The following is a 72,089-nucleotide window of genomic DNA, read 5'->3' as shown; positions in this document are numbered from 1 at the left end:
TAATTTTTCTGGCTGCACTGCGGGCAGCTGCAACAACAAAAGAAAAGGCATGAACATGCGCCCATTCCCCTTCGTGATCATTACCTTGCCGTGGTGAAGGGGCTTGCGTATCACAATGGAGCAATGACCGGCGCCTAGATGAGTGTCTCGGGGGGCACACCCACGATAATAAGGTCGTTGCCTCATTGTGGTCAGACCAAATTTGATCAGCTGGACAGTCACTGTTCTGTCATTCAGCTACATCAGCCAGGTGACTGACCATATGGGCTGTAAAGCCACCAAAACCTGCACTCTCGCCATGGTGCGCACCAGTCCAGCACGGCCGTCACTACACAAACAGCTGTTTGCGGTGCGTTACACGATGAGTTTGGTGCGTCAGTGTGAAGCAGTACCTTAATTACACTACCTGATTGATGTATACACATGCAAGATGTTTGAAAGCACTTTAGGCCTGTCATTTAACATTCAATGTGATTTCTGCCCTTAAAACGCTGCTTTGCGTCAAATCCAGATTTTTCCCGGGGACTTTTGGCATGTATCCCACTCCGCCATCCCCCCCTCCAGGTGTTAGACCCCTTGAAACATCTTTTCCATCACTTTTGTGGCCAGCATAATTAATTTTTTTTTTCAAAGTTCGCATCCCCATTGAAGTCTATTGCGGTTCGCGAACTTTAACGCGAACCGAACCTTTCGCGAAAGTTCGCGAACCCGGTTCGCGAACCGAAAATCGGAGGTTCGGCCCAACTCTACTCCCCAGGTCTGAGGGCATGTCGGTCATTTGGGTGGTAGTCGACCGCTTTAGTAAAATGGCCCATTTTGTGCCCTTGAAAGGACTCCCCTCGGCCCAGGAATTGGCCGATTTGTTCATCATCCACGTTTTCCGATTGCATGGCATTCCGGAAAACATAGTGTCAGATAGGGGAGTCCAATTTGTTTCTAGATTTTGGAGGGCATTTTGTCACCAAATGGGCATGGAACTGTCATTTTCGTCGGGCTACCACCCACAGACCAATGGTCAGACAGAAAGAGTCAATCAATCATTGGAACAGTTTTTGAGGTGTTACGTTGCAGAGGCTCAAAATGATTGGGTCAAGTTTTTACCCTTCGCAGAATTTGCGCACAATAATTTGAAAAGCTCCTCTTCAGGATTTTGTCCATTCCAGGTAGTGACCAGGAAGTTGCCTAAATTCTCCCCATTGCCAGTCGCCTCCACTCCGTTTCCAGCTCTGGAGGCCTGGCAAAGGTCATTTAAAGACATGTGGTGGATCGTGAAAAATAATTTGGAGAAGGCGTTTCAAAGTCAAAAAGGTCAAGCTGACAAAAGACGTTCCTTAGAGTGAAGGTTTTCACCAGGAGACTTAGTCTGGGTGTCCACACGTCACTTGACCTTGAAACAGCCCTCAGCTAAGTTGGGGCCCAGGTATGTGGGTCCATTTCCAGTAACTAGAAAGATCAACAATATCACTTATGCCATTGACCTTCCTGCCAGTATGCGTGGCGTGAGATCCTTTCATGTGTCCCTACTTAAGCCAGCAGTCCATGTGGGTCCCACTCATCCTCCTCCTGTGATGATAGATGACCAACCTGAGTACGAAGTAGAGAAGATTTTAGACTCTCGCATAGTCCAGAACTCAGTACAATATCTGGTTCATTGGAAAGGGTATGGTATTGAGGAGAGATCATGGGTACCTGAATGTCGCATGCATGCTGACAAATTAAGAAGGGAGTTCCACGCGTTGCATCCTGAGAAGCCTGGTAGGAGCTGTCCGGAGTCCACTCCTCAGGGGGGGTACTGTGAGGAAACGCGGAAAAGCCGCCACAAGGGCTCAGAGTGAGGCGGCTGTTTCCGCGTCTACCATGGCGGCACAACGCGAAGAAACCGCCGCATGCCGCATGGGCAGAGCGGTGGAGTCCGCGTTGGATGCAGCGGATTGCACGCATGGCAAAGCTGCTGACATTGTGGTTGGACGCGGGGAGACCGCCGCTTGCTTAGAGAGCGGGGCGGCGGCCCCCGCGCCTGAATCAACGGATACATTGCAAGACATATCTGGTGGGGCTGGGACTGCTAGTCCACACAGGTTCAGAAGGACGTGCGCGCGCACTGAGAGGCAAAGCTTATATGACAGCCAGAGAAGAGTCAGCTGACCAAGTGGGTCAGCTGACATTTTCACCGCCTTCCATTGGTCCAGCACTTAGGGGTGGCGCTGGTGAGCGCTGTAGTATATATATTGGATGCTGGTCATTTCTCTGGTGTCTGCCGTTGCGATCACTACGTGGTAGCACTCAGACCTTGTCTGTATCTATGTTCTAGCATAGTTTCCAAAGGTGTTGATGATCAAGGAACTCACACCTTAGCATTAGGAATATTGATCTGTATTATTTGTTATGACCTTCTGCCTGCCTGACTTTTCCTCTGAACTCTGATTCTGTACCGTGCTATTTCTGATATCCTGTTACCAAACTCTGCTCGTTCCTGGACTCTGTATTTGCCTCCTGATTCTGTACTTTGCTATTCTGATACTCCGTTGCCAAACCCTGCCTGTTTATTGGATTCCGTATCTGTCTCCTGAATCTGTACCTTATCTGTCTGTGTGTTAACGACCTGGCTTGCCGACCTCGAGAGGTGCTCTGCTTGCTATAACTGAATTGCTGTTGTTTATCCCCTGCTTATTGCCTGAAGAAGTGGGCTGTGCCCGCGAAACGCGTTGCATCTTTGGGGTATTTTCAATAAATGTGTATATCTATATATTTACAGTCCTTTGTGTCTGCTTTAACGGAGGCGAGTCCACCACTTCCTCCCAGCAATTATTTGTTATGACCTTCTGCCTGCCTGACTTTTCCTCTGAACTCTGATTCTGTACCGTGCTATTTCTGATATCCTGTTACCAAACTCTGCTCGTTCCTGGACTCTGTATTTGCCTCCTGATTCTGTACTTTGCTATTCTGATACTCCGTTGCCAAACCCTGCCTGTTTATTGGATTCCGTATCTGTCTCCTGAATCTGTACCTTATCTGTCTGTGTGTTAACGACCTGGGTTGCCGACCTCGAGAGGTGCTCTGCTTGCTATAACTGAATTGCTGTTGTTTATCCCCTGCTTATTGCCTGAAGAAGTGGGCTGTGCCCGCGAAATGCGCTGCATCTTTGGGGTATTTTCAATAAATGTGTATATCTATATATTTACAGTCCTTCGTGTCTGCTTTAACGGAGGTGAGTCCACCACTTCCTCCCAGCAATTATTTGTTATGACCTTCTGCCTGCCTGACTTTTCCTCTGAACTCTGATTCTGTACCGTGCTATTTCTGATATCCTGTTACCAAACTCTGCTCGTACCTGGACTCTGTATTTGCCTCCTGATTCTGTACTTTGCTATTCTGATACTCCGTTGCCAAACCCTGCCTGTTTATTGGATTCCGTATCTGTTTCCTGAATCTGTACCTTATCTGTCTGTGTGTTAACGACCTGGCTTGCCGACCTCGAGAGGTGCTCTGCTTGCTATAACTGAATTGCTGTTGTTTATCCCCTGCTTATTGCCTGAAGAAGTGGGCTGTGCCCGCGAAACGCGTTGCATCTTTGGGGTATTTTCAATAAATGTGTATATCTATATATTTACAGTCCTTCGTGTCTGCTTTAACGGAGGCGAGTCCACCACTTCCTCCCAGCAATTTTTTTAAAAATTTTATGTACTTTTATCCTTCTGTCGCCTCTGTTCACCTACCAATATATTTGAGTCCACCCCAGGTGGAGGGGTGATCTACCCCCTTTCTTCCTATCTACAGAGAGCGACTTCTTAATCCTGAATGAGGACAGGTCTAATCTCCTCACCTGCCTAATGAGTGGTTACCTAGGTGGTAACCCGTGTTTGTGAGTATTACCATCTCACTGTTTCATTTATCCAATCAATTTTGACATACTACACCATATTGGGCTCTTGATTTCTCTTCAACTTTGGCCTTACTGTTAGAGGCAGTTCCCAGATCTGTTAGTGACACCCTCTCTCTCTGGTGTCACTCACGCTCTTTCCTTCCTACACTCAGCCTAGCTCCTCCCTCGGGAGAGTCTAGGCCATCGGAAGGAACATAATTCTGTATAAGTACTCAAAGTATATGTTTGCATCTAAACACTCACTTGTTATCTCTGGTGTCCAGAGGTTAGTATATATATATATATATATATATGTATGATTATCTGTGATACTGCAGATCACCAATAATCGGGTATATTCTGTATTCTCGGTGATACTGCAGTTCACCATTAATTAGACCCTCTCTGTGTTACACCGATCGTTACAGAGGGGTTTGGGTTTCTGGAGAACTGGGCAGACTTTGCAGTCGGCTACAGGTTCTACAGCAGGGATGGGCTGCACCTTAATGGGAAGGGTGCAGCTGCATTGGGGGAGAAGATGGCTAAATGGTTGGAGGAGATTTTAAACTAGGATCTGGGGGTAGGCAGGAGGATAAAGTCTCAATATGTAAACAAGATAAGGTAAAAAGACAGTGGGAGCCTAACATTATGGGGGGTGGAGAGGGGGGTGGGGACAGTGTAAAGAGTAAGGAGGTTGGTAAAACTTCAAGTAGCCCATTTCATGTAACCAAAATTGGAAAATGTGGTGGTAAAAATATAAAGTGCATGGTAACCAATGCTAGGAGCCTTGCAAATAAAATGGACGAAGTAGAGTTCATTCCGATTGACAAAGGCTATGACATTGTGGGAATAACCGAGACATGGATAGATGAAAGCCATGATTCGATAGCAAATTTAGAGGGATACAATGGCCTCAATTCACTAAGCTTAACTCCTGTCTTTAATAACTCTTCTAAACTGTTTTACAGTTATCACAATTATATCATCATGGTGATAACTGTAAAACAGCTCAGAAAAGTTATTTAAGACAGGAGTTAAGCTTAGTGAATTGAGGCCAATGTGTTTAGGAAGGATAGAACAGGGAAAAAGGGTGGAGGGGTTTGTCTCTTTGTTAAGAATTCTTTTACAGCTGTCCTGAACGATGAGACGGAGGAATATTGTGAAGATGTGGAGTCAGTTTGGGTAAATATTCATGGTGTAATAAAAAGTTTGCCAAATGCTTATTGGGGTATGCTACAAGCCACCACATATTCATGAAGCTGCAGAACTGCAATTACTACAGCTGATTGAAAAAGCAGCAATAAAAATGAGGTCATAATTATGGGCGACTTCAACTTTCCAGACATTGACTGGAGTATTGAGGCTACCCATTCTGGTAAAAGCAGCAGATTTCTGGCAGCACTACAGGACAATTACTTGACTCAAATGGTAACCGAACCAACTAGGGGGAATGCGTTACTGGATCTGATCATTTCTAATAGACCAGATAATGTATCAAATGTGCAGGTTCAAGAACATTTGGGAAATAGTGATCACAACATGATAACGTTTGATCTGGTGACTGATAGGCCACGGGGCAGCGGGACCACTAAAATTATGAATTTTAGAAAAGCAAAGTTCAATCAGCTCAAGCAGGCACTAAGTTTGGTGAACTGGGATAATGTACTACAAGGGGAGGACACTGAAGGGAAATGGCAAGCTTTTAAACTTATTCTCAATCAATATTGTAGTATGTATATCCCATATGGAAACAAAATGTCTAGGAATAAAAAAAGGCCTCTATGGATGAATAGAAAGGTTAGAGATAAAATAAAGGGGAAAAAGAATGCCTATAAGGTCCTAAAACAGGAGGGGACCGAGGCTGCATTAAGCAATTATAAGGAGTGCAATAAAATAAATTAGGCTGGCAAAGATTGAAGCTGCAAATCAAATCGCTAGGGATATCAAATCTAACTCAAAGAAGTTTTACAAGTACATCAACTCTAAAAAAAGAAAGGTTGACTGTATTGGACTCCTGTGATGGTTAGTGCCGCCACTCAGACGTCTGATTATTTGGTGATCTGCAGAATCACCAAAAATGCAGACGCTATACCCGATTATGTGTGATCTGCAGAATCACCAAAAATGCAGACGCTATACCCGATTATGTGTGATCTGCAGAATCACCAATAATACCAGTATAGAACCCCTAGAGCTGAGAATGTAGTGTTTGGTGCAACCGTAACTTTAATAGTTTTATCAGATCTTAACAGGACAGATTCGACCAGAACCTCCCCAGTGAGGCTGAGAAAGATACAGACAGAAATACAGAGGTAGTATAGCTGGTCTCTGCCAGGGGTGCTGGCGTGAGACAAGAACCAATCAAACAGATACTAACAGAGCTTTACCAGATGGCCTGGAATGACTACCAGGCGACTACAGGAATGCACAGATGTGAGAGATGTATGGCTGGTTGTTCTGACATTCTAATATCACTCTAATATCACACTGATCAGATACATGTATACTTGTATATGAAATTGATCTATTTTCTAATATATATATATATATATATATATATATATATATATACATATATATACATATATACCTACATATCCTTTCAGTCCCCCCTTTGGTCATTTCTTCCAAAGGAAGCAGATGACCATACTAAAGCCAATACCTAAACCAGGCAGAGCTAGCATCACAGTGGGCAAAATTTTGGTCGAAGTCTCCTAATGGTCAAACCACGAATAGCTATTTGGTAAAGTACTCCTAACAAAGAAAATGATTAACCAACCTGTAACCTTAAACAAGCAATTAAACAATGTTGGCCAATCTAATGGTCAAACAAATCAGAGAAATCAGAAAGGAACCAAATCAGAAATTACTCAGGAAAAAAAACTAATAATTATTTTACCTGATACATATCAAAGCTAAGAACAATTATCTTTCCTGATGTAATCTAGCAAAAATTTTATGCGGACTGCATGCATGGAGTACGCTCATGTGTTTAACTTAGCCCGCGGCAGGAATATCTCTCTTAGATCAATATAAGGAGCTTTCTTATCTCATCACTTACCCCAAGAGAAACTTCCATCTGCTCCATTTTGGAAAAGGGCTTGTCTAAATACTAGGCCTCAGGTAGGCCAAGGTCAAAAACCCTTATGATAGCAACTAACTCCTGCATAAGGTGGCTATGCAACAAGATATGAGATTTGGGAGAGGGTGGTCTTGACTCTACAAAACCGTTTGGGAGGCATGGCAGACTTCTCACCCTCCATCAGCCACTGTACTCCAAGCGATCTCTGTACTCTAAGTTACACATTCCTGCTAAAACAGGGGTGGAAAGATAACACCAACCCAACTACAATCATAATGCCCAGAGTACAGAGGATGAGATCAGAAATACAGAAGTACTGCCAGAACCCACTAAACAAGTCAAAAGTAGCTACAGGCCTCAGTACAGGACATATTTGTGAAAAGGAATACACAGATCACAGCAGGAGACTAGGGAATAAGGCTACATGAGACCCTCAACATCTCTGGCCTTCCAATTATCCCATATTAAATATACCAATCGGGTTGCTCAAGGCAACTGTAGTGCTGTGAAATTGTAGTCCATCACACCAATCATACTGACCAAAGCCTGTTATGCTTGCTCAGACAAACAGATAAACAAACTCTGATTTAGTAAGGGAAGGGAATGTTAGCTAATTGACTTTGTACCACAGTAATGGTAAATATCTATACAGACACACTACAAATCAAAGCAGAAAAAGATGTAACTAATAGCAACCGCTGCCATAGATACTCTTTCAAGGTCAGGACTAGCAGGACAACTGTAATGATGGCTACCTTCAGATTTAACCATACGAGAAAGACTCTGCTAATCACACATATGGACACTCAGCAGCTATATTCACAATCAGGATAGGACAAAACACAATAGAAATATGGACCCTAGCAAAACTTAGCAAAACAATTATGGCCAAATTGAATCTACTAAAGACCAAGGTATCAAAAAGGTAGGAGACTTGTTCCCTGAAAATCGCCCACTGAGATCAGGCCTGCTGAATTATATGTGTAGTAACACATATGTGAATTTATATCGATCTATATATATATATATATATATATATATATATATATATATATATATATTTTACCATCTGATAAATATACAATTTTTTAGTTATCTAGGTTGAAGAAAGATGTGTGTACATAAAGTTTAGCCAAAAAAAAAAAGTACAACACCAGCCCATTTCACTGCTGGTCCAGAGGAAGGCAAAAACCCTTATAAGGCATAGTGTAATTAGCCCCAGAAAGGGAAAAATTCCTCCAAAATGGCAATCAGAAAAAATCCCTGGATCTCCAGCACTTGGCATTATTTAGTAATTGAGATAAAAAATATCAGCTCATTACATATCAACCCATTATTTAACTTACAAAAACCCTACTCCTAATCTTTTCCTAAAGGATGATATAACAGAAATAAAGGCTTTTATTATTCAGAAAGCATTAACCCATAATGTGACTTACAACTAACTCCCATTCTATAATATCCTTAATATAGTGGCCCACCCCTCATAGCAGCTGATTCAATTATCGATCTAAGATCGGCATTGAAAATATCCAATCCTTGATCAGACAAGTGAACCCTATCAGGGCAGAATAAGTTAGGCTGAGAACCCTCAAACTTATTATGCCAATAAGAAAAACCCCCTATAGCTGGCAGGGATCCACATGATTCCCACTCAAATGACAAATAAGAATGTCTGGCATAGGACATTTCTGCATTAAAGAAGTAACCCTACCAAAAAACATATTCCAAATCATCCCTCTAATACTGAACCAATAGATCATAAAGTTATTTTTAGATAAACCAAGGTTTTCCCCATAGCTACTATTAATAGCTTTTCCATGAGCCCAATACACATAAGAATGCCCCACAATCCATACAATCTTCCTGGGTCTGAGATCCAGATCTTGTTCCATTCTTCAACAGATGACACAAGCAACTTTGAAACTTCTATTAGAGCACACTTTTACTGTCCACTTGATGAAAAGTCTCTTTTTCCAATCACTTGGGATTCAGGGCTTAGTCGAACTACTTCACCCAACACAGCGGATTTAGTAGGAAATCCTTCTGTAAAGATAGCCTCAGGATAGCCTCTGGTCAGACTCCCTCTGAATGGATCCCTCTGGACAGGCTCCCTCTGGATCGGTCTCTCTAGACAGGCTCCCTCTGGATGGATTACCTTCGGATGGACTCTGGTCAAGTAGTCAGCTTTTACCCTCCTCAGGATAGATGTCTGGCAAGAAAGAAAAAGAAAAATGTGCGAGCATCATTTTTTCCCAAAAATCCAATAAATTCTTTATTTTTCCTAGTACTTGTAATACTAATATTATTCATACTCTCCACCATGAACTTCAAAACATACTTAGCGGATCTTCTATGATCCCAACGGATCTCTCGCAATACCCCGTTTGCATGACATCGCTGTACCAGTGCGAGTATGTGACTCCATACATGGCAGAGAGGATAAATTCCCAATAGATTTTTTACACCATAATGAATTCCCATTTTTCATTCTTCCATTACAAGTCACATATCCATTTTCATTACACTCTCATTTCATCATACCTTCCACAATCATACCACAAACCCTAAATAATGATGTATTTAAAGAATTTAGGTGGCCCTAGTGCAATATCTGCCCCCTTCTTACTATACCATTACATGGAATGACATGACACAGACCACTAGGCCTGGGCAGGGCTTGACTTGTATATAGACAACAAACTAACATGACAGTTCCCATATTCCTCTTTCCCCCCCTTTGACCATACATTAAAGTTATTGTAATATTTGGTCAGAGTTAGCAAAAGGCTACAAGGCATAATATGAGCAGGGTGCCCTTTCAAATTTACAGCTACAGACATACAAAGAACATCTATAATGTCCCTTTTTCCAATAGTGGGCTCCAGGGCCAGGCCGAGGCATAGGCTGGAGAGGCTCCAGCCTCAGGGTGCAGTGTAGGAGGGGGCGCAGAATTCATTCAGCTGTCATTCCTAATTGTGTTTGAAGCAGAAATAAATAAGAAAAGGGGATACATGGCAGTGACCGCAAGCCAGATAACTAGATATTAAGGTGTTGGGGAGGTTGTGGGCCCTGTGGCGCCTCTTAGTCTAATAGCAATCAGTGTGTGAGTGCTGGGGTGGCAGGGATGGAGGGGCCCACTTTGGTGTCTCAGCCTTGGGTGCTGGAGGACCTTGTCCCGGCTCTGGTGGGCTCAGGGTGCTAAAGCTATGGTTGTCCCTGAGACACACTCTATATGCAGGAACAACACTAGAGAGATTAGCCTAAGGTCTCCTCACTAAACAAAATAGGCCCTAAACTACAGAACAAGCAGAGGTGAAATTAAAATCCTGTCAGAGATAAAGTTTCTAATCAGCACACTATAAAATTAAACAGTGTTTTTTTTTTCCTTCTGGAGATTTACCTTTCTTCAGAACAGTGAAAAATCTATAGTATAATTGTCATAACAACATTAAATAATTTTTTTTCTTTCTGCTTTAGCAGCCAGAAATGACAAAGTGGTATGTTACTTCTGCTTTTTCTGCTGGCAAATGAAAAAACCCACAAACAGATGCTGAGACATGGTTTCACCAAAGAGAGAGAAAAAAAAACATACTTTTAACCAGTTCACCCCCAAGGGTTTTTATCCTAACGGACCAGAGCAATTTTCAGTTGTCAGTGCTCCTCCCTTTTATTCCCTAATAACTTTATTACTACCTATCACAAGAAAATGATCTATACCTCGTTTTTTTCGCCACCAATTAGGCTTTCTGTGGATTGTACATTTTGCTAAGAATTTTTTTATTCTAAATGCGTTTTAATGAGAAAAACCGAAAAAAAAGAAAAAAAATCATTATTTCTCAGTTTTCAACCATTATAGTTTTAAAATTAAACATTCTCCTGTGGATAAAACAAACACGTTTTATTTGCCAAGTTGTTCTGATTATTAAACAGTTTAAATGATGTCCCTATCACAATGTATGGCGACAGTATATTATTTTGAAATATAAGTGTTATTTTTCTGTTGTGTTTTTTTTTATTCTGGCCATAATTACAAGCCCCTATGTAGTGAATTAAAATTAATTTCCCCCCATAAAATATAAATTAACAAAGCTGAGTCCCTAAGGCAACTATTTATTTATTGATTTTTTTTTTTACAAGTGTTTTTTTTTTTTTGGGGGGGGGGGGGGGGGTTGGAAGTGTAATTTTATTAAGATCTGTATGTACTTGAAAATGAATGTATTTTGTAGGTATAATGTACTTTTTGGCCACAAGATGGCGCTAGTGAACACTCATAGGAAGTGTTCACTTTTTTTTTTCTGCACTTTATTTAATTGTTACATTTCCTGTTATTGTGAATGGACGTAGCCGCTGTTCGCGGTCACGTCCATTCACTCCAGGCACTGCGATTGGGTAGAGGACCGTTCGGTCCTCTTCCCCAATCACCCAGCACGGAAGCCTGACGGAAACAGCGGCGGTAGCAGCGCACACACGGCGGTAGCATCGGCGGGAACGCGGGACGTATTAAAACGTCATGTTGCTGTTAATAGCAGTAAGCATGACGTTTTAATACGTTAGGATGTCAGTAAATGGTTAAAAACTGACATTAACCTTTTCAAGACTCTGGACCTATTCTAAACTCACAAGTGAACATTATATCAGAGTTATAAACTTCTGCAAATGTTATATTCACTACCAGCATAATTTCACACATACTTTTATACCTCACATATCATAGGCATGTTCCCAATACAACTCTCAATTTACACAAATATGTGTCAGTTTACACACAATGCATATGAATACATTATGATATATGTTATTCTATATCCTTATGAACTTTAACTAATAATTAATTACATTACTCTATTTCTGAGTTTTTCTCTTACAGACAACTCTATACAAAATGACACAGACATAATTTATTCAGGTAATTTTTGACGATCCATCTGCACAAAATTGCCAAAAGTGGCATCTGAAAACCCAGTTTTGTACGTACATAGAACTTCTACTGGCGATTTTGGCAAGTGATCTTTCTTATCTGACTTATATGAGTGTCTTTAATATTAATTTTACTAATCATTTCTCAGAAATACAGTAAGGATCTTATAATAATTTATATAACAATTTATCATCGCTGGCGCAACCTATACCCAGATAGAGATGGGCCGAACGGTTCGCCGGCGAACGGTTCCACGCGAACTTCGGTGGTTCGCGTCCCGCTGGCGAACCTTTGCGGAAGTTCGGTTCGCCCCATAATGCACCTTGAGGGTCAACTTTGACTTTCTACATCACAGTCAGCAGGGCTACACTAGCCCCTGGAGCCCCACCCCCCCCTTATATAAGGCAGGCAGCGGCGGCCATTACGGTCACTCGTGTGCTGCCTGCGTTAGTGAGAGTAGGGCGAGCTGCTGCAGACTGTCTCTCAGGGAAAGATTAGTTAGGCTTAACTTGTTCCTGTCTGGCTGCATACCTGTTCTGTGAACCCACCAGTGCATACCTGTGCTGTGAACCCACCACTGCATACCTGTGCTGTGAACCCACCACTGCATACCTGTGCTGTGAACCCACCACTGCATACCTGTTCAGTGAAACCACCACTGCATACCTGTGCTGTGAACCCACCACTGCATACCTGTTCAGTGAACCCACCACTGCATACCTGTGCTGTGAACCCACCACTGCATACCTGTTCTGTGAACCCACCACTGCATACCTGTGCTGTGAACCCACCACTGCATACCTGTTCTGTGAACCCACCACTGCATATCTGTTCTGTGAACCCACCACTGCATACCTGTTCTGTGAACCCACCACTGCATACCTGTTCAGTGAACCCGCCACTGCATACCTGTTCTGTTCAGTGGACCCGCCACTGTATACCTGTTTAGTGAGCCCGCCACTGCATACCTGTTGTGTTCAGTGAACCTGCCACTGCATACCTGTTCTGTGAACCCGCCACTGTATACCTGTTCTGTTCAGTGAACCCGCCACTGTATACCTGTTCAGTGAACCCGCCACTGCATACCTGTTCTGTTCAGTGAACCTGCCACTGTATACCTGTACTGTTCAGTGAACCCGCCACTGCATACCTGTTCTGTGAACCCACCACTGCATACCTGTTCAGTGAACCCACCACTGCATACCTGTTGTGTTCAGTGAACCCGCCACTGCATACCTGTTCTGTTCAGTGGACCCGCCACTGTATACCTGTTTAGTGAACCCGCCACTGCATACCTGTTCAGTGAACCCGCCACTGCATACCTGTTGTGTTCAGTGAACCCGCCACTGTATACCTGTACTGTTCAGTGAACCCGCCACTGCATACCTGTTCAGTGAACCCGCCACTGTATACCTGTACTGTTCAGTGAACCCGCCACTGCATACCTGTTCAGTGAACCCGCCACTGTATACAGTGCGCATACCTGTGCAGTTAAGTGAACCCACCTACCTACGTCAGTGCACGCAGTGTGATATACCACTCCGTGCATACCCGATATGGACAAAACAGGTAGAGGAAGAGGTAGTGCCAGAGCCAGAGGAAGGCCACCCGGCAGGTCTGCGCGAGGTCGTGTAAATGTAATTTCGTGTGGACCTGGCCCACAGTACAGTGCTCGGAAGAAGGCACGTCCCATCACCTCCCAAGATTGTCAGGACGTGGTTGAGTATTTAGCAACACAGAACACCTCATCTTGCTCAGCCAACAGCGCTACTACTAGCACCACTTCCGCTGCATTTGACACTTCGCAAGAATTATTTAGTGGTGAAATCACTGATGCACAGCCATTGTTGTTACAGCCAGATGAACTTTCACCAGCTCATATGTCTGCGTTACGCGGCAACACTATGGATGTAACGTGTAAGGAGGATGAAGGACCTACTGATGGTGCATGTTTGGATTTTTCTGAGTCAAGCGAAGCTGGGCAGGATGATTACGATGATGACGATGATAGGGATCCTCTGTATGTTCCCAATAGAGGAGATGAAGAGGGGGACAGTTCAGAGGGGGAGTCAGAGAGTAGTAGGAGGAGAGAAGTTGCTGAAAGAAGCTGGGGCAGCTCTTCGTCAGAAACAGCTGGTGGCAGAGTCCGGCACCATGTATCGCCACCTATGTACAGCCAGCCAACTTGCCCTTCAGCATCAGCTGCTGAGGTCCCCATAGTGCCCACATCCCAGGGTGGCTCAGCGGTGTGGAAATGTTTTAATGTGTGTGCCTCAGATCGGACCAAAGCCATCTGTTCGCTCTGCCAACAAAAATTGAGCCGTGGAAAGGCCAACACTCACGTAGGGACAAGTGCCTTATGAAGGCACCTGGAGAAAAGGCACAAACAGCAATGGGATGGCCACCTGAGCAAAATCAGCAGAAGCACACAAAAGCAAAGCCACCCTCCTTCTCCTCTTCCTCCTCCATCAGGTGCATCATCTGCTTCTGCCTCTTTCTCCCTTCCACCTTCACAGGCACCCTCCTCCACTCCGCCTCTGCCCTTGAGCGGTTCCTGCTCCTCTGCCCACAGCAGCAGTCAGGTGTCCGTGAAGGAAATGTTTGAGCGGAAGAAGCCAATTTCGGCCAGTCACCCCCTTGCCCGGCGTCTGACAGCTGGCGTGGCGGAACTGTTAGCTCGGCAGCTGTTACCATACCGGCTGGTGGACTCTGAGGCCTTCCGTAAATTTGTGGCCATCGGAACACTGCAGTGGAAGATGCCAGGCCGCACTTATTTTTCGAGAAAGGCCATACCCCAACTGCACCGTGAAGTGGTGTCATCTCTTGCGAAGAGCGTTGGGTCAAGGGTACACCTGACCACGGATGCCTGGTCTGCCAAGCACGGGCAGGGCTGCTACATTACGTACACAGCCCATTGGGTGAACCTGGTGGTGAACGATGGCAAGCAGGGCGCAGCGGACCAAATTGTGACACTTCCACGGCTTGCAGGCAGGCCTCCTGCCACCTCCTCTCCTCCTGCTACATGCTCTTCGCTGTCCTCCTCCTCCTTGGCTGAGTGGCAGTTCTCCTCTCCAGCTACACAGCCCCAGCTCCGCAGGGCCTATGCTGCATGCCAGGTAAGACGGTGTCACGCCATCTTAGACATGTCTTGTCTCAAAGCGGAGAGTCACACTGGAGCAGCTCTCCTGGCTGCTCTTAAGAAACAGGTGGATGAGTGGCTGACCCCGCACCACCTGGAGATAGGCAATGTGGTGTGCGACAACGGCAGCAATCTGCTTGCCGCTTTCCATATGGGGAAGCTGACACACATACCCTGCATGGCACATGTCATGAATCTAGTGGTTCAAAGATTTGTGGCAAAGTACCCTGGCTTAGCGGATGTCCTGAAGCAGGCCAGGAAGTTCTGTGGGCATTTGAGGCGGTCTTACACAGCCATGGCACGCTTTGCGGAAATTCAGCGGAAAAACAACATGCCGGTGAGACGCCTCATTTGCGATAGCCCGACTCGCTGGAACTCGACCCTGCTCATGTTCTCCCGCCTGCTAGAACAGAAGAAAGCCGTCACCCACTACCTCTACAACTACAGTAAAATGAAACAGTCTGGGAAGATGGGGATGTTCTGGCCCGACAACTGGACACTGATGAAAAATGCATGCAGGCTCATGCGGCCGTTTGAGGAGGTGACCAACCTGGTGAGCCGCAGTGAGGGCACCATCAGCGACTTAATTCCCTACGCTTACTTCTTGGAGCGTGCTGTGCGTTGAGTGGCGGATGAAGCTGTGAATGAGCGTGACCAGGAACCGTTACGGCAGGAACAGGCATGGGACCAATTTTCATCAGACCCAGCTGTTTCCTCAACACCTGCGGCAGCACAGAGGGGGGAGGAGGAGGAAGAAGAGAAGTCGTGTGCAGAAGACGAGTCAGACTCAGAGGATGATGAGCAAGGTGTTTCTTTGGGGGAGGAGGAGGGGACAGCGGCAGGAGAACAACCGCAGCAGGCGTCGCAGGGGGCTTGTGCTGCTCAACCTTCCCGTGGTATTGTTCGCGGCTGGGGGGAGGAGGTTGACTTACCTGATGTCACTGAGGAAGAGCAAGAGGAGATGGAGGGTACTGGATCCGACTTTGTGCAGATGTCGTCTTTTATGCTGTCCTGCCTGTTGAGGGACCCCCGTATAAAAAACCTCAAGGGGAATGAGCTGTACTGGGTGGCCACACTACTAGACCCTCGGTACAGGCACAAAGTGGCGGACCTGTTACCAACTCACCGGAAGGTGGAAAGGATGCAGCACATGCAGAACCAGCTGTCAACTATGCTTTACAATGGCTTTAAGGGTGATGTGACAGCACAACGCCAGCAAGGTACCACTGCCACTAATCCTCCTCCCGTGTCCACGCAGTCAAAGACAGGACGCTCCAGCGATCTCATGGTGATGTCGGACATGCGGACGTTCTTTAGTCCAACGCCTCGCCGTAGCCCTTCCGGATCCACCCTCCACCAACGCCTGGAACGGCAGGTAGCCGACTACCTGGCCTTAAGTGTGGATGTAGACACTGCTGTGAACAGCGATGAGGAACCCTTGAACTACTGGGTGCGCAGGCTTGACCTGTGGCCAGAGCTGTCCCAATTTGCCATCCAACTTCTCTCCTGCCCTGCCGCAAGCGTCCTGTCAGAAAGGACCTTCAGCGCAGCTGGAGGCATTGTCACAGAGAAGAGAAGTCGCCTAAGTCACAAAAGTGTTAAGTACCTCACCTTTATCAAAATGAATGAGGCATGGATCCCGGAGGGCTGCTGCCCGCCCCAAGACTAAGTCAGTCCCTGCACACACAGCATCTCTGCCTGCACGCCGTGTGACTGGCTGCCTGGGCTGCCCCAAGAAAACTAAGTCGCTCCCAGTCCCTCCACACAGCATGTCTGCCTGCAGGCCGCTTGACTACCTTCTCCACCACCACCAACAGGGTCCGGGACTCCAGGCGGATTGCTGAATTTTTTAGGCCACTGCTAGCAGCGGCCACTGTAATAATTTTTCTGGTGCGTGTACATGACTGCCTAATTTTTCTGGCTGCACTGCGGGCAGCTGCAACAACAAAAGAAAAGGCATGTACATGCGCCCATTCCCCTTCGTGATCATTACCTTGCTGTGGTAAAGGGGCTTGCGTATCACAATTAAGCAATGACCGGCGCATAGATGAGTGTCTCGAGGGGCACACAAAAGATAATAAGGTCGTTGCTTCATTGTGGTCAGACCAAATTTGATCAGCTGGACAGTCACTGTTCTGTCATTCAGCTACATCAGCCAGGCAACCATATGGGCTGTAAAGCCACCAAAACATGCACTCTCGCCATGGTGCGCACCAGTCCAGCACAGCCGTCACTACACAAAGAGCTGTTTGCGGTGCGTTACACGGTGAGTTTGTTGTGTCAGTGTGAAGCAGTACCTTAATTACACTACCTGATTGATGTATACACATGCAAGATGTTTTAAAGCACTTTAGGCCTGTCATTTAGCATTCAATGTGATTTCTGCCCTTAAAACGCTGCTTTGCGTCAAATCCAGATTTTTCCTGGGGACTTTTGTCGTGTATCCCACTCCGCCATGCCCCCCTCCAGGTGTTAGACCCCTTGAAACATCTTTTCCATCACTTTTGTGGCCAGCATAATTATTTTTTTTTTCAAAGTTCGCATTCCCATTGAAGTCTATTGCGGTTCGCGAACTTTAACGCGAACCGAACCTTCCGCGGAAGTTCGCGAACCCGGTTCGCGAACCTAAAATCGGAGGTTCGGCCCAACTCTATACCCAGATAACATACATAGAAACACACTGTTAGTCAAGATTAACATATAGACAAGACAGACTTGGACATATATAATTCTAATCACCATTAGACATAGTTCTTTAACCAATTGTATATGGATTGAACTATTACTCCTCTCTCCCCCCAAGGGAATGACAGCCCAAGACTAATATACTATATTATATTCTAACCAAGGATGAACAAAATATTTTTCTTCCAGATATTCTGGCAACACAAAGGTACATAAGTTTCATCTATTTTAGGGATTGGGATAGGAAACATTTTGACAATATTTTGACCCATTGATCTAATTTCAGTTTTATACTGTAATTTATTGGCCCTCTATTAAATCTATGTGTCAAACACAAATATAAGATATTGCCGTACCAATAGACAATTCTTATCTAGATAAATTACAATTTATATATTTTTCAAATTTATCAACACTATTTTTATCAATAACTAATATTTATCAATAATTCTATAATTCTCATCTCATGAGAACAAAACAAACTTTGTCTAGGGATTTTTCCTTTCTACATCCTAACTAAACCCTAACTGTTTCTTAGAATTTAATAACTTTTTTTCTTTTAACCTTACTAATAAAACAGATTATTATTTACAAAACAAACACATAGACAGATAATCTAAAACATCTGAAATTTATCTGACATTATAAAAACCTTACAATAATAAACTATACTAAACCCATCCAAAACCTAAGAAGAACTACAAGTTTACAAAAATCCATACCATATGGTGCCCTGTTCATTACCCAAATGAACACTATTTTCTTACCAAAAGAAAATATTTATTGAAATTGATCACACTTCAAATTTATTAGAATTTTCCCAAAAATCTATATTTCTCTTAGACCTAATAAGAGAAGCCCAATAGACTTACCAAAAGTCCTTTCTCCCTAATAATTTTTTTAAATTATTTTTTAAACTAAGGCCTTCTAAAAACCTTATAACCTATATAATTAAAATTATACTATCAAAAAACAAAAACTCCAAAACCGGATTCGTTTTGGTATCAACAGAAATTTCACATAAATAATATAAACACCTCTCTCTTTAAAAAAACAAAAAGAGAAATATAGTCATATTACTTACGTGAATTCTGAAGAAGACCATCCGCGGCGAGCCCCCAGCTGAAAGGAGTGGTTACATTTAACTTCAGGCTACGGCCTTGTCAGATATCAGATGCTTTAGACTACTTAAATTCCTGGCGCCAGGACATAAAATGGTTAACAGAATACACACAGACACAAGATGTGAGCACACAATATGCTAGTTCTTTACTTCAATCCTTTCCTTATATCCTACTGAATACAGAATTTGCTCATATATCATCATATGTCACCATAATTACAGAAAGTCATGTGATTTACAAGAAATAACACAGTTCAATGATCACGGGGAAATATGTTATTTATGACCTTCCAGGTGTCCCCATTTGGGACACTTAGGGGTTTTGCCCAGCAAGAAGAATTTGACTATTCTTGGTTTCATACAGCCAGACTTTCCTGCACAGATGTGTGTGTGGCTGATTGTTCTAAAGACACTTTAATATCACACTGATTAGATACATGTATGCTTGTATATGAAATTGATCTATATACTAATATATATATGTATATATGTATATATATATATATATATATATATATATATATATATATATATATATATATATATATATATACCTACATATCCTTTCAGAAGGTAAGCGTATTACAGTAAGTGACATCAACATAAGAGAAAAGTAATTTATGGCTCATTTTACTTTGGAAGAAATGTACTTTTTATTTGTATGTGATTACGTGTTTTAAATTTTACATTTTTTTGTGGTAGTGGTCCTTTAAATGGTTAACTTATGCAGCACTTTGGGTGACAATAGCATGTATGGGGGCTTTGGTATTGTTAAATCGGCACAAAATTACATGAAATTATGCAAAAATTGCAACATTACGGTTTCTGATTACGGTTACAAACAAAATGAATTACGATTTTTCCTAAAATTTAACATTACGATTTTCCATTCATTGCAAATTGCGATGTGAAATTATGATCATGGAAAATGTTTGCTCATCAGTCATCACTAGTACTGATGGGTTTAGTCACTTGTTCTACCAGAAACTCCACTGGTGATATTCAGCATGAGCGGAAATATAGCTAAGCTAAAAGATAAAAAAAATTGAAAATGTCATTGTGCCCAGATAAAATTGCTCTGGCCTGGGAGCAGATAGTGGATTATATCAGTGGCTCAACCGGTGGGTTGGATGATATGTTTATCCGCTAGCTATCCATTGATCAGCAGAAAGGCAACCAGAATGAGGAGTGTCCAGTGGGGTCTATGGGCACAGATGCCCTCTGAGTCATCTGGACTTGGAGGGTTTATGATGCTGAAGAAGATGCCTCCAACTGTTGTTCTTGGTTTTCCTGTTGCTGTTGTTGTAGTTGTTTGGGTTAGAATATTGGTCATGTTGGTCACGTTGTAGAATGGTACTTGCACATAGCTGCTGATCCAGGCTTGATAGGCTGTGACCAGGGTGTACACCCCAGGGCGGTATGCTTCTGCACAGCCCTCTCCCCAGCTCACAATTCCAGCCTCGTACCAGACACCGCCAACTTTACACACAAGAGGTCCACCTGAGTCACCCTGAAAGATGGAAAAGGTCATCATCAGAAGAGAAATTGTGATAACACATTTGGCCTGCTGTGTGAAAATTCAACTATGCTGGAATCAAAATCATCGCTGACATGCTTGTACTTTGGCTATGCAACACTGTTTTCATTGCTGTTTTAAGTCCTTTTCCTTATTGGTTGCCCTAACTTAACTTATACCTCTAATCAGGGATGCTCAGCAAAGCTCGAATATTCGAGTAGCTCGAATATTCGAGCTCTTTTTCAGCTATTCGAGCTCGGTATTCGAGCTCGAATAGCTGCAGCAATTCGAATGGGCTATTCGAGTTCACTCGAATATCCCATTCACTATTCAAGCTATTCGAGCAAACAGCGGTATTCGAGCTCGAATACCGAGCTCGAATAGCGTCATAGCCCAGATTGATGTCCTTAGAGCCAATCAGAGGGCTCCCAGGCCCTCTGACGACAGCCAATCACAGAGGGGGACCCTGGCCCGCCCCCCTACCCTATAAATAGCGGCCGCCATGTTAGGTTTTTCCGTCCTTGCTTGAGACTTGTACAGAGAGATCTGCTCCTTTGTGCTTTGGCTTAGCAAGTACTCTATTGTGGTCAATCACCTAGCGTTTTTGCTCACATACACCTGCTATACACACCTATATTGTTGTTAGCTAGATAGAGTTTGTATTTTAGTTAGTAGTTTGTGTGTTACATAGAGACAGCGGCTGCTGCAGGCAAGCTTACACAGCTTTAGGCCTCAGGGCCTTGCCTGTGTGGGCAGCTGTCCTCCTGACTGTACTCTGTTTATTTCTCATCTATTTCTGCTGTGTATTCTACCCTGTGTTGTCCTTTAATTACTACTGATTATTGTATTTTGTAGTTGTACTGTACTAGGGGCACTCACTGTCCAGGGGCGTTTCTAGGGACCCTGGAGATCAGTGGCACCTGTGGGCACCAGGAGGGGAGGTACACGCCAAAAAATGGGCGTGGCCATGCGGTGAGTGGGCGTGGCCATGGGTGGGGCCAAATGTACATGAACTTAGCAGCGGTGTAAGCTACGGATAACGGGCCTGCCCATCGAAATATTGGACGGAGCCCCCTGTCCTTTATTTCGATCATTTACAATCAGTATAGGCATAGATCAAAGATGTATACGCACATACAATTTTGATTGGTCAATCACTGACCCCCAATTTCCCACCCCCGTGCAGTAAGTGGGCCAACAGACAATGAATTTTATGAACAGAGCTAAAATTGGCTAATCAAAATTGTATGTGTGTACCAGGCTTTACAGCTAATACTGTACATACTGAAAGTAGCAGGGATCAGCATACAATACAGCTGGTTTACAATCAATAAAGGCACAGAGTAACACCTTACACTGTACACACTGGAGGTAAATCAGCACACAGTGCAAGCACTAGAGAACAGCGTATACTGTACATACTGTAGGCAGCAGAATTCAGCACACTGCAGCTAGCGTGCCAAAAATATGACGATCACGTTGTGTGGCGTGCTTATCGCGCCGCACCAAAAAATGGGTGGGCCATGGACCAGAATATAGGTGTGGTAACGGGTGGAGACAAATTTACATGAACCTAGCAATGGTGGGACATCAGATTAGGACAGTGGTGGCGAACCTTTTGGAGGCCGAGTGCCCAAACTGCAACCCAAAAGTCACTTACCGGTATCTATCGCAAAGTGGCAACAGCAATTTAAACTAAATACTGTACAAACGTTTTAACTCATACATGAACATTATGGAAAATCCAAGTTGAAAATAAACTGTGAAGATAAACAATTTCATCCATCCTACTCCTGAAAAATGTATTCAATTTTTTAGAACCTCCCAGTTTTATTTTCTGTTTTAAAACGCTAAAAAAGTAGGTTTAATGCTATTGTCTCATATGATAAGGATTCAGCTTTTCCCATAGTCTCGCAGTTACCAATCATGTGACCCCCAACAAGACATATTCAGCAATCATGAGGCCCCCAACAAATCAGGAGGCCCCCAACAAGACAAATTCAGCAATCATGAGGCCTCCAACAAATCATGAGGCCCCCAACAAGACAAATTCAGCAATCATGAGGCCCCCAACAAGACAAATTCAGCAATCATGAGGCCCCCAACAAATCATGAGGCCCCCAACAAGACAAATTCAGCAATCATGAGGCCCCCAACAAATCATAAGGCTCCCAACAAGACACATTCAGCAGTCATGAGGCACATAAATAGACAGCATTTCACATAAATAGGCAGAATGCCCCCTTAATATGGTAGCCCCCCCAAGTTAGGTAGTGAGTGACAGGGACCCCCAGGTTAGCTAGTGAGTGACAGGCGCCTCCAGTTAGGTAGTGAGTGACAGGGACCCCGATAGTGAGTGACAGGGAGCACCTTTAGGTAGTGAGTGAGTGCCAGGGAGCCCCTTTAGGCAGTGAGTGAGTGCCAGGAAGCCCCTTTAGGCAGTGAGTGAGTGCCAGGAAGCCCCTTTAGGCAGTGAGTGAGTGCCAGGAAGCCCCTTTAGGCAGTGAGTGAGTGCCAGGAAGCCCCTTTAGGCAGTGAGTGAGTGCCAGGGAGCCCCTTTAGGCAGTGAGTGAGTGACAGGAAGCCCCTTTAGGCAGTGAGTGAGTGACAGGAAGCCCCTTTAGGCAGTGAGTGAGTGACAGGGAGCCCCTTTAGGCAGTGAGTGAGTGACAGGGAGCCCCTTTAGGCAGTGAGTGAGTGACAGGGAGCCCCTTTAGGGAGTGAGTGAGTGACAGGGAGCCCCTTTAGGGAGTGAGTGAGTGAGTGACAGGGAGGCCCTTTAGGGAGTGAGTGAGTGCCAGGGAGCCCCTTTAGTGAGTGAGTGCGTGCCAGGGAGCCCCTTTAGTGAGTGAGTGCGTGCCAGGGAGCCCCTTTAGTGAGTGAGTGCGTGCCAGGGAGCCCCTTTAGTGAGTGCGTGCCAGGGAGCCCCTTTAGGGAGTGGGTGCGTGCCAGGGAGCCCCTTTAGGGAGTGGGTGCGTGCCAGGGGAGCCCCTTTAGGGAGTGAGTGCCAGGGGAGCCCCTTTAGGGAGTGAGTGAGTGCCAGGGGAGCCCCTTTAGGGAGTGAGTGAGTGCCAGGGAGCCCCTTTAGGGAGTGAGTGAGTGACAGGGAGCCCCTTTAGGGAGTGAGTGAGTGACAGGGAGCCCCTTTAGGGAGTGAGTGAGTGACAGGTAGCCCCTTTAGGGAGTGAGTGAGTGACAGGGAGCCCCTTTAGGGAGTGAGTGAGTGCCAGGGAGCCCCTTTAGGGAGTGAGTGAGTGCCAGGGAGCCCCTTTAGGGAGTGAGTGAGTGCCAGGGAGCCCCTTTAGGGAGTGAGTGAGTGCCAGGGAGCCCCTTTAGGGAGTGAGTGAGTGCCAGGGAGCCCCTTTAGGGAGTGAGTGAGTGCCAGGGAGCCTCTTTAGGGAGTGAGTGAGTGACAGGGAGCCCCTTTAGGGAGTGAGTGAGTGCCAGGGAGCCCCTTTAGGGAGTGAGTGAGTGACAGGTAGCCCCTTTAGGGAGTGAGTGAGTGACAGGTAGCCCCTTTAGGGAGTGAGTGAGTGACAGGGAGCCCCTTTAGGGAGTGAGTGAGTGCCAGGGAGCCCCTTTAGGGAGTGAGTGAGTGCCAGGGAGCCCCTTTAGGGAGTGAGTGAGTGCCAGGGAGCCCCTTTAGGGAGTGAGTGCCAGGGAGCCCCTTTAGGGAGTGAGTGCCAGGGAGCCCCTTTAGGGAGTGAGTGAGTGCCAGGGAGCCCCTTTAGTGAGTGAGTGAGTGAGTGAGTGACAGGGAGGCCCTTTAGGGAGTGAGTGAGTGCCAGGGAGCCCCTTTAGGGAGTGAGTGAGTGCCAGGGAACCCCTTTAGGGAGTGAGTGAGTGCCAGGGAGCCCCTTTAGGGAGTGAGTGAGTGCCAGGGAGCCCCTTTAGGGAGTGAGTGCGTGCCAGGGAGCCCCTTTAGTGAGTGAGTGAGTGAGTGAGTGAGTGACAGGGAGGCCCCCTCTCTAGCCGCCGCCGCCGCCGCTCCCCCCCCTACCTCTCAGCAGACCTCAGGATCAGCGGCGACCCGACCAGATGTACGAGCGGGCGCTGGACGCACCCGCTCGATATGCGGAAGTGATGTCACTTCCGCATATCAGTGCGGGCGCTGGGTCCTAGCGCCCGCACGATTGGTCGCCGGCTCGCCGCCTGATCCTGAGGTCTGAGACGCGGCGGCGGCGGCTGGAGGGAGCCGCTGACAGAGGGGGCAGCGGCGGCCGGGAGATCCGTGGCACCCCAGGAAAGATTGGGGGCACGTGCCCCCCTAAAACAGGGCTAGCGACGCCCCTGTCACTGTCACTGTTCATAGCTCCTGCGTGTGTGTGTGCGTGCACTGTCTGTAGTGTACAGTACACACACTCTATTTCCTTCTACTGAATCATCTGATTACTACTGATTATTGTATTTTCTAGTTGTACTAGTGTACTAGGGGACACACTCACTGTTCACTGTTCACACTCACTGATTACTGATTATTGTATTTTGTATTTGTACTGTACTAGTAATTAGTGTTGGGCGAACAGTGTTCGCCACTGTTCGGGTTTTGCAGAACATCACCCTGTTCGGTTGATGTTCGAGTTTGGCCGAACACCTGATGGTGTTCGGCCAAACCGTTCGGCCACATGGCCGAACTAAGAGCGCATGGCCGAACGTTCCCCGAACGTTCGGCTAGCGCTGTGATTGGCCGAACGGGTCACGTGGTTCGGACCCGAACGCGCTCTGATTGGCCGAACGGTCACGTGGTTCGGGTAAATAAATACCCGAACCACGTAATTTCTCCGCCATTTGTCTGTGGGTTTAGCTTTGGGTAGGCAGGCAGGGTAGTTCTCTCTCCAGCCAGGCTAGCCAGGGTCCCCCCAGTCATTATGTTGCTGCTGGGAACAGTAGTACACCGCTCACCCAGCACTGTATAGCATTGTGTTTACTGCCACTCTGTGTCGCTGCTGGGAATAGTGGTACACCGCTCACCCACCACTGTATAGCATTGTGCTCTGTGTCGCTGCTGGGAACAGTAGTACACCGCTCACCCACCACTGTATAGCATTGTGTTTACTGCCACTCTGTGTACACCGTTTACCCAGCACTATATAGCATTGTGTTTACTGCCACTCTGTGTCTGCTGGGAACAGTAGTACACCGCTCACCCGTCACTGTATAGCATTGTGCTCTGTGTCGCTGCTGGGAATAGTGGTACACCGCTCACCCACCACTGTATAGCATTGTGCTCTGACTCGCTGCTGGGAATAGTAGTACACCGCTCACCCACCACTGTATAGCATTGTGCTCTGACTCGCTGCTGGGAACAGTAGTACACCGCTCACCCACACTATATAGCATTGTGTTTACTGCCACTCTGTGTACACCGCTCACCCAGCACTATATAGCATTGTGTTTACTGCCACTCTGTGTCTGCTGGGAACAGTAGTAAACCGCTCACCCGTCACTGTATAGCATTGTGCTCTGTGTCGCTGCTGGGAATAGTGGTACACCGCTCACCCACCACTGTATATCATTATGCTCTGACTCGCTGCTGGGAACAGTAGTACACCGCTCACCCACACTATATAGCATTGTATTTACTGCCAATTTGTGTACACCGCTCACCCAGCACTATATAGCATTGTGTTTACTGCCACTTCGTGTACACCGCTCACCCAGCACTATATAGCATTGTGTTTACTGCCACTCTGTGTCTGCTGGGAACAGTAGTACACCGCTCACCCGCCACTGTATAGCATTGTGCTCTGACTCGCTGCTGGGAATAGTGGTACACCACTCACCCACCACTGTATAGCATTGTGCTCTGACTCGCTGCTGGGAACAGTAGTACACCGCTCACCCACACTATATAGCATTGTGTTTACTGCCACTTTGTGTACACCGCTCACCCAGCACTATATAGCATTGTGTTTACTGCCACTCTGTGTCTCCTGGGAACATTAGTACACCGCTCACCCGCCACTGTATAGCATTGTGCTCTGACTCGCTGCTGGGAATAGTGGTACACCGCTCACCCACCACTGTATAGCATTGTGCTCTGACTCGCTGCTGGGAACAGTAGTACACCGCTCACCCACACTATATAGCATTGTGTTTACTGCCACTCTGTGTACACCGCTCACCCAGCACTATATAGCATTGTGTTTACTGCCACTCTGTGTCTGCTGGGAATAGTGGTACACCGCTCACCCACCACTGTATAGCATTGTGCTCTGACTCGCTGCTGGGAACAGTAGTACACCGCTCACCCACACTATATAGCATTGTGTTTACTGCCACTTTGTGTACACCGCTCACCCAGCACTATATAGCATTGTGTTTACTGCCACTCTGTGTCTCCTGGGAACAGTAGTACACCGCTCACCCGCCACTGTATAGCATTGTGCTCTGACTCGCTGCTGGGAATAGTAGTACACCGCTCACCCACACTATACAGCATTGTGTTTACTGCCACTCTGTGTACACCGCTCACCCAGCACTATATAGCATTGTGTTTACTGCCACTCTGTGTCTGCTGGGAACAGTAGTACACCGCTCACCCGCCACTGTATAGCATTGTGCTCTGTGTCGCTGCTGGGAACAGTAGTACACCGCTCACCCACCACTGTATAGCATTTCTGTACTGCCACTGGACTGCTGCCAGTCAGCGTGTACTTTAAGGATAAGTGAAATGAGGAAGAAATCCGGTGAAAGAGGGAGGGGCAAGGGAAGAGGTGTTTCCCCTGACGGTTCACGTACAGGCCACAGGGGAGCACCGAAGAAAACCCACTCAATACCGCCCATGTTGTCCAGGACAACAACCCTCACAAATCCAAAAGAACAGGACCAGATAATTACTTGGATGACCTCTCAAGCGTCCAGCAGTGGGTTAAGCAGCACCAGCACATCACGCACGAGGTCCGAGTCCTCAGCCAGTTACAAGGAGCCAGTGGGCACAAAGCTGACACAACCGGCAGCGACACCACGCACACAACTGCCAGATAATCAGTCCGAAGAATTACCTCAGAACACAATGGGGTATTCACAGGAGCTATTCCCAGCCCAACAAACTTCCACCTTTGAAAGGTCAATGGAACAGCCAGAAATGTTGTGCCCGGATTCACAACAATTAACTGTGGGCAATGCACCGCGCACTGAAATGCAAGGCGAGTCCTAGGACTTTGAAACCCAAATCCCAGAGCAAGTTGGGCAGGATGGGGTTGCAATTGCAGGAAGTCGGCCGAGAAGATCTGGAAGACGACGTTGGAGTGAGCTGCGCAGAGGTTGTTCTGGGGAGCTCTACTCCACGGCGGCGGCGGCCCACAATCACATATGACGAGTTTGAGGAGATGGAAGAGGCGGAGGGTATGGACAATGTGGACACAGACCCAGATTTTGTATGTGAAGGAGAACATCGCCGTCGTAGCAGCACAGATGAGTCTGTTGAAGAACCCACTGCTGCACGAGTTCGCCTTGTGCCACAAGGTAGGCGACGCGAAATTTCAGGCACCACAAGCCTGGAAGTTCAAGTGAGACGCAAAAGAGGCGCAAACAGAAATCGCCAGCAAGGCAGGTGCTCCAAAGTCTGGCCTTTCTTTGAAGACTGCAGTGAGGATGGTACCATGGTGATTTGCAAGGTGTGCAAGACCCGCCTGAGCAAGGGGAAAAACATTAACAACCTCTCCACCACCAGCATGACCCGCCACATGCTATCCAAACATCCCACTCTGTGGGCGCCAGGACAGGGTACCAGCAACACTGCCTCCCTTGGGGTCACCAGACTCACCACCAGACCCTCCTCAGCAGCAGCAGTAGCCCAGCCATTGCGTGGTTCACAACATTCACAAACATCAGACGACGCTGACACTGTCACTTTCCGGACTAGTGCTCTTGAGGTCTCCCAGTATTCATCAAACACAACAACCAACAGCCCTTCAGTGTGCAGCCCTATGGTTCAGTTGTCTGTCTCGGAGATGTTTGAGCGCAAGAGGAAATTTTCAGCAAATGACCCCCGGGCCGTGGCAGTAACAGCCAGCATAGCCAAGCTTCTGGCCTGCGAAATGTTGCCATATCGATTGGTGGAGACAAACAGCTTCAAGGGCATGATGTCAGTGGCCATCCCACGTTACGTGGTTCCCAGCCGCTACCACTTTGCGCGCTCTGCAGTGCCTGAGTTGCATGAGCACGTGGTCAGCAAAATAACCCGAAGCTTGAAGAATGCCGTTGCTTGCAAGGTTCACCTCACCACTGACACCTGGACTAGAGTTGGGCCGAACCTCCGATTTTAGGTTCGCGAACCGGGTTCGCGAACTTTCGCGGAACGTTCGGTTTGCGTTAAAGTTCGTGAACCGCAATAGACTTCAATGGGGATGCGAACTTTGAAAAAAAAAAAAATTATGCTGGCCACAAAAGTGATGGAAAAGATGTTTCAAGGGGTCTAACACCTGGAGGGGGGCATGGCGGAGTGGGATACACGCCAAAAGTCCCCGGGAAAAATCTGGATTTGACGCAATGCAGCGTTTTAAGGGCAGAAATCACATTGGATGCTAAATGACAGGCCTAAAGTGCTTTAAAACATCTTGCATGTGTATTCATCAATCAGGTAGTGTAATTAAGGTACTGCTTCACACTGACACAACAAACTCACCGTGTAACGCACCGCAAACAGCTGTTTGTGTAGTGACGGCCGTGCTGGACTGGTGCGCAGGCACCATGGCGAGAGTGCAGGTTTTGGTGGCTTTACAGCCCATATGGTCGCCTGGCTGATGTAGCTGAATGACAGAACAGTGACTGTCCAGCTGTTCAAATTTGGTCTGACCACAATGAAGCAACGACCTTATTATCTTTTGTGTGCCCCCCGAGACACTCATCTAGGCGCCGGTCATTGCTTAATTGTGATACGCAAGCCCCTTCACCACGGCAAGGTAATGATCACGAAGGGGAATGGGCGCATGTACATACCTTTTCTTTTGTTGTTGCAGCTGCCCGCAGTGCAGCCAGAAAAATTAGGCAGTCATGTACATGCACCAGAAAAATTATTACAGCGGCCGCTGCTAGCAGCGGCCTAAAAAATTCAGCAATCTGCCTGGAGTCCCGAACCCTGTTGGTGGTGGCGGAGAAGGTAGTCAAGCGGCCTGCAGGCAGACATGCTGTGTGGAGGGACTGGGAGCGACTTAGTCTTCTTGGGGCAGGCCAGGCAGCCAGTCACACGGCGTGCAGGCAGAGATGCTGTGTGTGCGGGGACTGACTTAGTCTTGGGGCGAGCAGCAGCCCTCCGGGATCCATGCCTCATTCATTTTGATAAAGGTGAGGTACTTAACACTTTTGTGACTTAGGCGACTTCTCTTCTCAGTGACAATGCCTCCAGCTGCGCTGAAGGTCCTTTCTGACAGGACGCTTGCGGCAGGGCAGGAGAGAAGTTGGATGGCAAATTGGGACAGCACTGGCCACAGGTCAAGCCTGCGCACCCAGTAGTTCAAGGGTTCCTCATCGCTGTTCACAGCAGTGTCTACATCCACACTTAAGGCCAGGTAGTCGGCTACCTGCCGTTCCAAGCGTTGGTTTAGGGTGGATCCGGAAGGGCTACGGCGAGGAGTTGGACTAAAGAACGTCCGCATGTCCGACATCACCATGAGATCGCTGGAGCGTCCTGTCTTTGACTGCGTGGACACGGGAGGAGGATTAGTGGCAGTGGTACCTTGCTGGCGTTGTGCTGTCACATCACCCTTAAAGCCATTGTAAAGCATAGTTGACAGCTGGTTCTGCATGTGCTGCATCCTTTCCACCTTCCGGTGAGTTGGTAACAGGTCCGCCACTTTGTGCCTGTACCGAGGGTCTAGTAGTGTGGCCACCCAGTACAGCTCATTCCCCTTGAGGTTTTTTATACGGGGGTCCCTCAACAGGCAGGACAGCATAAAAGACGACATCTGCACAAAGTCGGATCCAGTACCCTCCATCTCCTCTTGCTCTTCCTCAGTGACGTCACGTAAGTCAACCTCCTCCCCCCAGCCGCGAACAATACCACGGGAAGGTTGAGCAGCACAAGCCCCCTGCGACACCTGCTGCGGGCGTTCTCCTGCCGCCGTCCCCTCCTCCTCCTCCTCCCCCAAAGAAACACCTTGCTCATCATCCTCTGAGTCTGACTCATCTTCTGCACACGACTTCTCTTCTTCCTCCTCCTCCCCCCTCTGTGCTGCCGCAGGTGTTGAGGAAACAGCTGGGTCTGATGAAAATTGGTCCCATGCCTGTTCCTGCCGTAACGGTTCCTGGTCACGCTCATTCGCAGCTTCATCCGTCACTCAACGCACAGCACGCTCCAAGAAGTAAGCATAGGGAATTAAGTCGCTGATGGTGCCCTCACTGCGGCTCACCAGGTTGGTCACCTCCTCAAACGGCCGCATGAGCCTGCATGCATTTTTCATCAGTGTCCAGTTGTCGGGCCAGAACATCCCCATCTTCCCAGACTGTTTCATTCTACTGTAGTTGTAGAGGTAGTGGGTGACGGCTTTCTTCTGTTCTAGCAGGCGGGAGAACATGAGCAGGGTCGAGTTCCAGCGAGTCGGGCTATCGCAAATGAGGCGTCTCACCGGCATGTTGTTTTTCCGCTGAATTTCCGCAAAGCGTGCCATGGCTGTGTAAGACCGCCTCAAATGCCCACAGAACTTCCTGGCCTGCTTCAGGACATCCGCTAAGCCAGGGTACTGTGCCACAAATCTTTGAATACCTAGATTCATGACATGTGCCATGCAGGGTATGTGTGTCAGCTTCCCCATATGCAAAGCGGCAAGCAGATTGCTGCCGTTGTCGCACACCACGTTGCCTATCTCCAGGTGGTGCGGGGTCAGCCACTCATCCACCTGTTTCTTAAGAGCAGCCAGGAGAGCAGCTCCAGTGTGACTCTCCGCTTTGAGACAAGACATGTCTAAGATGGTGTGACACTGTCTTACCTGGCATGCAGCATAGGCCCTGCGGAGCTGGGGCTGTGTAGCTGGAGAGGAGAACTGCCACTCAGCCAAGGAGGAGGAGGACAGCGAAGAGCATGTAGCAGGAGGAGAGGAGGTGGCAGGAGGCCTGCCTGCAAGCCGTGGAGGTGTCACAATTTGGTCCGCTGTGCCCTGCTTGCCATCGTTCACCACCAGGTTGACCCAATGGGCTGTGTACGTAATGTAGCGGCCCTGCCCGTGCTTGGCAGACCAGCCATCCGTGGTCAGGTGTACCCTTGACCTAACGCTCTTCGCAAGAGATGACACCACTTGCCTCTCAACTTCACGGTGCAGTTGGGGTATGGCCTTTCTCGAAAAATAAGTGCGGCCTGGCATCTTCCACTGCGGTGTTCCAATGGCCACAAATTTACGGAAGGCCTCAGAGTCCACCAGCCGGTATGGTAATAGCTGGCAAGCTAACAGTTCCGCCACGCCAGCTGTCAGACGCCGGGCAAGGGGGTGACTGGCCGAAATTGGCTTCTTCCGCTCAAACATTTCCTTCACGGACACCTGACTGCTGCTGTGGGCAGAGGAGCAGGAACCGCTCAAGGGCAGAGGCGGAGTGGAGGAGGGTGCCTGTGAAGGTGGAAGGGAGAAAGCGGCAGAAGCAGATGATGCACCTGAAGGAGGAAGAGGAGAAGGAGGGTGACTTTTCTTTTGTGTGCTGCTGCTGCTTTTGCTCAGGTGGCCATCCCATTGCTGTTTGTGCCTTTTCTCCAGGTGCCTTCGTAAGGCACTTGTCCCTACGTGAGTGTTGGCCTTTCCACGGCTCAATTTTTGTTGGCAGAGCGAACAGATGGCTTTGGTCCGATCTGAGGCACACACATTAAAAAATTTCCACACCGCTGAGCCACCCTGGGATGTGGGCACTATGGGGACCTCAGCAGCTGATGCTGAAGGGCAAGTTGGCTGGCTGTACATAGGTGGCGATACATGGTGCCGGACACTGCCACCAGCTGTTTCTGACGAAGAGCTGCCCCAGCTTCTTTCAGCAACTTCTCTCCTCCTACTACTCTCTGACTCCCCCTCTGAACTGTCCCCCTCTTCATCTCCTCTATTGGGAACATACAGAGGATCCCTATCATCGTCATCATCATAATCATCCTGCCCAGCTTTGCTTGCCTCAGACAAATCCAAACATGCACCATCAGTAGGTCCTTCATCCTCCTTACATGTTACATCCATAGTGTTGACACGTAACTCAGACATATGAGCTGGTGAAAATTCATCTGGCTGTAACAACAATGGCTGTGCATCAGTGATTTCAACACTAAATAATTCTTGTGAAGTGTCAAATGCAGCGGAAATGGTGCTAGTAGTAGCGCTGGTGGCAGAGCAAGATGAGGTGTTCTGTGTCGCTAAACACTCAACCACGTCCTGACAATCTTGGGAGGTGATGGGACGTGCCATCTTCCGAGCACTGTACTGTGGGCCAGGTCCACACGAAATTACATTTACACGACCTCCCGCAGACCTGCCGGGTGGCCTTCCTCTGGCTCTGGCACTACCTCTTCCTCTACCTGTTTTGTCCATATCGGGTATGCACGGAGTGGTATATCACACTGCGTGCACTCACGTAGGTAGGTGGGTTCACTTAACTGCACAGGTATGCGCACTGATGCGGTGGGTTCACTGAACAGAACAGGTATACAGTGGCGGGTTCACAGAACAGGTATGCAGTGGCAGGTTCACTGAACAGAACAGGTATGCAGTGGCGGATTCACTGAACAGTACAGGTATACAGTGGCGGGTTCACTGAACAGAACAGGTATGCAGTGGCGGGTTCACTGAACAGAACCGGTATACAGTAGCAGGTCCACTGAACAGAACAGGTATACAGTGGCGGGTTCACTGAACAGAACAGGTATACAGTGGCGGGTTCACTGAACAGAACAGGTATACAGTGGCGGGTTCACAGAACAGGTATGCAGTGGCAGGTTCACTGAACAGAACAGGTATGCAGTGTCGGGTTCACTGAACAGTACAGATATACAGTGGCGGGTTCACTGAACAGAACAGGTATACAGTAGCGGGTCCACTGAACAGAACAGGTATGCAGTTGTGGGTTCACTGAACAGTACAGGTATACAGTGGCGGGTTCACAGAACAGGTATGCAGTGGCAGGTTCACTGAACAGAACAGGTATGCAGTGGCGGGTTCACTGAACACAACAGGTATGCAGTGGCGTGTTCACTGAACAGTACAGGTATACAGTGGCGGGTTCACTGAACACAACAGGTATGCAGTGGCGGGTTCACTGAACAGAACAGGTATATAGTAGCGGGTCCACTGAACAGAACAGGTATACAGTGGCGGGTTCACTGAACACAACAGGTATGCAGTGGCGGGTTCACTGAACAGGTATACAGTGGCGGGTTCACTGAACAGAACAGGTATACAGTGGCAGGTTCACTGAACAGAACAGGTATGCAGTGGCGGGTTCACTGAACAGAACAGGTATACAGTAGCGGGTCCACTGAACAGAACAGGTATGCAGTGGCGGGTTCACTGAACAGTACAGGTATACAGTGGCGGGTTCACTGAACAGAACAGGTATACAGTAGCGGGTCCACTGAACAGAACAGGTATGCAGTGGCGGGTTCACTGAACAGTACAGGTATACAGTGGCGGGTTCACAGAACAGGTATGCAGTGGCAGGTTCACTGAACAGAACAGGTATGCAGTGGCGGGTTCACTGAACACAACAGGTATGCAGTGGTGGGTTCACTGAACAGTACAGGTATACAGTGGCGGGTTCACTGAACACAACAGGTATGCAGTGGCGGGTTCACTGAACACAACAGGTATGCAGTGGTGGGTTCACTGAACAGTACAGGTATACAGTGGCGGGTTCACTGAACACAACAGGTATGCAGTGGCGGGTTCACTGAACAGGTATACAGTGGCGGGTTCACTGAACAGAACAGGTATACAGTGGCAGGTTCACTGAACAGAACAGGTATTCAGTGGCGGGTTCACTGAACAGAACAGGTATACAGTAGCGGGTCCACTGAAAAGAACAGGTATGCAGTGGCGGGTTCACTGAACAGTACAGGTATACAGTGGCGGGTTCACTGAACAGAACAGGTATACAGTAGCGGGTCCACTGAACAGAACAGGTATGCAGTGGCGGGTTCACTGAACAGTACAGGTATACAGTGGCGGGTTCACAGAACAGGTATGCAGTGGCAGGTTCACTGAACAGAACAGGTATGCAGTGGCGGGTTCACTGAACAGGTATACAATGGCGGGTTCACTGAACAGAACAGGTATACAGTGGCGGGTCCACTGAACAGAACAGGTATGCAGTGGCGGGTTCACAGAACAGGTAGGCAGTGGCAGGTTCACTGAACACAACAGGTATGCAGTGGCGGGTTCACTGAACAGTACAGGTATACAGTGGCGGGTTCACTGAACAGAACAGGTATACAGTAGCGGGTCCACTGAACAGAACAGGTATGCAGTGGCGGGTTCACTGAACAGTACAGGTATACAGTGCCGGGTTCACAGAACAGGTATGCAGTGGCAGGTTCACTGAACAGAACAGGTATGCAGTGGCGGGTTCACTGAACAGGTATACAGTGGCGGGTTCACTGAACACAACAGGTATACAATGGCGGGTCCACTGAACAGAACAGGTATGCAGTGGCGGGTTCACAGAACAGGTATGCAGTGGCAGGTTCACTGAACACAACAGGTATGCAGTGGCGGGTTCACTAAACAGGTATACAGTGGCGGGTCCTCTGAACAGAACAGGTATGCAGTGGCAGGTTCACTGAACACAACAGGTATGCAGTGGTTGGTTCACTGAACAGGTATGCAGTGGTGGGTTCACAGTACAGGTATGCAGTGGTGGGTTCACAGAACAGGTATGCAGCCAGGAACAAGCTAAGCCTAACTAATCTTTCCCTATGAGAGACAGTCTGCAGCAGCTCGCCCTACTCTCACTAATGCAGGCACACGAGTGACCATAATGGCCACCGCTGCCTGCCTTATATAAGGGGGGTGGGGCTCCAGGGGCTAGTATAGCCTAATTGGCTACACTGGGCCTGCTGACTGTGATGTAGAGGGTCAAAGTTGACCCTCCATGTGCATTATGGGGCGAACCGAACTTCCGCAAAGGTTCGCCTGCGGGACGCGAACGCGAACCACAGAAGTTCGCATGGAACCGTTCGCAGGCGAACCGTTCGGCCCAACTCTAACCTGGACGAGTGCATTCAGCCAGGGTCGATACATCTCCCTTACCACGCACTGGGTGAACCTTGTGGAGCCTGGCAGCGATTCCTCACCTGCTACGGCGCGGGTGTTGCCCACGCCGCAAACAGCTGCACCGCCGTCCCTCCCACTGGATAACAACAGCAGCACCTACCTCTCTGACTCCTTCTCCTCCAACGCATCTCAAAGCTGTACCTCATCCGGAAACGCTAACCCAGCAGCAGTAGGATCGTGGAAGCAGTGCAGCACAGCTGTTGGCATGCGTCAGCAAGCATTGCTGAAGCTGATCTGCCTTGGGGATAAGCAGCACACAGGGGAGGAAATTTGGAGGGGAATAAAGGAACAGACGGATTTGTGGCTGGCACCGCTGGACCTGAAACCGGGCATGGTTGTGTGTGATAATGGGAGTAATCTCATTCGCGCTTTAAGGTTGGCTAAGCTGACACACATCCCTTGCCTGGCGCACGTGATGAACCTAGTAGTTCAGCGGTTCCTGAGGACATACCCAGGCGTGGCCGATCTTCTGTTGAAGGTGCGACGAGTGGCCAAACGTTGTAGAACTTCCAGTACTGCTTCGGGGGCACTCGCCAAGATGCAGGAGCGCTTCAATCTCCTCCACCATCGCTTGCTGTGTGATGTCCCTACGCGCTGGAATTCTACGCTGCACATGCTAGCCCGCTTTTGTGAGCAGAAGAGTGCAGTGGTCCAGTACATGACGGCGCAGTACCGAGGCGCATCCGGACAGCTGCCAAGCTTCTGTGGATCCGATTGGGCCAACATGTTGGACCTCTGCCAAGTCCTCCAAAATTTTGAGCAATCCACGTTGCTTGTGAGCAGTGACAACTCTTCAGTCAGCATTACCATACCACTGCTGTGTTTACTGAAGAAGTCAATGTTGAAAATCAAGGAAACAGCTGTCATGATGCAACAGGGGGAATCTGAAGGAGAAAACGATCAGCGTGATGGTACCAACATCAGGCCATCCGCCTCAGGGAACGCTGGCCCCAGCAGCTATGACGAAGAAGAGGAGGAGGAACAGCTGGAGTTGGAGCAGGAATTTCATGCCACCACTGACGAGGGCCAGAGCGGTGCACGTTGGACTTCCACAATTCAGCGCGAATGGTCAGCAGAAGCAGACCAGGAAGAAGGTGACGACTATGATGCATCACAACAATCACAACGCCCACAAGAGGATGATGATGGTTCTGGCAGGACTCTGGCACACATGGCTCAATTCATGCTAGACTGCATTGAACGCGACCCACGCATTGTGCGCATTCAGGACAACACCAATTACTGGGTTTATACCCTTCTGGATCCACGGTACAAACACAATGTTCCAAAACTGCTTGAAAAAAAAATCAGACAGGTCAAAATGGAAGAATACCAGCAGGCCCTTGTGGAGACTTTAGAGAGGAGATTGACATCCTCTCCCTCCTCTAGCCAGTTGTATGCCAACAGACTGACTTCCGCAAACCCAGGACGACCAGGAGGGCAGCAAACAACACAAGCCGCAGCTAGTGCCCAAAAGGGAATGGTATCGGCAGTGTCCTTGGAGTGGGAAAATTTTCTGACACCCATGCAGCAGCCCACAGAACAGCAAGCGTGTACATCCACCTCCAACACCGATCGCCTGGAGAAGATGGTCAAGGACTACATGTCAGATGGCGTAGCTGTGTTGAACAATCCATCTGCACCCTTCAACTATTGGGTATCGAAGCTAGACACCTGGCACGAACTGGCAATGTACGCAATAGAGGTGCTGGCTTGCCCGGCAGCCAGCGTTATGTCGGAACGCTGTTTCAGGCATCGTCACAGATCAGCGTATCCGCCTCTCCACAGAAAATGCAGACCGTCTGACTCAAATTAACCACTTCGCCATATCTGGACGCATATATCCGTCCAGATAGGCAGTGGTGCTGCAGCCGTGTGGTGCGCGCGATCGGGTGCGCGCCCGAGCACGCTCCCGCTGCCTCCCGCTGCCCCCCCGATCAGTGAATGGGAATATAATTCCCATTCACCGATCTAAGTCCCTGGCAGAAATACCGACGCTTTCTCATCAGAGAGCGTGGTATTTCTGCCCCCAGGAAACTTCTTCTCTTCATTTTAGTTCCTAGATGTGACATTGTTCGCATCCAGGAATTTTTTGAATGTGGCCATCTTGTGGCCAAATAGTAAACTGCACCCACATACTTTTATTAAATAAAAAAATACATTATATTACATCTAAAATTAGCAGTTTCCCTCACAAAGTAAAATTACCCAAATACATTTTTGTATTAAAAAAAAATAAAAAAAATTACAATTAAAAAAAAAAAAAAACTACATGAATAGTTACCTAAGGGTCTGAGCTTTTTAAATATACATGTCAAGAGAGTATCTTATTAATTTTTTTAAAATTATAAGCTTGTAAATAGTGATGGACGCAAATTGAAAAAATGCACCTTTATTTCTAAATAAAATATCAGCACCATAAATTGTGATAGGGACGTAATTTAAACGGTGTAATAAGCGGGACAAATTTGCACATAAAATGCATAGGTTTTAATTACTGTAGCATGTATTAATTTTAAACTATAATGGCCAAAAACTGAGAAATAATGATTTTTTTCCATTTCTATCTTAATCTTCCTGTTAAAATGCATTTACAGTAAAGTGCCTCTTAGCAAAATGTACTACCCAAAGAAAGCCTAATTAGTGGCGGAAAAAACGAGATATAGATCAATTAATTTTGATAAGTAGCGATAAAGTTTTTCGCGAATGAATGGGAGGTGAACATTGCTCGGATGCATAAGATTTTCGAAGCTGTAGGCTGAAGTGGTTAAAATGAATCAATCCTGGATTGGAAACGACTACGCAGCACTCCTGACCCCAACCAAGTAACATGAACAATGAACATCTGTGATGGGTTAGCGTTTCCGGTCCCTGTTTATTGAACCTCTCATCTGTATTACACTTATGACTGCATGGCGGCAAAAAGCATTGCTATATCCGCACGCTTTTTGTCCTCATGCAAGGCCTGGGTTGTTGTGTCTCAAAAAGCGTGGCTTTCTCCTCCTGCGCCTCCTCCTGTACCATCACGTGTGCTGCTGCTGGGTTAGCGTTTCCGGTCCCTGTTTATTGAACCTCTCATCTGTATTACATTTATGACTGCATGGCGGCAAAAAGCATTGCTATATCCGCACGCTTTTTGTCCTCATGCAAGGCCTGGGTGGTTGCGTCTCAAAAAGCGTGGCCTTCTCCTCCTGCGCCTCCTCCTGTTCCATCACGTGTGCTGCTGCTGGGTTAGCGTTTCCGGTCCCTGTTTATTGAACCTCTCATCTGTATTACATTTATGACTGCATGGCGGCAAAAAGCATTGCTATATCCGCACGCTTTTTGTCCTCATGCAAGGCCTGGGTGGTTGCGTCTCAAAAAGCGTGGCCTTCTCCTCCTGCGCCTCCTCCTGTTCCATCACGTGTGCTGCTGCTGGGTTAGCGTTTCCGGTCCCTGTTTATTGAACCTCTCATCTGTATTACATTTATGACTGCATGGCAGCAAAAAGCATTGCTATATCCGCACGCTTTTTGTCCTCATGCAAGGCCTGGGTTGTTGTGTCTCAAAAAGCGTGGCCTTCTCCTCCTGCGCCTCCTCCTGTTCCATCACGTGTGCTGCTGCTGCTGCTGGGTTAGCGTTTCCGGTCCCTGTTTATTGAACCTCTCATCTGTATTACATTTATGACTGCATGGCGGCAAAAAGCATTGCTATATCCGCACGCTTTTTGTCCTCATGCAAGGCCTGGGTGGTTGCGTCTCAAAAAGCGTGTCCTTCTCCTCCTGCGCCTCCTCCTGTTCCATCATGTGTGCTGCTGCTGGGTTAGCGTTTCCGGTCCCTGTTTATTGAACCTCTCATCTGTATTACATTTATGACTGCATGGCGGCAAAAAGCATTGCTATATCCGCACGCTTTTTGTCCTCATGCAAGGCATGGGTTGTTGTCTCTCAAAAAGCGTGGCCTTCTCCTCCTGCGCCTCCTCCTGTTCCATCACGTGTGCTGCTGCTGGGTTAGCGTTTCCGGTCCCTGTTTATTGAACCTCTCATCTGTATTACATTTATGACTGCATGGCGACAAAAAGCATGTTACCTGTGCAAAGAAACATGACATTTTCCGCATTTAAAAGACAGTTTTTCCTTTGAAACTTTACAATCAATTTTCTCAAAAACTATAAGCTCTTTTTCAAATAGTTTTTTTTCCTCTTGTACCCACTCCCAAGGTGCACATACCCTGCAAATTTGGGGTATGTAGCATGTAAGGAAGCTTTAGAAAGCACGAAAGTTCTGGTCCCCATTGACTTCCATTATGTTCGGAGTTCGGCGCGAACACCCGAACATCGCGGCCATGTTCGGCGAACGTTCGCGAACCCGAACATCCAGGTGTTCACCCAACACTACTAGTAATCACTTAGCAATCTAATCACTTAGTGATTAGTGTCACCTCACCCACCAACCCACTCCATTAAAGTACCCCACTTTTTCACCCGCCCTTTTAAAAAACTTTTTTGTTTACGCCCAAAACATCTAAGATGTCTGGAAGTGGCAGCCAGCGCGGTTTGGGCAAGGGGAAGGGCAGCAAGGGAATCAGGAGGAGAGGGAGCAGCATTGTGGCAAGCCGCGCCACCACGCACAGTTCTGCAGCAGCTGCGTCAGTGGCTAACATTCCGCCTATAGCCACTGGCCGTGGACGCCTTGGGCGCCCAGCAGGAGCATCTGCAACTCACGCTGCAGAGACACAGCAGCAGCAGCGTGTAGTACCTGCTCCTATTTTCCTCCAGCCGGGTCGGAAACGTCCCATTGAGGAAAAGGATGCAGCCACTGTGATGCAACTGATGACGGAGGATGAGCAGCCCGCCATCAGCTCTGCATCCGAGGCCTCCACCCTCACCACCACCACCACCACCACCCCTGTTTGCAGCAGCCGCGCAGCAGGGCCTGGGGAGGAGGCCAGTTCACCGTCACAAGTTGGCGACCTGTCATTCAGCAGTATTTTAACCCCAGGCATCATGAGGTAATTGTCTGCTGTTGTTGGTGATTTTGAGGAGGAGATGCTGATGGGCACTTTGGGGGATGAGGGATTGGACAGCAAGACTGTGGCGACAGTCAAGCAGCCCATCCAGGCATCAGGAGAGGAGTTTGGGGGGTCATCATCCCAGCAGGACATGTTTCAGGAGGGGGAGGATGATGATGATGATGATGACACTGTGACGGACAAAGACTGGGTGCCACCAGCTCCTGGGGAGGTCATCATCAGCAGCTCTGAGGAGGAGGAGGAGGATGCGCTTGTGGGCCTTGCAAGGAGGCGCATCATTGCAAGCATTGGCAGCAGTAGGCAGGTCCCACAGCCTGCTGGTGTCTCAGGCTCAGCAGCAGCAGCATCTGCCAGTACCACCACCAGCCGCACCCAAGCCCCCCCCCCCAACCACCACAGGGAGACAGGCAGCAGCGGCTCCAGTCCGTAGGGGGTATTTCACGTCACCAATCTGGCAATTTTTCACCATGCCCACAGTTGACAGCAAGTACGCCACTTGCAACCACTGTCAGCGGAAGCTGAGCAGGGGTGCAGACCCCTTAAAGTTCAGCACCAGCTCTCTTCTGAACCATCTTGCTGCTAAACATTACCACCAGCATGAGGAGTTCAAGAGGTTGAAGGCATCTGGCGCTGGCAGTGGCACCACACCCACCACTGCACAGCCTTCAGCAGCAGCAGCAGCAGCAATAGCAGCCACCCGCCCTCCTGCTCCTCCAGCACCATCAGCAGGAGTGCGGAAACGCACTGCTCCTCCCCCCTCTGCAACTCCTGCCGCCGACACTGAGGCCTGTTCTGGCAGCCAGTCCTCAGTGGCCTCCTCTGCTCCCTCCAGTGATTCCCGTGCCAGCAAAAGGCGACACCAGAGCCTTTTGAGCAAGTCCTTCCAGGGGGTGGTTTGGGCTCTGCCTCCCAGCAGCCATCGCGTGCGGCAGCTGAACGGCTTGCTGGCACGGGCCATGTGCTCCCAACTCCTGCCGTACACGCTCGTGCAGGAGGGGAGCGACATGCGTGTAGGGATGCTCATTCGGATTCCACGGAAATGCAATTTCTGAAATTCCGATCGGAAATTGCATTTCCGCATCGGAATGCGGAAATCGGTAATGCAAGTGCATTAGGCGGATTTCCGCCGGAAATCGCGGAATTTCCGCTGGAAATCGCGGAAATTCTGCCCGACTTTAACATCGATTTTCTCAAAAACTATAAGATCTTTTTGAAAACTTTTTTTTGCAGCTTGTTCAGGAGATCTGTTTAATAAACCCTTTGCTATTAACCGCTAAAGTCGGCAGATTTTTACTGTAATGTAAAATGCAGAAAATCTGCACCTGCCTATTTTCTGCATTTACATTACAGTAAAAATCCGCCGACTTTAGCGGTTAATAGCAAAGCCCCCGTAAGTCCTAGAAACACCAAATTTTCAGGGTTTGTTAAGCAGAATCTCCTGAACAAGATGCAACAAAAAGTTTTCAAAAAGACCTTATAGTTTTTGTGAGCAGCCCCAGACTGGCAGCTCCCCAGCAGACACTTCTTTGCCCTCCAGGTCATGCCTGCACTGCACCGCTTTGTCATGGCCAATGTGGAGCGAGGGCTGGAGCACGTGGTTGGTGAAAGGGTCCACGTCACCATGAACTCCTGGAGCAGCCGCTTCGGGACAGGCCGCTACCTGTCCTTCACTGTCCACTGGGTCATCTTGGTGGAAGGGGGGTGAGGATGGGAGAGCAGCAGCGGGCACAGCAGCAGCAGCAACACAGTGGGTGGTGCCATCCCGCAGGGTCAGGGGAACTGCAGCAGGTTCCTCCGATCCTCTGCCATCCTCTGGCACACCTGGCCAACCCCCCCGCCTCAGCAGCAGCGTGAAGCCACGCCACTGCCAAGCGCTGCTGCAGTTGGTCAGCCTTGGGAAGACCAAGCTGACGGCAACCCATGTGTTGGCCAAACTCCAGGAGCAAGAGAGGAGTTGGCTGACCCCCAGAGGCCTCAGAGTCGGAGAGGTGGTGGCCGACAATGGGGCCAATCTGGTTGCCGCAATCGACAGGGGAAACCTGACCCACATCCCCTGTCTTGCCCACGTGCTGAACCTGGTGGTGCAGAAGTTCTTGCGCACCTACCAGGGGATGGGCGAACTGCTGGAAACGGCAAGGAATGTTGTGCGTCACTTCCGGTGCTCGCCTGCAGCCTCTGCGAGCCTGGAAGACGTGCAAAAGGAGCTGGAGCTTCCACGCCATCAGCTGATCCTTGATGTTCCAACTCGCTGGAACTCCACCCTGGCGATGTTGGAGCGTCTGGTTGAACAGAAGCACGCTGTCAACCAGTACCTTGCCCTGGCCACTGTGTCCGCCGCTCAGAAAAGGGACAAGACCAGCAACATCCCGTCCATCGTCCCCGATGATGACTGGGGGCACATGCAGCAGGTGTGCTTAGTGCTGGCTCCCTTTCTACAGGCCACCAACATGGTGAGCAGGGACCATGATATGGTGTGCGAGTGGGTGCCCCTGGTTTGTCTGCTGGAGAGGGCCCTCGATGCTTTGCTGGAACAGGGAGCGGCAGCCTTGGCCCAGCAGGAGCGGCATGCAGCTGCACAGTCCACCTCTGAGGGGGAGGAGGACTTGGTGGAGGTCCCTGACCTTGCTGCTGATGAGGGGGATCAGCACAGTGCAGCTGAGTTGGTGCGGGGGTGGAGAGAGGATGAGGCGGCAGAGGAGGAGGATGAGGACAGCACTGCCGTCGATGTGCCAGCACATGTGGCCCGCCTCTTCCCAATGGCAGCGCACATGCTGAGGTGCCTGCGCAGGGACCCCAGGGTGATCCAGATGAAGCAGAGGGAGGACATCTGGATCAGCATGATGTTGGACCCGCGCCTCAAGGGGAAGTTGAGCCAGTTCCTGCCTCCTGCAGGAGGAGACCCAGCGCAACAAATAAGGAGCTTGCAGCAGGCCCTTGTTGAGCGCTTGGAGGAAGCCTTCCCCCAGCCTTCCACCCCCCCTTTCCATCCAGCACAGAGGCAGCAGCAGGTGCCTGCATCCAGCAGCAAGCGCACCACAGACCTTCTGTCTCTCAGCAACGAGCTCTACAGGACTGTAGAGGCTCCAGCAGTGACTAGAGAGGAGGTGCATGCAGCAGCATCCTCCTCCGGTCACAGCCAGTGCCTGACCCGCATGGTGGCTGACTACATGGGGTCCTACAGCGGGCTTGACAGCGATGCCCCTGTTGATCCCATGGAGTATTGGGTCAAGCGCCTGGAGATCTGGAGCGAGCTGGCTCAGTACGCCCTGGAAGTGCTGTCCTGTCCCCCTTCCAGCGTGCTGTCTGAGCGCTGCTTCAGTGCAGCTGGTGGTATGGTCACCGAGAAACGCTCACGTCTGTCCCACAAGTCTGTGGACAGACTGAAGTTTCTCAAGATGAACCAGGCGTGGGTGGAAGGCGAGTTCCTGGCCCCTGTTGTTGGCGAGAGGGGGACATGAAGTGGGTGCCGGAACCATCGTTAATATGCCTTACCACCCTTTACCACCTTCTGGCTCCTGCTCACTAAGCCAGCCTGGTTTACTTTGACTATTACGTCGCCTGCAGCCACATATTTTACACCTACAGTGGGCTGCTGTGTACTGCCCTTCTGCTGTCTGTCTGTGTTTCCCACTGCCAGGGTATACAGAATTACCTTCTGCTGCCACTCTGCCACCAGCTATTACATCCAACAATAGCTATATCTGTTTAATTTGCTGTAAAAAAAAAAAATTGAATTAAAAAAAAGGTTTAATTTTTCTAAGGTGCCCGGGTTGAAAACTGTGTTGTCCCAGTTGTGTATTGGACACGATGTGGGCTGCACGACCGCTGTCTGGGACCTCCTGTTGTGTTTATTTACAGCCCTGGTATCACCACTAGGTACCAGGACTATTATGTCACGCTGCCTGCCTGCTGCCACACTCTCACTACTCCTCCATTCCTCCTGCTGCTGTCTGTCTGTCTGTGTTTCCCACTGCCAGGGTACACAGAATTACCTTCTGCTGCCACTCTGCCACCATCTATTACGTCCAACAATAGCTATATCTGTGTAATTTGCTGTAAAAAAAAAAAATAAATAAAAAAAAAAGGTTTAATTTTTCTGAGGTGCCCGGGTTGAAAACTGTGTTGTCCCAGTTGTGTATTGGACACGATGTGGGCTGCACGACCGCTGTCTGGGACCTCATGCTGTGTATTTAAGGCCTGGTACCACCGCAAGGTACCAGAGCCTATTATGTCTCGCTGCCTGCCTCATTGACTGCCTGCTGCCACACACTCATCCTCCTCCTCCTCCTGCTGCTGAATTTACCTCCTGCTGTCTGTGTGTTTCCACTGCCAGGGAACACATACAATGGCGCTTCCACCATGCGCCACCAGCTATTTATTACGCTCAAAAATAGCTGCATTTCTTTAAAAAAAAAAAAAAGATATAGAAGAGAAAGAAGTGAAGAAGAAAAAGAAGAAGAAGATATAGAAGAAGAAGAAGAAGATATAGAAAAAGAAGAAGAAGAAGAAGAAGAAGAAGAAGAAGAAGAAGAAGATATAGAAAAAGAAGAAGAAGAAGATATAGAAAAATAATAATAATAAGAAGATATAGAAAAAGAAGAAGAAGAAGAAGAAGATATAGAAGAATAAGAAGATATAGAAGAAGAAGAAGAAGATATATAAGAAATAGAAGAAGAAGATGAAGAAGAAGAAGATGATGATGAAAAAGAAGAAGAAGAAGAAGAAGAAGAAGAAGATATAGAAGAAGATGAAGAAGAAGAAGATATATAAGAAATAGAAGAAGAAGATATAGAAGAAATAGAAGAAGAAGAAGAAGATAAAGAAGAAGAAGATATAGAAGAAGAAGAAGAGGAAGATATAGAAGAAGAAGAAGAGGAAGATATAGAAGATAAAGAAGAAGAAGTATATACAGTATTGAACAGAATTTTCAAATGCTCACTAAGCCAGCCTTTTTTTTTTTGTAAAGGAACATCCCCACATAATCACTTGCTGTTGTTACTTGGAAAAAAGGATGTTTCTTGCATAATTCACCCCCAAAACAAGTGTTGGAAGCTATTTAAGGCTAATTCGAATAGTCAGCTCGAATAATGAGCTCAAATACCGACTCGAATAGTGAGCTCGAATACCGAGGTCGAATCGAATAGTAAAAAATATGCGACTCGAATATTCGACCTAACTCGAATAATTTACTATTCGAATTCGACCTAACTCGAATAATAAAAAGGGGTATCCGAGCATCCCTGCCTCTAATCCTACCTTATACCTAAAAATTAGCACAGCTGCCGTCAAAGGTCCCCAAGGTGGACTTTGTACCTGACCCGCCACCTCTGCATTGTCCTGGAGTTCCCCTAATGCCCCATACTGTGTCCTCTACTACTCCACTATATATATTTCTAGTGCCGTTGATTATTTTTATACCAGCGTCCTCTGATCTCCCCCATAATGCCCTGCATTTCCCACTGTTATAGTCTAAAGGTGTGTACACACGCACTACTGTAATGAAGGACGGGTCCGTCAGACCCTCCCGCTGGGCGGGCGTTCAGCCGACAGTAGAGCGTGTGTACAGTCTGTCGGCAGACGGATAAGGCTGTTTCTGAACGATCCGCTGTCGGCAGAATGCCCCCCCAGCGGGAGGGTCTGACTGACCCGTCCTTCATTACAGTAGTGTGTGTGTATGCACCTTTAGCCTTTAATGCCCTGTTTAGTGTCCTCCATTTTATCCCTGTAAACTCATCCTGGGGTTCCCTCTATAATCCTGGGGTGTCTTTTTCAATCCTTTAGAGCAGGGTTGCTCAAACTTTTGTTAGTCAAGGGCCGGGTCAACATACTGTAGACCGGTGGGGGGCCGGAGTGTACATAACATGATATAGAAAAGCCTTACATTGAACCTAGGTAGTGTAAACAGCGCCTGAAACACAATCCTCCACACGCAAAGCAATCTGTGTTCAAAATACATACTGTATTTTCAAAAGTCCCCCTAAAACAATCTCCTTTCCCCAGTAATTGCAAGAACTGCAATTATCCACCCCTACACACACATGCACACACACACTGCTCTTATATTACCTCTAACCCCCCCCCCCCCCCACCACCACCACCACCACCACGACTACCACAATGTCCTTATTTAATCAGAAATAACTTTAACCCTACTTATGACACAGAAATGAAATATATATTGTTTTTTAAAGACAAACTAGGCCATTTTGTTCCCTCAAACAATTTTATTTTCTAGGAATTTTAATGGGAAAACAAGGAAAAAAATAGAAAAAAAACATTATTTCCTCAGTTTTACCAATTCCAGTTTAAAAATAAAAAGTGCTACTGTAGATACAAAAACACAAATTTTGTTTGGCTATTCTTACCGCTTATCACAAAACTTAGATTATGTTCCTGTCACAATTTATGGTGAAGATATTTGCTTCTGAAATAATGCTACAGAGTGTATTTTTCACTATGAACTGAGAAAATAAAAGTATTATTAATGGTAAAAATAATTTCAATAGCTTAGGAAACATATATTCCCATTCACCAATTAGTGCTGCATCAGATAGTGCCAGAGGTGTGCACAGGAGCAAGCCCAATCCTGCACAGCAGTGCTTCAGCTACAAGACATATCTACTGACTCGTGGCTTAGATGAAGTCACAGAGGATGTAGATATACTTTAGTGGTGGATAAAGTGCTGAGCTGAGTGGATCATTCAGAAACAGCTTTATCCGTCTGCCGACAGACTGTACACATGCTCTACTGTCGGCTGAACGTCCGCCCAGCGGGAGGGTCTGACGGACCCGTCGTTCGTTACAGTAGTGCGTGTGTACGCACCATTAGTCTTTAAAGCCCTGTTTAGTGTCCTCCATTTTATCCCTGTAAACTCATCCTGGGGTTCCCTCTTTAATCCTGGGGTGTCTTTTTTAATCCTTTAGAGCAGGGGTCCTCAAACTTTTTTAGTCAAGGGCCGGGTCAACATACTTTATACTGCTGGGGGGCCGGAGTGTACATAAAATGATGTAGAAAAACATTACATTGAACCTAGGTAGTGTAAACAGCGCCTGAAACACAATCCCCCCCCCCCCACACACAAAGCAATCAGTGTTCAAAATACATACTGTATTTTCAAAAGTCCCCACAAAACAACCCCTTTTCCCCAGTAATTGCAAGTACTGCATGTCAGGAATACAGCAGCTAGTTATGATGTTAAGGATAATACAGTAGTATATTTTAATTTTCCCATTTTTATGTCTGCTGTGTACTATTGTATCATATGGGATTGTCTGCTAGCCAGTCTGGCTTTGAAGGCTGGCAGCTGGCTTCCTGGAGTTCCTTATATAATGTAAATTAACTCTGCATTCAATGGCCAGCAGGGGAAGCCATTGTCTGCTCCTAATTGGGAAATAGGTAATTAGATAACGAGCCCCTCTTTTGCCTTTTGTTGCCGTGCTTTGAACTTGGTGCATATGTCTACAAGCCAAAATACAATCCAGACTGGACAGTGGAAGCTAACACAGGAATGTTTGAAGTTTTCAGATGACAGCCTACCTGGAAGTGGGTGAAGTGGTTTGAAGTCCTTTTGATACAATTTTACCTGTGGTCTGAATTGCTTGGAAGTCTGCAAGGTGTGACAGGAAAAGCCTTGAAATTCGCAGGTCACAGCTAGCCCAGATGTGACAAGTGGCTCGGCAGACCGTGATGTCACAAACGGGGAAATTGTGTTAGTTTTGGGGATGGAACATTCAATGCCCCAGGCCACCCAGCGCACTATAAAACAGCAGCTAGGACAGTCACAACTGGTAGCTCTTTGGTGATAGCAAACGCTAGTGCTTATCCTGGTCTGACCAGAAGCTGCGTTCTCCCGCAAAACGACGTTTAGACCTTCAAGTTGGTAACGGTTTGATTCCCGTTTATTTTTATGCAAATATCCTTGTGTGTATCGTTGTAACTTTTACTTTGTAACTTTTTTACTGTTTTTGCAAATCTTTTGTATATATTATTTTCCACTTTTTTTTCCTGGAATATTAAATCGTTATTTAATAAGTTTGACTTCTGCTGTACTAAACTAACACTCATAGCCTAGAAGAGACTGAAGTGTAGCTGTGTATAAGTCCATGCCGGATTGTATGATTGAGCAACCCAACCGTATAAGATTGTAATTGCATTGTGTGTATGGGGCACTTCTGCGCTCGACAGCAGAGTGGGAAGTCCCGGAGTGGCTAACAGTATCGTTCGGAACGACTGTTAGTGCTTTTTCTTCACTACAGTGTAAGATTGAAATTGTGCGTGTGTGTGGGGCATTTATCATACGTTGGCCTAAAGCGTGCAGCTGACCCAACGTACAAAAACGCCAGTGCGAGTAACTCGACAGCAGAGTGGAAGTGTCTAGCAACAGCTAGTGGTGGCAATGAGAAGTGTTCTGAGGGGTCACAGCCTTGTTTTAGCTTGACTAAGGCTGCTTCCCCTCTCGATCTGGTCAAACCCACAGACGGGGACCGTATACGCAGGTGTGCTGTGGGCCGGTTCCTGACACTGCACATTATCCACCCCTACACACACGTGCGTGCACACACTGCTTTTATATAACCTCTAACCACCCCCACCACCAGTACCACAATGTTTTTGTGCACCAGACAGTGAAGCATACCCAGGTGACAACCTGCTATACAATTGGACAGCAGTGCCGCCTAATGCAGAATTGGATTGGAAGCCAGAGAATTACTTCTTGCTGGTTTCCATGTGGAAACGTGGTGCTTGCACTGCTGCTGCATCTATAAGTAATACATTTTGTGTGTGGAAGGCCGGTAAAAAAAGCCTCAGGGGGCTGCATTTGGCCCGCGGGCCTTAGTTTGAGGACCACTGCTTTAGAGGTTTTCTCTACAGGCCTATAGTTTAAACCATATTTCTTCTCTGGATCTCTGAACATCTGGGGTTGACCTCTATGCTCCTACTGGAATTTCTGGCACACTACTCCTTGGGTCACTTACCTGGCAGGAGTCCTTCCCTCCATCGGTGTAACCAGAACAGATCGTATCACTTTGGACAATTACGGTGCTGGCACTTTCAGATGAATTGATATGATACATACTATCACACGTAGTGGAGTCAATAAGTGGAGTCATCACCTCCTGGAGAGTACCATTGACAGGAAGTGATCCTGGTGGGGAAGAGGAATGATTATTATAAATTCAGTGTTATATGCATACATCCTACATATCTCCTACAGCTTCTATTAATAAAGTGATTAACAGAATGATTTTAGTCCTTTAGAGTGTTCCTGTACAACGTCGAGGTCGTCCTTACTGCACCTGCATGAAGCGCCGCTGTCAATCACGCCAACGTTGTCCGCGGCTCACAACTCCTGCACCTGCGCAGTGTGCCGCGGAAAACGTGGCCATGATTAACAGTGGCGCTTCACGCAGGCACAGTAAGGACAACCTCAAGGTCATCCTGTCCTGTCCTTATTTAATCAGAAATAACTTTATCCCTACTTATGACACAGAAATGAAATATATATTTTTTTTCAAGATAAACTAGGCTTTCATTGTATGCTATTTGTTCCCTCGAACAATTTTGTTTTCTATGAATTTTAATGAGAAAACAAGGAAAAATTGAAAAAACACATTATTTCCTCAGTGTAACAATCGGTGTAACACAGAGAGGATCTGATTATTATTATATCACTAAGAATACAGATATATACCCGATTATTGATGATCTGCAGTATCACCGATAATCAGATATATTACTAACCTCTGGACACCTGAGAGATATGAGTGTTTGGTGCAACAGTAATACTTTGAGAACAATACCAGGACAGGTACAAGGCAGTAAGGAATACTGCTGGGGCAAGTACCTTTCTGCAGCCTGAGACTCTCCCGCAGGGAGGAGTCAGTCTGGGAGAGGGAAGGACCAGAGCGTGAGTGACACTAATAGGAGGATGTCACTGACTGATCTGTGAACTATCTCTTAACTGAGGAGATAGCTCTCAAGGTCGGACAAGCCAGGCCGGCAACACACGGACATACAAAGTACAAAGACAGGAGGCTGATTTGGTAATCCTAAGGCAAGCAGGGTTTGGCAACAGAGTATCAGATATAGCGAAGTACCAAATCAGTGGACAGAAGAGTGGTCAGGAAAGCAGAAAGTCATAACAGATAATAAACAATGCCTAGTCTTGGGTGTGAGCTCCGTAATCATCAACACCCTGGAACTAGTCTGAGGTATAACAATGATAACACAGATTCCTAATCTTTGGGTGTGAGGTCCTTGATCATCAACACCCTGGAACTAGTCTGAGGTATAACAGAATGATAACACATATTCCTAATCTTTGGGTGTGAGGTCCTTGATCATCAACACCCTGGGACTAGTCTGAAGTATAACAGAATGATAACACAGATTCCTAATCTTTGGGTGTGAGGTCCTTGATCATGAACACCCTGGGACTAGTCTGAAGTATAACAGAATGATAACACAGATTCCTAATCTTTGGGTGTGAGGTCCTTGATCATCAACACCCTGGGACTAGTCTGAAGTATAACAGAATGATAACACAGATTCCTAATCTTTGGGTGTGAGGTCCTTGATCATCAACACCCTGGGACTAGTCTGAAGTATAACAGAATGATAACACAGATTCTGACAATAAGGTCTGAGTGCTTCCATGTAGTGATCGCAACGGCAGACAACCAGTGAATGACCAGCAACCAGTATATATAGCCCAGCGCTCTCCAGCGCCTCCCCTAAGTGCTGGACCAATGGGAACTGGTACAATTGTCAGCTGACCGGCTTGGTCAGCTGACTCCCTTCTGACTGTCATAAAAGTTCTGCCTCTCAACGCGCGCGTCCTTCTGAACCTGTGTGGACTATCAGTCCCAGCCACACCAGACATGTCTTGCGTACCACCCGCCGCGCTGAACGCGGAATCTGCCGCACCGCTATCAAGGCATGCGGCGGTTTCTCCGCGTTCGGCCATACTAGCAGCTGTAGCTCGCCGCGTTGGATGCGGAAACAGCCGCCTTACTCTGAGCGCACGCGGCGGCTTTTCCGCGTTTTCTCACACTCAGTTTTACCAATTCAAGTTTAAAAATAAAAAGTGCTACTGTAAATAAAAAACACACATTTTCTTTGGCTATTCTTACCGCTTATCACAAAACTTAAATAATGTTCCTGTCACAATTTATGGTGAAGAGATTTGATTGTGAAATAATGCTACAGAGTGTATTTTTCACTATGGTAAAAATGAATCTCCTTAGCTCAGGAAACATTTATTCCCGGTAACCAATTAGTGCTGCATTAGATAGTGCCAGAAATGTGCACAGGAGCAAGCCCAATCCTGCACAGCACTGCTTCTGCTACAAGACGTATATCTACTGACTCGTGGCTTAGATGAAGTCACAGAGGACGTAGATATACTGTAATGGTGGAAAAAGTGGTTAAATATGAATGAAATATTCTTCTTCAACACTTCATTCTTTTCCTTCCAAAGCAGTTTAGCACCATTATGATTGGAGAGTCATGGAGCTCTTCCCTTTTTGGCAGAGGAAGCATTGGAGTCACATGAGGTACGACGTGGAATGCATCTCCACGACTCTTACCGGTTGTAATGGTGCTGAACTGTTTTGGAAGGCAGTATCCGGGTTTCTAAACAAGGAAACAAGGAAACCTGGATTTGAAAAACACTGCTATTAACCACTTCACACCTAGACCTATTTTCCTCTAATGCACTAGAGCAGTCTTAATGTTTTAGCTATGCCCTTAATTAATCAGCAATAACTTAATCATGACATATAAAACCTTAGTGATATATACATTGTTTTTTGTTTTTTTTCGGGACAAACTAGACTTTACTTGGGTGCGTTTTTCCCCTCAGGAATTATTTCATTTCCCATGCATTTTAAACCCCTTCCCGACCGCCTAACACCGATAGGTGTCGGGAAAGTGGCAGCCCCAGGACCTCCCAACGCGGAAAGACATCAAGAGTGGTAGGTGGAGATTAGCGGAGTTCCAACATCAGCCTGCTAGCCCGTGATCGCGGCTAGCAGCAGGCTGTCAGAAGTAAAAAAAAAAAAAGTTTTTTGGGGTACAGCGATGCAATCTTGCCCAGGGGACAGCTTAGTAAAAAAGCTGCCCCCTCGAATGGCTTACAGTGTGATCCCTTCTCATAAACTGATGCCTATGAGAGTTGATCACTAATTGGATCTCGGAAGGGGGGGTGAAAATAATAAAAAAAGCAACATTTATTTAAAAAAAAAAGAATAAAATTATTTTTTTTTAAAAAAATGTACATTACAGCAGCAATTAGATGCCACCAACAGTGTGAAAGAACACGGAAAAGCCGCCGCGTGTACTGACAGCAAGGCGGCTGATTCCGCGTCCAACGCGGCGGTCTGCACGTCTGGTAACATGGCAGAACGTGGAAAAGCCGCCGCATGTACTGACAGCAAGGCGGCTGGTTCCGCGTCCAGCGCGGCGGTTTGCACGCAGCAGCGTGCATCTGGTGTGGCTGAGTCTGTTAGTTCACACAGGTTTAGGAATACGCGCGCGCACGCTGAAAGGCAGAACTTTTATGATGGCCAAGGAGGGATCAGCTGACCAGGCCGGTCAGCTGACCTCAGAGCTGGTAACCATTGGTTGATCACTTTAGGGTGGCGCCAGAGAGCACTGCTCTATATATGGTTACTGCTGGCCACTCTCAAATTGTCTGCCGTTGCAAACACTACGTGGAAGCACTCAGACCTTAGTCAGATCCAACAGTGTGTTTGAACCAGGAGGACCTGGGAATTCACACTGAGCCAGATTACTTGTGTTATCAATCTGTTATTCTTCAGACTAGTTCCAGGGTGTAGAGACCACGGACCTCACACCCAAGACTAGGGAACTTGTGTTATCAATCTGTTATTCTTCAGACTAGTTCCAGGGTGTAGAGACCACGGACCTCACACCCAAGACTAGGGAACTTGTGTTATCATTCTGTTATACATCAGACTAGTTCCAGGGTGTAGAGACCACGGACCTCACACCCAAGACTAGGGATCTTGTGTTAGCATTCTGTTATACATCAGACTAGTTCCAGGGTGTAGAGACCACGGACCTCACACCCAAGACTAGGCATTGTTTCATATCTGTTATGACCTATTGCTTTCCTGACTATCCCTCTGCTTTCTGATTCGGTACCACGCATATCTGATATTCCGTTGCCAAACCCTGCCTGCCTTGGATACCGAATCAGCCTTCTGTCTTTGTACTTTGTCTGTGCGTGTGTTGCCGACCTGGCTTGCCCGACCTCGAGAGCTATCTCTCTCCACTAAAGAGATAGTCTCCAGATCAGTCAGTGACATCCACCTTCAGGTGTCACTCACTCTCTGGTCCTTCCTACCTTCAGCCTGACTCCACCCCTTGGAGAGTCTCAGGCTGCTGGAAGGTTTCTGTACTCTCTATACCAGTATCCCCTGTACTGCCTAGACCCACCTGCTCATCAGGTGGGTTACTCTAAGTCATCCTGTTACACCAAACACTCAATATATAAAGTAGTGGCTGGATAGTGTAATGGTTAAGGGCTCTGCCTCTGACACAGGAGACCTGGGTTCGAATCTCGGCTCTGCCTGTTCAGTAAGCCAGTACCTATTCAGTAGGAGACCTTGGGCAAGACTCCCTAACATTGCTACTGCCTATAGAGCGCGTCCTAGTGGCTGCAGCTCTGGCGCTTTGAGTCCGCCAGGAGAAAAGCGCAATATAAATGTTCTGTGTTTGTTTGTTTTGTTTGATATATATATTCAGAGGTGTCCAGAGGTTAGTAATATATCTGTATTATTGGTGATTCTGCAGATCATCCATAATCAGGTATAGATCTGTATTCTTGGTGATACTGCAGATCACCAATATTCAGATTCTCTCTGTGAGCTGACACCGATCGTTACAAACAGAAAGCAAGAAAAGGAAGGCAAGATTCATTTGTGTGCTAAGTTGTATGGTCGTGCAACACACTGTTAAAGCTGCAGTGTGCTGAATTGTAAAAAATAGCCTGGTCAGTAGGGGGGGTGTGAGCGTGTGGTCTTGAACTGGTTGAAGGGAACTAAGCTCATTTTCTTTCACTGGAATTTCTCCTGCCATAGAAACTGCCATGCTCCCCCCTCCCCTTCCCACAGTCATTATTTATACAAGTCAGAGATGCTATCTTGACACATTGACACACACAATCTCTTTGAAGAAACTGTCCTAATTACCCACCTTCCTCTCTTGATGAAAAGGTATTGTTCACTTCTTGGTAATGACTACAATAAAACAATTAGCTTCCTGAAATCTCTGGCAGGTCTGCTGAAGTAGGCTAATAAAACTACTTTGAATGTTAAATTAAAGGTAAAATGGAAGTTTATTTTAATAATGTTAGCATGCATTTTTCTTGTGCTATAAATAGTGCTTGGTTTACTTTACAGTGGGAAAAGAAAAAAAAAAAAAAAAAATACAGCTTCTCAGTTTCCACCAATTATTTTAAAATTAAAAACAAACCCTAATTATAATTGGCTATTTATACAATTTATTATAAAACTTACATTTTGTTGTTTGTACAATTGGTGAAGATATTTATTTTTTAAAGTAGGATTGCCACTAGAGATGGCCCGAATGGTTCGCCGGCGAACGGTTCCAGGTGAACTTTGGGTGGTTCGCATTCGCATGCGAACGCGAACTTTCCCGGAAGTTCGGTTCGCCCCCATAGTGCACCATTAGGGTCAACATTGACCCTCTACATCACAGTCAGCAGGCCCGTTGTAGCCAATCAGGCTACACTATATCCTGGAGCCACTCCCCCCCCCCCCTTATATAAGGCAGGCAATGCCGGCCATTATAGTTGTTCGTGTCCCTGTAGTCATTAGTGAAGGGAAAGCTGCTGGTAGACTCTCATAGGGAAAGATTAGTTAGGCTCTTGTAAGCTTGTTAGCTTGCTCCTGGCTGATTGTTATTCCTAAAATAGCACCCCACAACAGCTCTTTTGAAAGCTAATCTTGTTCTTGTGTTTTTTTTGTTTTTTTTTTACCTTCCTCCCTCTGATTTTGTCTTCCAGGGATTTGTAGGCTGTCAAAAGCAAGCTCACATACATTGGCCAGGAATTGAACACAGATCAACTGCTTGGAAGGCAGCTATGCTCACCACTAAACCACCATTGGCCAGGAATCTAACCCAGCTCAACTAACATTACAGGCTGAAGCCAGCCATTTCACTCATCTTTTCAACTACAAGAAAGGCCCAGGAGTAGTCTTAGCTACATACACAGTCTCTGTGGCACAATCAGTTAGCACATTTGGCTGTTAACCGAAAGGTTGGTGGTTCAGGCCCACCCAGGGACGGCCTTGCCTTTTGTGTTGTCCGAAGAGAACCCCAGATAGCCATTTAGCAGCAATTACATACACAATGTCTGTGGCACAATTGGTTAGTGCATTTGGGCTGTTAACTGAAAGTTTAGTGGTTCAAGCCCACCCAGGGACGGCCTTGTGTTTTGTGAAGGGAACTAATGTGCCCTTCTTAAACTTGGAGATTGTATATAAATGTAAATGTAAGCAGACTGCAGAGTGGCGCAGCGGTAGTGTGCTGGGCCCATAACCCAGAGGTTGATGGGTTTAAACCATCCTCTGCTAGGCATGATTTCATTTTTGCACCTTGCTTTATTGCATGGGCAAAATGGTTTCCATAGCTCTGTAAGAGAAAGTGTAATAAGGGCCCCTGCCGTAACATAGATATTACGGTAGCTAAGACTACCCCTGGGCCTTTCTTGTAGTTGAAGAGATGAGTGAAATGGCTGGCTTCAGCCTGTAATGTTAGTTGACCTAGATTTGATTCCTGGCCAATGGTAGTATAGTGGTGAGCATAGCTGCCTTCCAAGCAGTTGACCTGGTTCGATTCCTGGCCAATGTATGTGAGCTTGCTTTTAAAAGCCAAATCCCTGGAAGACAATATGAGAGAGAGAGAGAGAGAGAGAGAGAGAGAGAGAGAGAGAGAGAGAGAGAGAGAGAGAGAGAGAGAGAGAGAGAGAGAGAGAGAGAGAGAGAGAGAGAGAGAGAGAGAGGGAGAGAGAGAGAGAGAGAGAGAGAGAGAGAGAGAGAGAGAGAGAGAGAGAGAGAGAGAAGAGAGAGAGAGAGAGAGAGAGAGAGAGAGATGGAAGAATTACACTCCCTGATTGATGTATACACATGCAGTAGTTTAGGCCTGCAATTTAGCATTGAATGTGATTTCTGCCCTTAAAACGCTGCTTTGCGTCAAATCCAGATTTTTCCCCGGGACTTTAGGCATCTATCCCACTCATCCATGCCCCCCTCCAAGTGTTAGACCCCTTGAAACATCTTTTCCATCACTTTTGTGGCCAGCATAATTTTTTCTAGTTTTCAAAGTTTGCCTCCCCATTGAAGTCTATGGAGGTTTGCGAACGTTCGCAAGTTAGTCGCGAACCTAAAATCGGAGGTTCGGGCCATCCCTAATTGTCACCATAAAAATCAAATTCCAACAGCAACTGCTCTGAGAGTATTAGGTGATAAAGAGGCTAATCCTGCATTCAAAACTTTCAAAACCTTTTCTGCTGTTATGATTTGGAGTTATCACATACTTAAGGAGGGCTGGCCTTTTAGTAGTTGTGCCAAACAGTTGCATGCTGGGGGTTCTTTTTTATCTATAAATATAAAATCGTGTGTGTGTGTGTGTGTGTGTGTGTGTGTGTGTGTGTGTGTGTGTGTGTGTGTGTGTGTGTGTGTGTGTGTGGTGTGTGTGTGTGTGTGTGTGTGTGTGTGTGTGTGTGTGTGTGTGTGTGTGTGTGTGTGTGTGTGTGTGTGTGTGTGTGTGTGTGTGTGTGTGTGTGTGTGTGTGCGTGTGTGTGCGTGTGTGTGGCGATCATTTGAAAACGGCTTGACCGATTTGAACAAAACTTGGTATGCAGATCCCTTACTACCTGGGATGATAGGTTCTGGGGTGATAGGTTCTGGGGTGATAGGTTCTGGGGGTCCCCCCCCCCCCCCCTCGTGGGCAGAGCTACAAACAGAACATCAGATTTCACCCATTCAAGTCAATGGAAAAAATTTAAAAGGCTGCCATTCTCACAGTAATCAAGCCAGAGTCCCCACACTTGGCACAGTTGGTCACTTGGTGACTGAGGTTACAAATCCAGGAAAAGTGGGCGGAGCATAAAACAGCCAATCAAATTTCAGCCATTCATTTTAAATGGGAAAATGTAAACTGCACTGTTAATCGCAGGGCTCTCAAACTTGGCACAGTTGGTCACTGGGTGAATGAAATTTAGATTCAAGAGAGTGGGTGGAGCCTACCACAGCCAATCAAAATCCACCTATTGATTTTCAAGGGGAATATTTAAACTGCTGCCATTCTTACACTGTTAATGGCAGAGGCTTCAAACTTGCTACAGTCGGTCATTGGGTGACTGGGGTTCAAATTCACTAAAGGGGCGGGGCCACGAACAGCCAATCAGATTTCCTTGGTGGATAAACTGCTTCCATTCACACATTTTTGATGCCAGGAACCTGAAAGCTCACAAACTTGGTCATTGAGAGACTGTGTGTCAAGGTTACAAAAAGTGGGTGGAGCCAAAAACAAATTTCACTGGTGAAATATAAACTGCAGCCATTCTTACACCGTTAATGGCAGGGTTCTCAAACTTTGCACAGTTGGTCACTGGGTGAATGAGATTAAGATTGTGGAAGGTGGGTGGAGCCTACAACAGCCAATACAAATTCACCTTTTAAATTTTCAAAAGGAACATTTAAGCTGCTACCATTCTTATACTGTTAATAGCAGATGCCTCAAACCTGGTACAATTGGTCACTGGGTGACTGGGGTTCAAATTCAGAAAGGGGGCAGAGCCACAAATAACCAGATTTGTTTATTTTTCAATGGGAAAATACAAAGTATTGATACCAAGGACCCCAAAGCTGATAAACTTGATAATTGAGTGACTGTATGTCAAGGTTAGAAAAAGTGGGCGGTGCCAACAACTAAATTTTTAACATGGCAGGGTTCCCAAACTTTACACAATTGGCCACTGGGTGACTGGGATGAATATTTAGAAATGTGGGTGGAGCCTACAACAGCTAATTAAAAGTCACCTATTGATTTTCAAAGGGAATATTCACATTGCTACCATTCTTACACTGTTAAAGCAGAGGCCTCAAACTTGATACAGTAATTCATTGGGTGACTGGGGTCTAAATTCACTAAAGGGGGTGGAGCAACAAACAGCCAATCTGATTTGTTAGATTTCAGCCATCCTGTTATTGGCAGGGTTCTCAGACTGAGTGGGTAGGTGACACAGTTGGTCACTGGATGACTGGGACTAATATTCAGGAAAGTGGGTGGAGCCTACAGCAGCCAATCAAAATTCACCTTTTGATTTTCAAGGGGAATAGTTACATTGCTGCCATTCTTACACATCTTAATGGCAGAAGCCTAACATCTGCTACAGTCAGTCACCGGAGACTGGGGTTTAAATTCTGAAGGGAGCTGTGAAGGATTGCGGAATAGCCGCCGCATGCTCGGACGGCGTGGCGGCTAGTTCCGCGTCCAGCCGGCGGTTTACGTGCGGCGACATGTGTCTGATGTGATACAGCCTTCCTGTGCACATAGGCTGAGGAATACACGCGCGTGGAGAGACAGAAGCTTTAAGGGAAACAGAGAGGGATCAGCTGACTCCCTTGGTCAGCTGATCCCAGGATGTATGTGGATTGGCTGGAGGGGCTGGGGCGGCGCTGATCAGTGCTACACTATATAACCACTCGCCTCTCAGTCTCATGTTGTCTGCCGTTGCAAATGCTTTACGTGTTAAGCACACAGACCTCAGTCAGATCCTACAGTGTGTTAGAACCAGGAGCCCTGGGAATTCACACTGAGCTAGATTACTCTCGCATACTATGCCAATGCTATGTTATGCTATAGACTAGTTCCAGGGTGTTGTGACTACGGACCTCACACCCAAGCTTAGGAACCTGTGTCAATGCTATGTTATGCTATAGACTAGTTCCAGGGTGTTGTGACTATGGACCCTCACAGCCAAGCCTAGGAAACTGTGTCAATGCTATGTTATGTTATAGACTAGTTCCAGGGTGTTGTGACTACGGACCACACACCAAAGCCTAGGATACTATGTCAATACTATGTTATGTTACAGGCTAGTTCCAGGGTGTGGTGACTACGGACTGCGCACCCAAGACTAGCATTGTGTACTTGTATTTTCGTTACCCCAGTTCCAGGGTGTAGAGAGCTAGGATCTCACACCCAGTTAGGGCAAGACTGTTCTCCTTAGCAGCAGGGCTTCCTGCAACCTAGCCTAGGTCCCTCTCCTAGGGAGCTTAGGCTACAGGGATTCCCCCACAGTCTGGGGTGAATTCCCTTCATTACTACCTCCAGCTCCTCTGGTGGTTCTTACTCAAAGTGGTACTGTTACATCATACTCACATATCTCAGGTGTCCAGAGGTTAGACATACCTGGATTATTGTGATGCTGCAGATCATCCATATTCTGGTGTATATCTGTATTACTGGTGATGCTTCAGATCACCAATAATCGGATTCTCTCTGCGTGTTGACACCATTCTTTACAGGAGCGGGCCAAAAACAGCCAATCAGATTTGTTTAATTTGAATGGTAAAATGCAACTTATTGATGCCAAGGACCCCAAAGCTCATAAATTGGTCATTGAGTGACTATATCAAGATTACAAATAGTGGGCGGAGCCAAAAACAACTAACTTTTTAATGGGAAAATGTAAACTGCAGCTATTCTTACACTGTTATTGGCAGGGTTCTCAAACTTTGCACAGTTGGTCACTGGGTGACTAGGATTAATATTCAGAAAAGTAGGTGGTGACTGTGTGTCCAGGTTACGAACAGTGGGCGGAGCCAAAAACAAATTTCACTGGGAAAAATGTAAACTGCAGCCATTCTTACACTGTTTATGGCTGTTTATTCCCAAACTTTGCCCAGATTAATATTCAGGGAAGTGGGTGGAGCCTATAATAGCCAATCAAAATTCACCTGTTGATTTTCAAGGGGAATATTGAAACTGCAGTCATTCTTACACTGTTAATGGCAGAGGCCTCAAACCTGCTACAGTCGGTCGTTAAGTGTCTGGGGTTCAAATTCAGCAAAGGGGTGGAGCCACAAACAGCCAGATTTCTTTGCTGGATAAACTGCTTCCAGTCACACAATTTTAATGCCAGGAACCCAAAAGCTTACAAACTTGGGTCATTGAGTGACTGTGTGTCAAGGTTACAAAAACTGGGTGGAGTCAAAAACAATGCAGCCTTTCTTCACTGTTAATGGCAGGGTTCTCAAACTTTGCACAGCTGGTTACTGGGTGTCAGGGTTTAATATTCAGAAAGGTGGGTGGAGCCTAAAAATGCCATAAAAAAATCACATGTCACTTTTCAAGGAGAATATTAAAATTGCTGCCATTCTTGCACTGTTAATGGCACAAGCCTCAAACCTGGTACAGTTGGTAATTGGGTCACTGGGTTCAAATTCAGAAAAGGAGACAGCCACAAACAGTGAATCAGATTTGTTTCATTTCATGGGAAAATACAAATTATTGATGCCAAGGACCCGAAAGCCCACAAACTTGGTCATTGATTGACTGTGTGTCCAGGTTACAAACAGTGGGCGGAGCCAAAAACAAATTTCACTGGGAAAATGTAAACTGCAGCCATTCTTACACTGTTTATGGCTGTTTATTCCCAAACTTTGCCCAGATTAATATTCAGGGAAGTGGGGTGGAGCCTATAATAGCCATCAAAATTCACCTGTTGATTTTCAAGTGGACTATTTAAATTGCTGCCATTTTTACACTGTTAATAGCAGAGGCCTCAAACCTGCTACAGTTGGTCATTGGGTGACTGGGGTTCAAATGATGGAGAGAGGGTGAAGCCGCAAATAGCCAATCTGATTTGTTTAATTTCTAATGGAATATACAAATTATTGATGCCAAGGACCCCACAGCTCACAAACTTAGTCATTGAGTGTTTGTGCGTTAGGGTTAGAAAGTGGGCGGAGCCAACACCAGTGAAATAAATACTCGGGCAACGCCGGGTCATCAGTGGGTGGAGACAAATACAAATTTCACTTTGAAAATGTAAACTGCAGCCATTCTTACTCTGTTAATGGCAGGGATCTTAAACTTTGCACAGTTGGTCACTGGGTGACTGGATTAATATTCAGAAAAGTGGTGGAGCCTACAAAAGTGAATCAAGCTTCACCTATTGCTTTTCAAGGGGAATATTTAATTGCTGCCATTTTTGCACTGTTAATGGCACAGGCCTGAAACCTGGTACAGTTGGTTATTGGGTGACTGGGGTTCAAATCAGAAAAGGGGGTGGAGCTACAAACAGCCAATCCAGATTTTTTTCATTTCAATGCAAATTATTGATACCAAAGCTCACAACTTGGTGATTGAGTAATTGTGTGTTAGGCCGGTTACACATTAAAAGCGTGCAGGAGAACGTCTCCTGCACGCGTTGCGGCGTGTCGTCGGGAATCTGCGGTGCCGACGCTGAGTCGCGGCAGTAGTAGTTAATTAATCCGAAGGGGAAAACGCCGATTCCCGACGATAAAATGCGCCTGGGTGCGTCGTACCGCAAAGCATCGAAACGCAGCGTTGGATGTGAAAGGTAAAATGAAAGTCTATGGACTTTCCTTTTACCTTGGTTAACGCAAAGTATAGACTTTGCGTTTAAAAACGCCAAAAAAGGGGCTCTGGTGTGACAGAGCCCTTAGGGTTAGAAAAAGTATGCGGAGCCAACACCAGCCAAATACATACCCGGGGCAACGCCGGGCAATCAGCTAGTCTATAGTATATTCCTCCTCTTCCATTTATTTCCCTCCTAGCTGCCTATCTGAAACACCATCCCCTGCTCACTGGTGTTTACAAGCAAGGCTGAGGGGACTCAGCGATTGGAGGAGAAAAGAAAAAAGTAAAGGGCAGAAATGACATCAGGATTTAGCCTAAACTGTGGGCAAAAGATATGGTTCCCACCAGGAACAGAATTCTCTTAATTTACTATATAACATTCACTGAAATCAAAACATGGACAGTACAATACATGTGTTATGTAAGTAGTTCAAGTATTTATCTACTTATGTGTGTTTTTTCCTGGCATAGTATGGCTAATCCTACTGCTTTAAATGAAGGTTTGTTTTTCTACATTCTGTTGCTTGTTTTTTTTTCCTCCTAGTACTGCAATGTGAATCAAAACATGTCTAAAGACGTGCTCTGTCACCCATGTGGCCAGGAGTGTTCTGCGCCTGTGCAATACTACTGTGCAGGCACAAATGCTCCCAGCCGCAGGAGCCCGACAGGGGCACAAGCGCTACAGAGCGCAACTGCCTAATTTACCGGGCCTTGCTGCAGGAAATGGGTAGGGTAGACCGGTAGGGTAGGTAGATGGTGAGGGAGCCGACAGTGTGCATGGGGCTGGAGGAAGCCCCAGGTAAGTATATGCTGCAGCTCTTAAAGTGTACCAGAGCTCTCAACTAAAAGATTGAAAGAACATACATGGGACTTCCTCCAGCCCCACCCGCCTGTATCGCCCCCATGCCACCGTCCTCTGCTGTGTGCAGCTACGGTACCTGGTCCCCTCACTGGCCATCATTCGGCTCCAGGCTGGCGTAAGAGAAGGGCACCCTCTGCGTATCTCTCCAGCAACTATGGAGAGATATGTAAAGAGCGCACTTCTCCTGTGTAGACTGTCTCCGACTGACGGAAGGGCGGGGACCCGGTACCAGAGCTGAGGACATCGGAGGATGGCGACATGGGAGCGATCCTGGAGGAAGTCCCAGGTATGTATAAATATTTTTAGTTATGAGAGCTCTGGTACACTTTAATGTCTCATGTACACTTTAAGAACTGAAAGAAATATGCGCACAGGCATCAGTTGCCAGATTAATGTCCACCATTTTTCTTAAAGTGTCCTTCTTTAGTGTGGGCTTGAAGTGAATCTATAAAAATTATGAGTCACTGCTCCCCCCGCCCCCCATCACAATCTGCCTCTCACCCACCATGTGGCATTAATCACATTTTTATGAGCTTACCTCCGGAGGACGTCGTACCCCAGCCAGTTACCCAGCAATCCAGACCACTAGGGAAGGTGACGGAGGAGGAAGGCAGGCAGATAGGCATGATGTAGTCAGTATAGTTCACAGGGCTGGACAACTGTGCCAAAGCAATGTCCCCAACTTCTCCCGTACTGGTATATTGAGAGTTCACGATACTATGTATTAAAGTTCTAGTAACTGTGTGAGGACTCGCCACATCCAGCTGGTACAGGCCTAGATAAACTCTGTAATATGCCGTAGAACGCCTTCAGAAAGAAAAAAACACCATAACATATATTACTGAGTGAGAAGCCATTTTTTTCTGACAGAGAACTTCAGTACAATTTCCAAGCATAAAGACTTGTATTTGAGTACCAGTACCTGAGGAAGCTTTAGGGCCCGCTCTCACTTGGCCAATTAGCAGGTGATTCCTGCTAATCGCCTAAGCGCTAGCACTTTAAAAAAACAAACCTTGTGGCAGTGATCTCACTGCCGTGATTGCCGCCGATCGTGGGTGATTCACGGTCAGCGGCAATCGCTAAATGCATTGCTTGCAGAATTTTGCTGAAATTCTGGAGTGATCGATATACAGTGCTTAAAGGGGCGCTATGGCGAATTACTGTTTAAATTAATGCAGCATAAAATTAAGCCAGCATCCAAAAGAAGCTGCAATAAAAAAGCTTTAGTGAAAAAAAAGTAAACAGAGCTGCTTGCTCCGTCACTTTAGCTTTCAGTATCCCCTCATTTGCATCCTAAGCGTCGGACTAAACAGACCAGTACATTACTTATGGGGAACATCTGGTATGACGGTTTATTTTTTTCATAACTAACTTCCCTGTCATATGGTTGTTTTGGTTTCTCCGCACTCACGAGCCTAGCCGCCCGCTACAAACAGTTGTAAAGCTGCGTTTCCTCACAGCGTAGACTGAAGCTATGAAGGACCCCTGCACTCTGACAGGCAATAAATAAGCCACCTGACACAGAGGGGGGACGGATAGACAGCCGAGATAAGGTGGCTGATTTATTGCCTGTCAGAGTGCAGGGGTCCTTCATAGCTTCAGGCTAGGCTCGTGAGTGCGGAGAAACCAAAACAACCAGATGACAGGGAAGTTAGATCTGAAAAAAACAAACAGTCATACCAGATGTTCCCCATAAGTAATGTACTGGTCTGTTTAGTCCGACGCTTAGGATGCAAATGAGGGGATACTGAAAGCTAAAGTGACGGAGCAAGCAGCTCTGTTTATTTTTTCTGAAACTAAAGCTTTTTTATTGCAGCTTCTTTTGGATGCTGGCTTAATTTTATGCTGCATTAATTTAAACAGTAATTAGCCATAGCGCCCCTTTAAAAAGCAAATTGGGAATCACAAGAGTGTACAGTAATTTTACCATGCTAATCGCAGTGAAATCATTCGCATTTTGCGTTTACAAGTGTGATTGGGCCCTTAAAGTGTACCTGTATGTCTTCTAGAATAGCATTTTTGTGGGTGCATACTAGTCATGTGAATGAAGTCTCATGCATGCCCACAAGAAGGGCTTATTTTTTGATAAACTCAGGTTGTACGCCAGGTAATCTTTAAAGCAAGGCAATACAGGATACTCACCCCTGGAAACAGTGCGCTGCACTCATTATCCACTGGGGGGCGATCAGAGATCCTCCGCATAAGAACCTCCCATTGTAGTACAGAACGATTTGCCATGGCCACGCCCCATCTACAGCATCTGTCCCGCCCACTATGCGGCTGGAGACTACTGGAGATCCACACATAGAGGAGAGAGCGAGAGGGACTGCAGAGAGAAAAGGAACAATGAGTCCATAAACCAATCAATCTGCCAATAAGGGTGAATTAAGCTAAGTACACATTTTCAATTATAATTGTTCAATCACTGACCAATTCTACCACCTCCATGTAGTATGAGGGCTAGCAGATTTTGAATACTAAAGCTGGGTACATACGGGATAAAAGTCTTTGAAAAATGGAAGTCCAAAGATAGTCTGCAGATAATCTTTGTTATAAAGTTCACAAAAGACCTCCAAACATAGTAACAAAAGATATTTCTCTCTCAATCTTTCAGATCATCCTGGTGGACCTGATCTGCAGATGATGTTTCATTAAACAAGGTATGTATGAGATCTGCAGATATTTAGCACATGCAAAGTACTTAGCACCGTAGTTAGCATGTGCAAAGCTTTTAGGCGTGATAACTGAGTTATCACGCTTTTGGGAATCAAGCCCAATGAAAGCATTTTGCAGGAACTGATTTTTTTCTTTTCCATGTGTGCAGCATCTTTATGGTGCCCATACAGGGTACAACTTTTTCTTTCTTTTTTTTTATTAGGTAATTTTGTTTGATTTCGTTTGTTTTCGAGGTACCATACACAAACGTTCAATTTGTCAAAAATTCGGGATTAAATGATTGAATATAAAAAAAAAAGAAAATACATTTTTTGCTTTTACTCATTGCATAATTGTGTTCCTTTCATATAGTTTATAGGGCATTCCTCAAGCCAAATTGTTTTTTTTTTTGTTTTTGTTTTAATACTCTAATTCCCTATAAACTAAACAAGCCTCGCCTACAGCTTTTCCAGAGTGCCCTGGCACTGTAGCTAGAGATGCTTGTGAACCGCTCGCCAGCAAATCTCTACGGGCCGCTACTACTTCCGGGTCGCTATGACCCGTAGTAGTACGGCTGCGCTGGGCCGGCGGTGCACGCCTTTGATCGTGCGCCTGTTGCCGGACACTCTCTGCGCATGAGCATGACGTCACTCATGATGTCACGCACATGTGCAGAAAGTGCCCGGCAACAGGCGCGCGATGAAGGACTTGCACCGCCGGCACAGCGCAGCCGTACTACTCCGGGTCATAGGTCACCCGGAAGTAGTATGGGGGGAGGGGTTCACTGGCGAAAGGTTCCCAAACCGTTCGCCGACATCACTAACTGTAGCAAGGGCTTATGGGAGCTCAGTCTGGGCAGGAGGAGTAGGAGGTTACTAGCCAGAGATTTCAGAGGGGAGGAGGGAGGAGGAGAGGGGAGTGAATTTACACACAGGCAAGCTGATAGCATCTCCATTCCTCAGCCTGTGACAATCAGAATCAGAATCGTTTATTTCGCCATGCATGACTGGGTCATGCCCGGAATTGGGCTTGGCATACAGGGCTGAAAAACCACAATACACAATATAAGGGTAATACAAACACAATACAATACAGATACAATTCCAAACACAATTACGCCACTGCAATACAACGTTTTACCCTTACTCTGCAATTCATCATCATCAGAAATGAGTTTGCATTGTCAACCCCAGGTTTTCTACATATTGCGTAAAGTGCATCAATACAATCGGGTTCTGTCAAAACATGTATATTAAATCTAACACGCGCTCCAAAGTTGTATCTCAATTTCCTTTTATTTTTAATCACTTTTGTTTCAAATTTCCACAAAAACCAATAAAATAATCAGGCAACCTAGTACTAAAATCCAGATTGTTCATACCCATTCATTCATACACATTCATAAATAGAAGGGCCCTTCTACCTCAACCCTGCTCATTCGTGTGTACACAATGGGAAAAATGCTTGCGAGGGAAGACTATCAGCATGTGTAGGGAGTTTGTGAAGAGAGTTCAGAGAGTTGACAGCAGAGGGGAAGAAGCTGTTTCTGTGCCTTGAGGTTCTGGTGGCAATGGACCTGAACCTCCGGCCGGAACGGAGTCGGCTGAAAAAGCGGTAGCCTGGATGAGAGGGATCGTTGGTGATCCTCAGTGCTCTGGAACGCAGTCTGGAATTGTAGAGGAGGTCCAGAGGGGGGAGTGGTTTCCCGATTATCCTCTGCGCTGATCTTATCACCGTCTGTAGTTTGTGTCTGTCACTGGTGGAAGAACCAGCGTACCAGACCAGGATGGAGGAGCAGAGTATGGATTTGATTGTGGCAGAATAGAAACTAGTCAGGAGGTTCTGGGATGTACCAAACTTCTTCAGCCTCTGCTGGGCCTTTTTTTTTGTGTGGATGTGGTGTTGGATTTCCAGGTTAAGTCCTTGGAGATGGTTGTGCCCAAGAGCGGTGCACAGGGGACTATTTAAACTTCTGAGCCGTCGATGCAGATTGAGGGGAAGGGGGGGGGGGGGGGCTTGGGCGCATTTCCTAAAGTCAACAACCACCTCAACGGTTTTTGCGATTTTGAGGACCAGGCCATTTTCCCTGCACCAGTGGCAAATTCTCTCAACCTGGTGGTGGTACTGCTCTTCATTTTTGGTAATGAGGCCCACTATGGTGGTGTCGTCAGCGAACTTGATAACTTTGACAGAGTCTGACGTGGATCTGCAGTTGTTCGTCTACAGGGAGAATAAAAAAGGCGAAAGTACACATCCCTGAGGGGCCCCCGTGTTGGTGATCCTTGGTTTTGAGAGGATAGCGCCTAGTTTAACGGCCTGGGATCTGTTACTGAGGAAGTCCGTGATCCACAGGCGCAGGGTAGGATGGACCTCTAGCGTGGCAAGGTTCTTCTGAAGTATTTGGGGACTGACAGTGTTGAACGCCGAACTAAAGTCAAGTAGGCGGATCCTGGCGTATGAGTCCGGTTTGTCTAAGTGGTTGTTGATAAGCTCCAGGTAGATGTTTATGGCGTTGTCTGTGGACCTGTTTGTTCTGTAAGCAAACTGGAATGGGTCTATCAGTGTTTCCGTGGAAGCTTTTAGGAGGGGCAAGACCGCTGTTTCAAAGGTTTTCATGATGACAGAAGTAAGAGCCACGAGCCTGAAATTATTGAGGTCAGATACGCCCTGTTTTTTTTGGGACAGGGATGATGGTTGACCTCTTGAAACACACTGAAACCTGGAGCGATTTGGTGAAGATGGAGGAAAGAACAGGAGTGAGCTGCTGTGCACATGATTTCAGACAGGATAGCGACACTCCGTCTGGGCCTGGGGCTTTGCGGAACGTTTATGCGCAGCAGGTGCCGCAAAACATCGTCCTCGTTCACCTCCAGAGGTGGTAGATTTGGATACCAGATATCTGAGGCAGAGGAGGGGGCAGGTGGCTCTGGCAGTGCCGCCTGGTTCTCAAATCTGCAGTAGAAGTCGCTGAGTCACTCAGCAAGCTCAGTGCTGGGAGTTGCGTGCTGAGGGGGGGTTTGTAGTTAGTGGCAGCCTTAAAGAGAGACTGAAGTGAGTCTAATAGCATGTTATTACTGTAAAGCACCATACATAGTACTAAATCGCCATTATCCCGCGGCAAAACGAGGGGTCTTTACCCCCAAATCCCTTCTGTAAACTCGGGGGAGCACTTCCTGAAGAGGCAGAGCTTAGCCCTGGAGCTCTGCCTCTCAGCGCGTCAATCCCCGCTGATCGCCGCTTCTCCCCCGCCCCTCTCAATCTGCCTTCACAGAGAGGGAGCGGGGAGAGGCGGAGATCCGCACGGTGATTGACGCACATGGAGGCAGAGCTGCAGCTCATAGCTCTGCCTCCATGATAAGCAAAATCCACGACCAAGAAAGTCGTGGATTTTGCAGAGGGGATTTGGGGGGGGTAAAGACCAGGGGCGTCACTAGCCCTATTTTGGGGGGGGGGCACGTGCCCCCAATCTGTCCTGGGGTGCCACGGATCTCTTCCCCAGCCGCCACCCCCTCTGTTGGCGGCTCCCTCCAGCTGCCGCCACGTCACTTAGACCTCGATCAGGCGGCGAGCCGGCGACCAATTGTGCGGGCGCTAGGACCCAGCGCCCGCACTGATATGCGGAAGTGACATCACTTCTGCATATAGAGCGGGTGCGTCCGGCGCCCGCTCGTACTGGTCGGGTCGCCGCTGACCCTGAGGTCTGAGTGACACACACTGTCTGCAAGGTAAGGGGGGAGCGGCGGCGGCTAGAGGGGGGCCTCCCTGTCACTCACTCACTCCCTAAAGGGGCTCCCTGTCACTCACTCACTCCCTAAAGGGGCTCCCTGGCACTCACTCACTACCTAAAGGGGCTCCCTGGCACTCACTCACTACCTAAAGGGACTCCCTGTCACTCACTCACTCCCTAAAGGGGCTCCCTGGCACTCACTCACTACCTAAAGGGGCTCCCTGGCACTCACTCACTGCCTAATGGGGCTCCCTGTCACTTACTCACTTCCTAAAGGGGCTCCCTGTGACTCACTCACTACCTAAAAGGACTCCCTGTCACTCACTCACTCCCTAATGGGGCTCCCTGTCACTCACTCACTACCTAAAGGGGCTCCCTGTCACTCACTCACTATCTAAAGGGACTCCCTGTCACTCACTCACTACCTAATGGGGCTCCCTGGCACTCACTCACTACCTAAAGGGGCTCCCTGGCACTCACTCACTGCCTAAAGGGGCTCCCTGGCACTCACTCACTACCTAAAGGGCCTCCCTGTCACTCACTCACTGCCTAAAGGGGCTCCCTGGCACTCACTCACTGCCTAAAGGGGCTCCCTGGCACTCACTCACTGCCTGTAGGGGCTCCCTGGCACTCACTCACTGCCTGAAGGGGCTCCCTGGCACTCACTCACTGCCTGAAGGGGCTCCCTGGCACTCACTCACTGCCTAAAGGGGCTCCCTGGCACTCACTCACTACCTAAAGGGGCTCCATGTTACTCACTATCGGGGTCCCTGTCACTCACTGCCTAACTGGAGGCGCCTGTCACTCACTAGCTAACCTGGGGGTCCCTGTCACTCACTACCTAACTTGGAGGGCTACCATATTAAGGGGGCATTCTGCCTATTTATGTGAAATGCTGTCTATTTATGTGCCTCATGACTGTTAAATTTGTCTTGTTGGGAGCCTTATGATTTGTTGGAGGCCTCATGATTGCTGAATTTGTCTTGTTGGGGGCCTCATGATTTGTTGGGGGCCTCATGATTGCTGAATTTGTCTTGTTGGGGGTCACATGATTGCTAACTGCGAGACTATGGGAAAAGCTGAATCCTTATCATATGAGACAATAGCATTAAACCTACTTTTTTAGCTTTTTAAAACAGAAAATAAAACTGGGAGGTTTTAAAAAATTGAATACATTTTTCAGGAGTAGGATGGATGAAATTGTTTATCTTCACAATTTATTTTCAACTTGGATTTTCCATGATGTTCATGTATGAGTTAAAACGTTTGTACAGTATTTAGTTTAAATTGCTGTTGCCACTTTGCGATAGATAAGTGACTTTTGGGTTGCAGTTTGGGCACTCGGCCTCCAAAAGGTTCGCCACTACTGTCATAATCTAATGTCCCACCATTGCTAGGTTCATGTAAATTTGTCTCCACCCTTTACCACACCTATTTTCTGGTCCATGGCACACCCATTTTTCGGTGCGGCGCGATAAGCACGCCGCACAACGTGATCCTTATATTTTTGGCACGCTAGCTGCAGTGTGCTGAATTCTGCTGCCTACAGTATGTACAGTATATGCTGTTCTCTAGTGCCTGCACTGTGTTCTGATTTACCTCCAGTGTGTACAGTGTAAGGTGTTACTCTGTGCCTTTACTGATTGTAAACCAGCTATATTGTATGCTGATCCCTGCTACTTTCAGTATGTACAGTATTAGCTGTAAAGCCTGGTACACACATACAATTTTGATTAGCCAATTTTAGCTCTGTTCATAAAATTCATTGTCTGTTGGCCCACTTACTGCACGGGGGTGGTAAAATTGGGGGTCAGTGATTGACTAATCAAAATTGTATGTGCGTATACATCTTTGATCTATGCCTATACTGATTGTAAATTATCTAAATAAAGGACAGGGGGCTCCATCCAATATTTCGATGGGCAGGCCCATTATCTGTAGCTTACACAGCTGCTAAGTTCATGTACATTTGGCCCCACCCATGGCCGCGGCGCATATACCTCCCCACCTGGTGCCCACAGGTGCCCCCGATCTCCAAGGACCCTAGAAACGCCCTGGTAAAGACCCCTCGTTCTGCCGCGGGATAGCGGCGGTTTAGCACTATGTAAGGTGCTTTACAGTAATAACATGCTTGTAGACTCACTTAAGAGTCTCTTTAAGCCCCTTCCAAACGGCTCGAGAGTTGTTCGAGGAAAGGTTATTTTCCAGTATTTCTGCATAGCTCCTTTCGCCCACTCTCAGTTCCCTGTTCAGGGTGTTTTTTGCTCTCCTGTATTCCTCCTGGTTGCCGGACTTATGTGCTTTTTCCTTGCTCCTTCACAGTTGTCGTAGTTTATTGGAGAACCAAGGTTTGTCGTCCAGGAACAGTCTGAGGGTTTTGGTATACAGTGATACTCACAGAAACTGATGTATGAGGACACGTTGTCCGCCCACTCGTCTAGGTTCGGTGATTCCAAGGCCTTCCAGTTTGTACAATCGAAGCAGGCTTGAAGTTGTAGTTTGGCATCCTCTGACGATACCTTGGTGGACTTCAGGACCGGTTTTACAGTTTCCAGGCATGTCTTGTACATGGGTATCATGTGTATGAGGCAGTGATCAGATGAGCCTAGT

General features: G+C 47.2%; 1 protein-coding gene across 1 annotated transcript; it reads right to left on the bottom strand.

Annotated features, from left to right (window-relative positions):
- Positions 1 to 19,488: 19,488 nt before the first annotated feature.
- Positions 19,489 to 68,368, bottom strand: LOC137526009 (serine protease 33-like). The gene is made up of 5 exons (XM_068247218.1): positions 68,083 to 68,368; positions 65,240 to 65,423; positions 63,636 to 63,904; positions 49,548 to 49,717; positions 19,489 to 20,322 (listed from the first exon to the last, which is right to left on the bottom strand). The coding sequence occupies exons 1-5, from the start codon at positions 68,366 to 68,368 to the stop codon at positions 19,963 to 19,965; spliced, it is 1,269 nt and encodes a 422-aa protein (XP_068103319.1). The 3' UTR covers positions 19,489 to 19,962.
- Positions 68,369 to 72,089: the final 3,721 nt, after the last annotated feature.

Source organism: Hyperolius riggenbachi, chromosome 7 (assembly GCF_040937935.1).
Source record: "Hyperolius riggenbachi isolate aHypRig1 chromosome 7, aHypRig1.pri, whole genome shotgun sequence".
Taxonomy (NCBI): Eukaryota; Metazoa; Chordata; class Amphibia; order Anura; family Hyperoliidae; genus Hyperolius; species Hyperolius riggenbachi.
Note: the sequence above shows the minus strand (reverse complement) of the source record. Positions and strands in the feature narration are given on the sequence as shown.

Coding starts and splice junctions, on each gene's coding strand:
- LOC137526009 (XM_068247218.1), bottom strand. CDS start 68,368: ATGAAAACCTTTGAAACAGCGGTCTTGCCCCTCCTAAAAGCTTCCACG. Junction 63,905..65,239: donor GCAGCGCACTGTTTCCAGGG/GTGAGTATCCTG, acceptor TTCTTTCTGAAG/GCGTTCTACGGCATATTACA. Junction 20,323..49,547: donor GAGGGAAGGACTCCTGCCAG/GTAAGTGACCCA, acceptor TCCATCTTTCAG/GGTGACTCAGGTGGACCTCT.